The sequence below is a fragment of the Camellia sinensis genome, chromosome 4, assembly GCF_055761805.1.
Source record: "Camellia sinensis isolate YWXY chromosome 4, ASM5576180v1, whole genome shotgun sequence".
Classification (NCBI taxonomy): Eukaryota; Viridiplantae; Streptophyta; class Magnoliopsida; order Ericales; family Theaceae; genus Camellia; species Camellia sinensis.
The window spans coordinates 200,550,997-200,623,085 of NC_138964.1; the positions used below are offsets into that span (position 1 = coordinate 200,550,997).

At 40.9% G+C, this 72,089-nt stretch overlaps 2 long non-coding RNA genes across 3 annotated transcripts in view; one reads left to right on the forward strand and one right to left on the reverse strand.

Moving 5' to 3' along the window:
- The window catches only part of LOC114276825 (uncharacterized), a 12,644-nt gene extending 4,156 nt beyond the window's left edge, over positions 1–8,488 (reverse strand). For both annotated transcript variants that reach the window (XR_014365818.1, XR_003634375.2), the window contains exon 1: positions 8,091–8,488. This is a non-coding gene — a long non-coding RNA (uncharacterized LOC114276825). The remainder of the gene's footprint in view (positions 1–8,090) is intronic.
- A 30,634-nt stretch (positions 8,489–39,122) lies between these two features.
- Positions 39,123–40,645, forward strand: LOC145789823 (uncharacterized). Its single transcript, XR_014328218.1, has 2 exons — positions 39,123–39,718; positions 39,800–40,645. It is a non-coding gene; the product is annotated as an uncharacterized LOC145789823 (long non-coding RNA).
- Positions 40,646–72,089: the final 31,444 nt, after the last annotated feature.

A 72,089-nucleotide genomic window follows, 5' to 3' on the forward strand; every position in this document is an offset into this window, starting at 1 on the left:
TTTTCCATAATTAACATCACAACCCTTGGGTCCCATTTTCATCAATGATTCAACATTTATTCTATTTCTCTATACCAAACATACATCTAGGTTTATTATAAATAAAACCCCAACTTTTGTAAAATAACACAAAAGCCCCAAACTTTCACAAAATTACCAAACCAACCCCAACATCTCAAAATACCAAAATTTAAAGACAAAATCCATAGAGAGGAGTAGGATATCCCTATCTCAAATTCGGAGCCCCAAGGGAGAAGAAGACAAAATCCAACGTGCTCCAAATCTCGAAATTTTCAGATTAAAATGTAGCCCTCGACGATCAACAACTTTTTTGTAAAGGCCAAAGATGAGCAAATCACTCATACTAGATCAAAACCTAGAGAGAAGGTAGAGTTCTAGAGTGAGAGGCTCAACAATGGTGTTTTTGGAAAAGTAGGAGAGAGAAGAGAAAGTGAAAAAGTGATTTGAAAAGTCAACACACGGAACTTAAACCCAGTCGACCCGCTCGAGCGTCAAACACCCCGCTCGAGCGTCACTCACAAACTCCCGCTCGAGCGTCAACAATCCCGCTTGAGCGGCGGATACACACTCCCAAAACTTTTACAGAACCAGGTCTTCGCTCGAGCTTCCAACTCCCCGCTCGAGCGGCACTCACACAACCCCGCTCGAGCGGCCAATACCACGCTCGAGCGTCCAACACTGCACAGGAAATACTGGATGGGTGCAATTCCCGCCCGAGGGGATAACTTCCCACTCTTCCCAAACCTCATCAAGCCTCGCCTAGGTGATATCTTCAGAAAGACATGATCACCTATTTCAAATGCCAAAGGCCTTCTCTTACGGTCGGCATAAGATTTCTGATGACTCTGGGCTGTAACAAGCCTCCTACGGATAAGCTCAACTTTCTCCGTCGTCTCCCTAACCAACTCCGGACCCAACAAAGGTGCATCACCCACCTCGGCCCAACATACTGGAGACCTACACGGTCGGCCATACAAGGCCTCAAACGGTGCCATATCGATACTAGACTGAAAACTGTTGTTGTAGGCAAACTCTACCAAGGGTAAGTGCCTCTCCCATGTCCCACTGAAGTCCAGGACACAACCCCGAAGCATATCCTCGAGGATCTGAATAGTACGCTCGGACTGTCCGTCAGTCTGAGGATGGTAAGCCGTACTAAAGGTCAACTTAGTGCCCAAGGCATTCTGCAAACTCTGCCACAACCTGGCGGTAAAACGAGGATCTCTATCTGAGACGATCGTCACTGGGACCCCGTGCAACCTCACTATGTCCCGAATATACAAGTCGGCTAGATGATCTACCGAATCTCTCACGCGCATAGGAATGAAGTGCGCCGACTTAGTCAACCGGTCTACAACCACCCAAATAGCATCACTACCCCGCTGAGTCCTCGGAAGACCTACAACGAAGTCCATAGTGACATGCTCCCACTTCCATTCGGCAATAGGCAAGGGTTGCAACAAACCCGCTGGCCTCTGATGCTCGGCCTTCACTTGCTGGCAAGTAAGGCACTTCGATACGAAAACAGCCACATCCCTCTTCATACCCCACCACCAAAACTGGCGACCCAAATCCTGATACATCTTAGTACCTCCCGGATGCACCGCAAGGCGCGAATGATGAAACTCTCGGAGTACTTCCTCTCGGCAAGACTCCGGCACAAACAAACGGTCTCGGTATCTCACACTCAGGTCGGGATACACCGTCAAACCCTTCTCAACCTTCCCACTGGAGATCTTCTCTCGGAGGGATTCTACCTCAAGGTCACCTCTCTGTGCCTCTAACACTCGTGTCACAAGTGTAGGCTGCGCAACAACAGAAAACAAGGCCGCAGCCTCAACGGATTCACTCAGAAGTAAATCAAACTCCCCAAGTGCTCCCAACATCTCCCATTCTCGGATGGCTATATTAGCTACATCACTAATGGATTTCCTACTAAGGGCATCGGCCACAATATTGGCCTTTCCCGGATGATAATGCAGCTCAAAATCATAATCCTCAATGAACTCCATCCACCTTCTCTGCGTCAAATTCAAGTCTCTCTGTGTAAACAGATACTTCAAACTCTTGTGGTCCGAGAACACCTCGAACTTCTCACCAAAAAGGTAGTGCCTCCAGATTTTCAAGGCAAAGATCACAGCCGCTAACTCTAGGTCGTGTGTAGGGTAATTCTTCTCGTGTATTTTCAACTGACATAAGCCATAAGCTACCACGCTCCCCTCTTGCATCAACACACAACCCAAACCCTCTCGTGAGGCATCACAATAAACCGCATAACCCAACCCTCTCTCCGGAATAATCAACACCGGAGCGGTGGCCAATCTAACTTTCAGCTCTTGGAACGACTTTTCACAAGTCTCACTCCACACAAACTTGACTCCCTTCCGAGTCAGCCTAGTCAACGGTGACGTTAACCTGGAGAAATCTTTCACAAACCGGCGGTAATACCCAGCTAATCCCAGAAAACTGCGGATCTCAAATACACTCTTAGGCTGTGCCTAATCTTGCACTGCCTCTACCTTGGATGTATCAACAGACACTCCTTCCCCGGATACCACGTGGCCTAAGAATTTGACTTCCCTCAGCTAGAACTCACACTTCCCAAACTTGGCATACAGCCTATGGGCTCTAAGCAACTCAAGCACCACTCTCAAGTGTTCCTCGTGCTCCTCCTCAGAAGGCGAATAGATAAGAATGTCGTCCACGAAGACAACCACAAATCGATCTAAGAACTCCCGGAAAATCTGGTTCATCAAGTCCATAAAGACTGCCGGTGCATTGGTAAGCCCAAATGGCATCACCAGAAACTCATAATGGCCATACCGCGTACGGAATGCCGTCTTCGAAATATCCTCCTCCCTGACCCTCAACTGTTGGTAACCCGATCTCAAGTCTATTTTAGAGAAGCAACGGGAACCCTTCAACTGGTCAAACAAATCATCTATACGGGGCATAGGGTACTTATTCTTAACCGTAGCCCGATTCAACTTCCGGTAGTCTATACACAATCTCAAGGCACCATCTTTCTTTTTAGCAAAGAGGGCCGGTGCTCCACACGGTGAAACACTAGGGCGAACAAAACCCTTATCTAGCAATTCCTGGAGCTAAACTTTCAACTCAACCAACTCTGCTGGAGCAAAACGATAAGGTGCCATAGAAATCGGCGCCGTGCCGGGCACTAGATCAATAGAGAACTCTATCTCTCGGTGAGGTGGCAAACTAACAAGATCTTCGGGAAAGACATCCGAATACTCACAAACCACCTTCGGCAATACAAGCTGGGTCTTATCACACTCACCACTCTCAAAGCTAGCAAGTAGACCACTAAGCTCACTTCGCCCTCGCGAATCATACCCCGGTGGCAAAACACTACCAACCCGGTCTCCCAAGAAATGGAACCACTCCCCGCTCAAGGTACATAACGTGACCCTCTGCCGGTAGCAATCGATAACAGCCCGGTATGACGATAGCCAGTCCATACCCAAAATAACATCAAAACCCTTCATGGGCATGACAACAAACGGAAAAGGAAGCCTATAGTCGGCGACCTCTATATCACAACCTCTAACACCCTGTTTCAGGATCAACTCACCACCCAAAGGCGATAACACACAAATAGGAGATGCTAACTGTGCCAACTCCAATTCTAAAACAGATGCAAATGCAGCAGATACAAAAGAATGAGATGCACCCGTGTCAATCAACACACTAGCAACCGAGTTGCAAAACAGAAAAGTACCTCTCACTACTGATGGAGCCGGTACTAAATCCTGCGCGGTAACAGCATACACGCGCCCCGTAGGCCCCTGGTCTACCTGCTCACCTCTAGGAGCAAAAGACTGCTGCACAGACTAGGACGACGAAGCCCCCGGATTGGCCCTCGAGGCCTGCACAGACTGAGCTGGCTGAAATCCCTGTGTCTGTCTAGAACCAGACGCTCCCGAAGTGGCACTCAACTGCGGGCAAAACCTCTTCAGGTGCCCAGGCTGTCCACACTGATAACAAGACAAGGGCTGCCCCCTGCCCAAACTCTGACTCTGCGATCTAGCTGAAGAAGAAGCAGCTTTCTGACCCCCACCCTTCTGCGGGCAAACTGAAACCTTGTGACCCAGCTGGCCACACTTGTAACAAGCAAACTCCCCCTGATTGCCTCTCCCCGAGCTTGCACTCGGCACTGGAAAGGTCGATCTAGAAACTGCTCCCTGAGACTGCTGAGGGTTATAACCCCTCTGCCTCCTGCCATCACCCTGGCCATCTTGGCCCCTCTTGGAGCCCCTCTGCTCTTCCTCCTCTTCCTGCATCATAATTTCCATATGAGCAGCGGCATCTACCAGGTGTCTATACTCTCAGATGTAAGACCCACCAACTCTCAACTTGAGGCCCCGCCTCAACTTCCGCTCAAACTCATAGCAACGGCATTCCTCAGACGCCACCAGTTCAGGTGCAAACCTGGACAGACTGGTAAAAGTAGCCTCAAACTCGGCCACTGACAAGCCTTGCTGTTTAAGCCGGCTAAACTGATCCCTCAGCTTCTCCCTAGCTGCTGCAGACAAAAACCTCTCCTGAAAAGCATTCACAAACGCCTCCCATGTACCACCAACACGAGCCTTCTCGTACTTCCACCATTGACCCGCATCTCCCTTCAGCTGGAAGGATGCCAAGGTCACTTTCAGTGCTCCGTCCTCGATGCCAAGCATCTCGAACGTCTTACTCATTTGCTCTAGCCACTCATCAGCCTTCAGTGGCTCCTTCGGATCCCCGATAAACTCATCCGGATTAGACCGGAAAAACTCCCTCTTCAAGAAAGAAGGCCCTGCCTCAGCTGCCTGATTCCCAGCTCTAAGAATACCCAAAGCTCCTGCTATCTCTCTGGCCAAGGCACCCATGGCCTGCTGACCCACTGGCTCGGCCACATTGGCCTGACCAACTCCCTCCTGCACTGCCGGAACCTCCTCTGGTAACGGTACCTCCTGCCTCGCAGGCCTACCACGCCTAGCACCTCTTCCTCGTCCTGACATCCTAATAAAGGTAATACAGAACGTTAGCACATTCATAAATGTGCCGAAACTAAACACTCACGTCCTAATGCATGGACAACTGTAATTCACTCCACGTAAGCACATAAACACATAAGCACTTACGAATTTCATTTCCGGATAATGATAGTCCCGAGGCGTTACTAGAGTTCCGGTTAGAAACAGCATTGATCAAGTGCTTTTCCAACAAGACTCCCAGAAACCCAAGGATCCAATCAATATCCTAGAAATTAAATCCCCTCCCCACATAGTCACATAAGCATGTTATCAATTAAGCACATAGCATATGACACTACATCTAAGTCTCTATCAAGCGAGACAAACCCATTGTGATACTAATCACTTCCCACGTACCCAAAGTATTCGAATCCGGTACGCTCTGATACCAAGTTGTAACGCCCTCAAAATAACCATCAAATAAATATGCATTGATATATAAAAGTCCCACAACCTTACATTCATCAGAGTTTCATTACTAAAGTATTACATGTTAATAACAAAAGCAAAATGCCCTACGGGCTTACAGCTTTCCAAGTTAACACTTGGTTACAACAAAAGAGTACTAACTCATTTACATATTTAGCTCTTGGCTTGAATTTACATGTAATACATCAAAAATAAAACGACAAAAGTATGTCCGCCTCTAGCCTCCCAAGCTATGTCCTTGGAGGTGGCATGCTACCTGTACCTGAAAATGATATTCCCATATAGGGTGAGCCACAGCCCAGTAGAAATACACTAAACCAACCATGAACAATGACTAAAAGATTAGCAATTGATAGATGGCCAACACTGATACATTCACATAAATCACATATTTATGTCATACGACTTATGAGTCCAAGTTACTTTTAATTTTCCCCTTTTCAACAGATAAGCATATTAGCTCTATCATCATCTCGACAGATATGTATAAAAACTATATCCCACATTCACAGATAAGCATATAAGCTATATCCACATTCTCAACAGATATGTATAACAACAATATCCCACATTCACAGATAAGCATATGAGCTATATCCACACTTCACAAAGATAAGCATAAGAGCTCTATCTTCACTTCTCTAGACAAGCATATGAGCTGTATCTACGGAGTTCATCCCCTATCTCGTCCCAATACTATCCGGTTCAGAGGTACATCCCTTATCTTCCCCTAAACCGCGGAGTACATCCCCCATCTCCTCCTCTACACATAACGTATACAAACACATTGGTTCTATATACAATCACTCAATATATACAGTTAATGTATTCTATCAACCGTCAAATTTCATGACACATTCCATTGATTAGTTTTCATTTGCCTAATCATCATGCATTGTCTACAACAATCACGACTATCCTCCACCGATAGCCCAAAGCAGTTATCTCTAAACAGAAAATAAATGCACAATGGATATTCAATCGACATTTTAATTCGGTGAGTGATAAATAATTCAACTACACCCTTTTTCCCCATACATTCCCAATCTCGACAATTCCATTTCATTTCCTCAATTCTCACAATTAATTACCCCAATTAATCAATCAATGTAATTAGGTCATTTTCCATAATTAACATCACAACCCTTGGGTCCCATTTTCATCAATGATTCAACATTTATTCTATTTCTCTATACCAAACATACATCTAGGTTTATTATAAATAAAACCCCAACTTTTGTAAAATAACACAAAAGCCCCAAACTTTCACAAAATTATCAAACCAACCCCAACATCTCAAAATACCAAAATTTAAAGACAAAATCCATAGAGAGGAGTAGGATATCCCTACCTCAAATTCGGAGCCCCAAGGGAGAAGAAGACAAAACCCAACGTGCTCCAAATCTCGAAATTTTCAGATTAAAATGTAGCCCTCGACGATCAACAACTTTTTTGTAAAGGCCAAAGATGAGCAAATCACTCCTACTAGATCAAAACCTAGAGAGAAGGTAGAGTTCTAGAGTGAGAGGCTCAACAATGGTGTTTTTGGAAAAGTAGGAGAGAGAAGAGAAAGTGAAAAAGTGATTTGAAAAGTCAACACACGGAACTTAAACCCAATCGACCCGCTCGAGCGTCAAACACCTCGCTCGAGCGTCACTCACAGACTCCCGCTCGAGCGTCAACAATCCCGCTCGAGTGGCGGATACACACTCCCAGAACTTTTACAGAACCAGGTCTTCGCTCGAGCTTCCAACTCCCCGCTCGAGCGGCACTCACACAACCCCGCTCGAGCGTCCAACACTGCACAGGAAATACTGGATGGGTGCAATTCCCGCTCGAGCGCCAAAACCCCCGCTCGAGCGGACAGGTCAAAATCTGGGCAACTAGTTTTGGTTTCTAAACTCAACCAACCTGTAACAAACCTGCCCAACACATCCTATAACTCAAATACGAAGTAAAAGGATGTAAACAAGATAATAATCAACTATCAACATCCACAGACACATGTCCGGATCACTGTACAACAAGGGTAAACCCAGGATCGCTATATTTTGTTAACTGGAAAAAAAAACTAAATAAAATTACAATATAAATCTAAGGTTCTAGCGATCAGAAAAAAAATTAAATAAAAAAATATATATATAAAGCATACTGGAACAAATATCATTCTAATATTTAGAGCATTCAAAAACATGAACGATCCATTATCTAGTGCATAATATACATCAACTAATCAAACATGCTAATAAATTTCCATTTTAACACAACGATTTGTTGAAAAACTACACATTTTAAGTACCAAAAGATAAAAGAACACATATGAGCTTTCAATTTATTTATTTTTTCATTTAGTTTCTTTTAAACAAAAACAATGACTTAAAACTAGGGTTTTTGTTAATAAAAAAAGTAATTCCACATAGGGTTTATGTTAGTCTACAAAAAATTTAATATATATATATATATATATAAAACCTAGTGTTTTTGTTAAAACAAATTAAAAAATACAAAATCCATATTGGGTTTCCGTTGTTCAAGAAAAATTAACCATAAACACAATATCGATCATAGGTTATTAATCAAAAACATAATAAACAAATAAACTCATACCTAGGGTTTTAGTTAGTTATAAGAGAGCACCACCACCAGCATCAGAACCTCTGATTTGAAGGACAAATGAAACACCTCACATGACATAAAGTATCAAAGAGAGATGAAAGTGGTTGAGAGAGAGAGAGAGATTGGAAAGAGATGGATCTAGGAAGTTGAGAATGGGTAAATCATAGCTATAAAGAGATATATATAATGAGGGAAGAAGGTGGGTTTACGTTATAGAGAGAGAAATTAGAGAGAGAGAGTGAAAAAGAGAAATATGGAAAAGAAAGAAATATGGGGAAGATGAGAGGAGATGATAGGGAAAGGTTCTACACTGTTTGTGGCTGTGTGTAGTAGGTCTGCTGGGACAGCTTTGCTTTGAAAGTTGAAATATCATCATCATCATAGAAAGCTTCTTGTGGAAGCTTTGCACTTTTCCCCAATAATAATACAATTATACAGATATATATTAAAAACGTAGGAGTTGCTTGTGTTATAGATTTCGGTCGGGTTGGTTTCGACCGTAATAATTTACATAAAACCGCTATCGATTGCAAAACCGCAAAACTCAGCCAAACTAAACCACAGCTGCCCATTTGAATATTCGAAACTGTCAATTTCCATTAGATTTGGGTCGGTCCGAGAGGCCAATTCAAGTTTCATTTTTTCATGAACACCACTACTCTATACTCAATGTAAAATATACAGTACACACATATATTCTTGTGGAATGCCTATCTTGATTTTTATTTTGTGAAAAAAATTTGTTTTTGTGTTAGAAGGTATTGTGTCTTAGTAGTTTATTAGAGATTTTAGGCCCAAAAAAGTAGACCCAAACTAAAAATATTGCATCAAATGAGTCCAACCACCCATGCTAACAATTTGGTTCGATTTTATAACACCAATGATTTATTTTGATTTTATAAATCGGTAAACTACATCGACTTCTTTTAAAGATTGGAAAAAATATAATCAATTTTATAGTTTTGATAAAATTACATTGATATTTTTTTAAAAAAGGTTAAAGAGATCATAACAATGTAGATAATGTGAAGACACAAAGATAAATAAGGTAAACTATAAATTTTGGTGTAAAAGATTCGATAATTTCATTTATTAATTTATATGACTAAAAAATTATAAATAAAAGAAGGATTAAATGTTATATAAGTTAAAATTTTAAGAGAACTTAATATAATTATACTAAACTTATAAAATTTATTATATTTTTTCTTTTCAAATCTTAAAAGAGATCAATGCAATTTAACCTTTATAAATTAACAAATTGATAGGTAATTGTTTATAAAAACCAACCAAATTGAATTGTCTATACCCCTTGTCACGACCCAAACCCGCCTCTGTAGGTTTAGCATCAAAATCGGCCAATAATCCTGAGATTACCAAAGGCCTCTGACCTAAATATCATATAATAAGGGGCTGAGGAAGCAAATATATGAATATTCATAATCCATAGAGATGTGCAGACATACATGGAACAAAAATTTAAAACTTTGATACATAAGAGTGACGTTATATATATACACATTAGTCATACGTCACCAAATCTACATATACAGAATTTCCAAAACATGTTCTGGCCAAACATAAACATAAGAAAGTACAAAAGTCTCAAAGACTGTTTCTAAAAACTTGATCGGATCTCAAAAGGGAACCTCCTCGGGAGGCACGATGACTAGTTGACCCAAACTTTGCAGGTAACAGCTTAGGGCTGATCACGCGCCTGCTCATCTACATATAGGCCTGTAAATGGATATGATTCAGATCTGATTTGTCAAAATCCGAATCTGATCCGATTAAGACAAACCCCAATCTGATCTGAATCCCTTTAGCCCATATCTGATTATAGATATCCGCATCTGAATCTGATGATTTCGGATATCCGATCTGATAATCTGATCTGATTCATGTATTTTATTTATTAAGCTACAATTTTATATAATTTGATTTTTTTTTTCATTTTATGTTTTCTTCATTTAAATTAAGAATCATCGGATAGGATTATTGAATCGGATCTGATCGGATTTTTACATATTCAATCCGTTTAATAAACGGATTAAACAGATTCAGATTACCGGATCTGATTTTTTGTAAATGGATTCGGATTTTCAGATCAGATGCGGGTCAGATTCGGATTAAATCTGATCCATTGACAGCCCTACCTACGTATATAATATAAATAGTGAGCGGAAGCCCAGTGAATAATAACAGAGTAAGGGGTTAAATGAATGACTTCCTAACAAGTTCAAAAAATAGAAATAGATTGATATTCATAATCTTGTTTGAATTGTGTACGGAAATCAAAATTCATGCTTGTTCATATGGGTACATCTTTACCGAGAAACAAGTCAAATACAGAGCATTAAGGGTCATACTTGTCAGTTCCATAAAAGAACCTCCGGTATTGGGAACAGATAACATATTTGTCAGTTCCATAAAGGAACCTCCAGTATTGGGAACGAATAACATACTTGTCAGTTCCATAAAGGAACCTCTAGTACCAGGTACAGATAACATACTTGAGCCATGGAATTGCTGCCACGAATACTTGTTAGAAACTAGACATTCATTCATTGTACAGAACATAACAATTCATAAAACAGGTCTTATTCCATATACAGAAAATAATTAAAGTTGAATGTAGCTTTACTAAGTTATTACTCACTAATGGCTCGAATAGCAAAATAGAGAAAGAGGGAAATTTGGACAGTCTATGGCGCGTGACCTACACAAATATATAGCAGATACACATTGAAACACGCGCTCAGAATATACTTAACTCATTATGTTTCATTCTTAGTGTGTTTGTAAGTCTTGTCCTCATTATGATGTCTTAACCATGGTCTAGGAATGCCTAGGATGTAATGTGGATGTCAAAATGCACTTTGAAACACTTAGCAAAATTTGCTAGAAACAGGGTTTTTGCTCGAACAAAACTTCTTTCGCTCGAGCGGGGGCTCAAAAATGTGAGTGGTCGCTTGAGTACAACTTTGGTCACTTGAGCGGTCTGTAAACTCTGCGAAAGTACTGGTTGTTTGATTTTTTCGCTGTACGCACACTCGACGGTTGCTCAAGTGTGAGACATAGGTCTTCGCTCGAGCGTAACTATTGCCGCTCGAATGCTCTGTAAAACTTGTAAAATTCTGGGAGCATGCATTTTAAGCTCAAGCCAACTTTTGGTCGCTCGTGCGGAGGTGCAAAAACAAAGGTGATCGCTCGAGCACAAGATCTATAGCTCGAGCGGAGAGCAGAATTCTAGAATTTTCAAATTTCACTTCCAAGTTCAAAACTTGAATTTAAAGCTTTAAAATGCAACCTTTAGGCCCCAAAACTTGAGAAAAATTATATAAACTTGTAAAACATAAAGAATTAAAGATCATTTCATGAAATCAAGGCTTATAAGCATGCCAATTGTACAAACTCAAGCTTGAAATGTGCAAACATAACATGAACATGACATGCATGAAAGGATTTGAGCTCCAAGTTTCCAAATCATGAGCAAATGAGATGTTTAGGTCAAAAACATGGTGAATTCTTTGAACAAAACCAAGATATAGGCATGCATGTGCAAATTCTTGAGAATCAACTTACAAATCTTAGTAAGTTATGCATGCAATGCATGAATCATGCTCTAATTCCTTAATCTAAGCTCAATTCTCAAATTTAAACACTTAAACCTCTTAAGTTCAACCACCAATGTCTTGAATACAAAGTTCGAGGGCATGATTCTTACCTAGAGTTCCCAATTCTCTTGAATTCTAACAAATTCTTGCTCATCTCCACAAATTTCTATCAATCTTACCAACTTTCCTTTTCTTCTTCTTAAATTCACTCTCTCCCTCTAACTCTCACTCTCTCTCACGTTTTGTTGTCTCAAGGGAATAAAATGAGAGTGTAAAATGTACACTAGAGTCCACTCATGCCTTATATAGGCTCAATTAAGTTGACTTAATTAATCTTGGCTTAGGTTAATCACATTGACATTAATTATTCTAATTAATTCATTCCGAATCGAATTTTAATTAAACTTACCATAAAATTCTAAAAATTTCACATAACACATATACTAAGTCAATTCCATGATCGGATGCCGATAAGGCCTTCAATTCGCAAATTATAACAGAATCTGAAATAGATATTCCTACGATAGACAGATAGAAATACAAATAATGCAACACACATGCACTTAATTCAGAATTTCATTTTAATTACTTATTAGGCATACTTAATCATGGCTTAACAGTTAATCATGGGTCGGGGTTATTACAGTCTTCCCCCCTTAAAGAGTTTGGTCCTCTAAACTCGAATTACCTTTGTTTTGGAAGAATATTGGATTCAACGGAAACTAGTCAGGGTATTTTTTCATCTTGTCTTCTTTCATCTCCCAAGTTGCATAAGTCCCTCCATGGTTTGGCCAATCAACTTTTACCAATGGTATTTATTTGTTTCTCAATCTCTTAATTCTACGATTCACAATCTAAATTGGCTTCTCTTCGTACATATAGTCATCTTTCAGAAGTACATGGGTCGGCTCAATCACGTGCAATGGGTCTCTCAAGTAATCCTGAAGCATTGAGACGTGAAACACATTGTGCATATTCTCCATGACCGGAGATAAGGCCACTTAGTATGTTACTGAGTTGATTTTCTCTAAAACTTCATACGGGCCAATGTATCTTGGTGCTAGCTTTCCTTTCGTGCCGAATCATGTCTGGCCCTTCATTGGAGTTACTTTGATAAATATATGGTCACCGACTTCATATTCTCTGTCCCTTCTCTGAACATCCGCATAACTCTTTTGACGGCTTTATGTAGTTTTCAAATGTTGTTGAATCAATTTCACTTTCTCAGTTGTTTCTTGCACAAGTTCTGGTCCCAATAATGGTCTATCACCTACCTCAACCTAGCGGAGATCGACACTTTCTACCATACAAAGCTTCATAAGGAGCCATTCTAATGCTTGAATGGTAATTGTTGTTGTACACAAACTCAGCCAAAGGAATGTAAGTCTCCCAATTCCCTTAGAAGTCTAACACACACATCTTAAGCATATCTTCCAAAGTGTGATTAGTTCATTCAGATTGGCCATCTGTCTATGGTTGATAGGCACTACTCAATCGCAATTCAATCCCCAAAGCTTGTTGCAAACTTTGCCAACCTTGACATGAATTTCGAATCCCTGTCAGATACAATGGATACTGGCACCCCATGTAACCTCACAATCTCATTCATATAAATATTAGCCAACTTGTCCGCAGTATAAATAGTTTTAATAGGTAAGAAATGTACAGATTTGGTCAAACAATCAATGATTACCCAGATAGAATCCATACCTTGAGTGGAATGAGGCAATCCAACAATGAAGTCTATCGTAATGTGCTCTCATTTCTATTCCGATATTGGAAGTGGCTAAAGCAATTTAGCGGGTCGTTGATGTTCAACTTTAACTTGTTGGCAATGCAAACATCTTGCCACATAGTCAGCGATACTTTTCTTCATTCTAGGCCACCAGAAATTTTGTTTCAAGTCTCGATACATCTTTGTATTCCTCGGATGCATAGCAAATTTGGAGTTGTGGACTTCAGTCATAACATGTTTTCTTAATTCAGAATGGTCCGGTACACAAAGTCTACTGTGAAATTTCAACACATTGTTCTCCAATACAAATCCCGACCATGGCTTTGAGTCAATCTCTTCAGCAATTTTCGTCAGAGACTCATTTTCAAGTTGCTTCTCTTTAATTTTTTCAATGATGGCAAGTTGAGCGGAAATAGCAGCAAGGATTTCACATTGTTCACACAATATAATTTTAATCTCATTTTTCTCTAAGTCACATAACAATTCTCTCTGGCCCGTGAGCAAACATGACAAATTTCCGATAGATTTTCGGCTTAAGGCATCTGTCACTGTATTAGCTTTCTCCGGATGGTACAAAATCTGCACGTCATAATCCTTGATCAATTCAAGCCATTGTCTCTGTCTCATGTTCAGTTCTTTTTAGGTGAAGAAGTATTTCAAGCTTTTATGGTCAGTATACACCTCACAAGTCACACCATACAAATAGTGTCACCAAATTTTCAAAGCAAACACCACGGCTGCTAGTTTAAAGTCATGTGTTGGATAATTCTTTTCATGTGGGCGAAATTGACGAGAGGCATAAGTAATCACTTTACCATTTTGCATTAGTACATATCCTAAACCTTTGTAGGAGGCATCACCGTAAATCTAAAACCCATCGGTTCCGTTAAGCAAGGTCAGAATTGGTGCAGTCACCAGTCTAGTTTTCAGTTCTTGAAAGGTTGACTCCCGTTGATAATTCCAATCAAATAGTACATTTTTCTATGTCAACTGTGTCAATGGCATAGCAAGTTTTGAGAAGTCTTTCACAAATCTTCTGTAGTAGCCAGCAAGCCCCAGAAAACTTTGAACTTCTGACACATTGGTTGGTTTAGGCCAGTCCACAATAGCTTTGATTTTTCTGTTGTGGGTCAATAGAGATACCTTCCTTGTTGATTACATGCCCCAGGAATGCTACACTGTCAAGCCAAAATTCACATTTGGACAATTTTGCATACAATTTCCTTTCTTTAGAATCTGTAAGGCAGTTCTCAAATGATTCTCATGCTCTTCCCTACTTTTGGAGTAAACAAGTATATCATCAATAAATACAACAATAAATTCATCAAGAAATTGTTTGAAAACTCTATTCATTAGATCCATAAATGCTGTAGGTGCATTTGTTACTCCGAAGAGCATTACCAAAAACTCATAGTGTCCGTATCTGGTTCTGAATGCTGTTTTTTCTACATCTTCTGCTTTGACCTTTAATTGGTGATACCCAGATCTAAGGTCAATTTTGGAAAAGACTTGGGCTCCCTGAAGTTAGTCAAATAAATCGTCTATCCGGGGTAGAGGATATTTGTTCCTGACAGTTACTTTGTTTAGTTCTCTGTAATCTATGCACAGTCTTAAAGACCCGTCTTTCTTTTTAACAAACAAAACTGGAGCACCCTAAGGTGAAGTGCTTGGTCGGATGAACTTTTTGTCTAACAACTCATGAAGTTAGACTTTCAACTCTTTCAGTTCAGAAGTTGGTATTCTATAAGGGGTCTTAGAAATTGGTTGTATCTCAGGTACAACATCAATAGTAAACTCAATTTTTCTATCAATTAAATCCTCGGGTAAGTCATTAGGAAATACATCAGGAAATTCACAGACCACATGAATTGTTTCCACATTAGCATTATCCGACGACATAGTCAACACACAACATAAGTAACCCCGACACCTTTTCCTTAACAACTTTCTCGCTTTCACAAAAGAAATCAAATACGGTGGAGGAATTACACCATTCCCAACGAATACAAACTCAGGCATACGAGGTGGTCAAAACACAATAGTTTTATTCACACAATCAATAGTTGCATAATACTTCGTCAACCAATCCATGCCCAATATTTAATCAAAATGATCAATGCTCAAAGGCAGGAAATCAACGTACAATGTCATATCACCAATCATAATATCACATGTCAGATAAACATAAACACATATCATAGAACCTCCAGATGGTGTAGACACAAATACTAAATAGTTCATAGGTTCTAATGGTCGCGTCAATTTTCATGAAAAAGCAGACGACACAAAAGAGTGTGTAAAATCAGAATCTATCAAGACATACGCATTTTGAGCACATATGGAAATTATACCTGACACCACAGATTCGGTGTTTTGTACATCTCTTGGCACTAATGCAAACACTCTCCATTGCTTTAGCGTTTCATTCCCAGTATTACCCTTGGTATTAGTTTGCATTGGTCCTTGTTACAGGAGCAAATCCAGCTAAACTTGCTGCAGGATGGTTAGCATTGTCAAATTTCAACGGACGATCTCTAATCATGTGGCCAGTCTTACCACACCGAAAACACGCACCTGAGGCACGGTGACATGTGCCTTTCTGCTTCCTTCCGTAATCAGGATAGTTTGGAATAGAGCCATTACTCTGGCTGGAGCTACCGGAGGATCCCGTATTCTGCCTTTTTGAAAATGACCGGCCCTTCTTGAAATTGAATCAAGATCGTTTACCCTTCCATTCAGTTGTCGGAGCTGGAGCTTGTTTCTTTGCTGCTAAAATGGCCTCTGCCATCAATACTCTATCAAGTACTTCTACATAGGTCAGCAACTTCAAGACGCCAACTCGATCAAAAACTTCTAAATCCAAACCGCCTTCGAATTTTCTTGCCTTCTTATAATCAATATCCACCGTGTGTAGAGCAAATCGAGCGAATTCAGTGAATTTAGCTTTATACTCAGCTACGGACATTCTGTCTTGCTTAAGTTCTTTAAATTCTGACAACTTCCGATCTCTGAAGCATTGGGGAAAATACTTGTTGTAGAAAATCTCATTAAAGTGAGTCCACGACAAGTTCCCATTATTAGTTCGAATCAGTAACCACCGTCTCCGAGCTTCATCTTTTAACGTGTAGGTGGCCACAAGAAATTTTTGTGTTTCGGAGTAAGGAAACACTTCAAATAGTTTCTCTATTTCGAGCAATCAAGTTTCTGCCTTTAAAGGTTCGATGCCACTCAAGAAGGTTCGTGGTTTCATCTTCATAAACTTCTGAGTCAGGTGGATTATGTCATTGTTATCTGGCTCATGTTGTACTGGTAGAGGCGGAGGGGGCAAAGGTTGTTGCTTCTGTTGTTGTGTCAGTGCTTCAGTCAGAGCTGCAAGCATTTGTTCCATACGACTCATGCATGTCTCAGAGGATTCGGTGGCATCATTATTTCTTGTATTTTCCATTTGTTATAGGTAAATAGAGCACTATAACATTAGGCAAATAGTCCTTTTCACAATATTCAGATCATTCATTCCCATTTCATGTGTTCATGTTTAGATTCGGTTTTCTCATATACAGAAATTAACAAACACACGCCCACATGCAAATACTATGTCCCTAATTCTTTCTAGGACATCCTATAGCTCATGTGGACTTGTGTGTGCGTTATAACTCATGTTTTGATACCATTTTGTCATGACCCAAACCTGCCCCTATAGGTTTAGGGTCGTAACCGGCCAATAATCCTAGGATTATCAAAGGCCTTTGACCTAAATATCATATAATAAGGGGCTGAATATTCATAGTCCATAAAGCTGTGCAAACATACATGGAACAAAAATTTAAAATTTCGATACATAAGAGTGACGTTATATATATACACATTAGTTATACATCACCAAATCCACATATACAGAATTTTCAAAACATGTTCTGACTAAACATAAACATAAGAAAGTACAAAAGTCCAAAAGACTTGTTTCTCGAAAACTTGATCGGATCTCCAAACGGAACCTCCTCGAGAGGCACGGTGGTTGGTTAACCCAAACTCTTCAAGCAACAGCTTAGGCCTGGTCACGTACCTGCTTACTTGCATACGTAATATAAATAGTGAGCGGAAGCCCAATGAATAATAACAGAGTAAAAGGTTAAATAAATGATGTCCCAACAGGTTCAAAAACTAAAAACAGATTCATATTCATAATCTTGTTTGAATTGTGTACAGAAATCAAAATTCATGCTTGTTCATATGGGGTACATCCTTTAGCGCTAATAGGTCAAATACAGAGCATTAAGGGTCATGCTTGTTAGTTCCATAAAGGAACCTCCGGTACTAGGAACAGATAACATACTTGTCAGTTCCATGATGGAACCTCTAGTACTGGCAACGAATAACATACTTGCCAGTTCTATAAAGGAACCTCCAGTACCGGGTATAGATAATATACTTAAGTCATGGAATTGCTGCCACGAATACTTGTCAGAAACTGGACATTCATTCATTGTACAAAACATAACATTTCATAAAATAGGTCTTATTCCATATACAGAAAATAATTAAAGTTGAACGTAGCTTTACTAAGTTATTACTCACTGATAGCTCTGATATCAAAATAGAGAAAGCGGGCGATTTGAACAGTCTATGGCGTGTGACCTACACAAACACATAGCAGATACACATTGAAACACACACTCGGAATATACTTAACTCATTACATTTTGTTCTCAGTGTGTTTCTAAGTCTTGTCCTCATTATGATGTCTTAACCATGGTCTAGGAATGCTTAGGATGCAATGTGGATGTCAAAATACACTTTGAAACAATCAACGAAATTTGTTAGAACCAGGGTCTTTGCTCGAACGCCACTTCTTTTGCTCGAATGAGGGCTCAAAAATGTAAGTGGTCACTTGAGTGTAACTTCGGTCAGGTGTGCAAACTCTGCAAAAGTACTGATTACTTGATTTTTTCGCTCGACGCACGCTCGACGATTGCTCGAGTGTGAGACACAGGTTTTCGCTCGACGCAACTATTATCGCTTGAGCGATCTGTAAAGCTTGTAAACTCCTGGGAGCATGCATTTTACGCTCGAGCCAACTTTTGGTCACTTGAGCGGAGGTGCAAAAACAAAGGTGGTCGCTTGAGCACAGGATCTGTAGCTTGAGCGGAGAGCGAAATTCTGGAATTTCCAAATTTCACTTGTAACAACCCCGACCCTTAATTAACGTTAATTCATGCTTAAGTGTGCCTAACAAGTGGTTAAGAAGAAATCATGAGTTAATGACATGCGTATTGCATTATTAATGTGTCTATATCTGTTTGCTGTAGAAAGATCTCTTCATGTTTTCCTTTCGGTTTGCAAATTAAAGCCTTATCGGCATCCGAATCAGGAATTGGCCTAAATTATGTGCTAATTAGGATGTATGGAATTTTATGGTAAGCTCGATTGAAATTCGATTTGGAGCGATTAAATTAGATTAAATTAATGCCCACTAATTAACCCTATTAAGCACATTTTGTTTAATGGCCTAGTTAAGGCCTTAGTGGCCCTATTGAACACAAAAACACCTCCACCCACTCCTTTCTCCATCTTACATGTATCTTTGAGTCCTCTAAGACCCAAAAACGTGAGAGAGGGAGAGAATTGATGGATTGGGGCCCTAGGTTCAAGATTTGAATTCAACAAGAGGGGAATTGCTAGAATTGTTGGTGAATTATGAAGAACTAGAGAACTTTAACTTCAACCCTTGAGAATTCACGTCACTAGGTAAGACATCAAGCTCTTGGTTGTGTAATTGAACTAGGTTTTATAAGATTTCAAGCAAATTAATTGAATTCATGTAAGGTTTGTGATAGGATTGATGGAAGTCAAGTTGTTCCATACATGCATGCATAAATTCCCATGTTTTGAGTTTAATTGTCAAGAAAACTTCCATGCATGTGCTCATCTCAGTTATATTTTGAGAATTTACCATGTTTTCCATCAATTCATCGTGTTTGGTCATGTTTTGAAGTGTTGGACTCCAAGAAACTCCATGCATGTCATGTTCATAAAACATCCTTGAGTTTCATGTTAAATTTTGTTCAATTGACATGCTTTTGGGCTTTGATTTTATAAAATGATCTTCAAAACATGTTGTATTATGAGTTTCTATGTGTTTTCCATAAATTTGGCCCAAGAGGATGAGTTTTGGCCCAGAAAAAAAATCTAGTTTGACGCTTTAAAGGTTGATTTTTGTGTTTGAGGATCAATCTGGAAATTCCAGATTTTTGATCCACGCACGAGCAGAGGACTTCACGCTCGAGCGTACACTCTGAGTACATGCACTTCCGCTTGAGCGTCGAGATTCACGCTCGAGCATGAAATGCATATGCCCAGAAGTTCGTGTGTTTTGCAGTCTGCTCGAGTGAGGGAATCCACGCTCGAGCGAGGGTCTGAGTCTCACGTTCGAGTGCGGATCGCTCGAGCGCGGGTCGAGCATCCGTCGAGCGTGAAAAACATGCAACCAGTACTTTTTCAAAAGTTTGCAGTCTGCTCGAGCGAGGGAAGTCACGCTCGAGCGGAGCTTCATTGTCTGCATGTCCGCTCGAGCGGGAAAATCCACGCTCGAGCGTGGACTCTATTTTTAGTAAGTTTTGAAAAATGTTTTCCAACACATTTTTGCATCCGTATTCCATCCTACGCATTCCTCGGCCATGTTAAGACTCCATAATGGGGACTAAAGACTAGAAACACACTAAGAACAAACGAAATTAGTTATGTACAATTTGAATGCGTGTTTCAAGTGTGTACTCGTATGTGTATTCATGTAGGTCACGCACCTCAGGACAAGCAAAGTGCCACTTTACCATCTAATTAGAGCTAGTAATCGTCTGTAAGTAATAACTTTGTAAAGCTATGTTCAATTTATAAGTATTTTCTGAATGATATAAGATGATCTGTTTCCTGAACTATTATTTTCTGTATGAATGAATGGTTGTCCAATGTTTTTGAAATGTATTCGTGGCATTCTTAACTTCAAATGATATCTGTTGTCTATTCTGTTACGTCCCAATTATGGGTCAACTGTACGTCTCATGAGCCAACTGTTATGGATCCTTATGTATATGTCCCATTTATGGGCCAACTGTACGTCTCATGAGCCAACTGTACCGTCTCCGTGCACGTGAGTCAACTATATGCCCTTAGGGCCGTCCCTTAATGGGTCAACTGTTTCTGCTAGTGCTAATGAATGTACCACGTATGGTTAACCACAAAATCTGATTATGAATATGATTCCGATTCTGTGTCTATAATGAACTATGTTTTTTGTAACTGTTATGGGCAACATTCATTAAAGTCTTTACTTTGTTATTATTTACTGGGCTGTTGCTCACTGTTTATATTATGCATGTAGGTGAGCAGACACGTGACCAGGCCCAGAATTGACGGCCTAAGTTTTAGTTTTGTCAGCCAACCATTGTGCCTCCCGAGGAGGTTCCGAATGAAGTCAAGTTTCATGGCTATTTTTGTAAACACTTTATACTATGTGATGTTTAGTCAGAATGTTTTTTGGCATGTACTTGATGTGTGTAAATATTACATCTTGTTATAAAGAAATTTTAAATTGTTTGTTCCATGTATGTCCGCACAGCTCTATGGATTATGTATGTTTTGATTATTTGCTTCCGCTGCCCCTGCTATATGTTTTTATGTCAAGAGGTCTTTGGTAATCCAAGGATTACTGGCTGGTTGCGATACTAAACCCATAGGGGCAGGTTTGGGTCATGACATCACTCCCAAGTTCAAAACTTGAATTCAAAGCTTTAAAATGCAACCTTTGGGCCCCAAAACTTGAGAAAAATTATATAAACTTGTAAAACATAGAGAATTAAAGATCATTTCATGAAATCAAGGCCCACATGCATGCCAATTGTACAAACTCAAGCTTGAAATGTGCAAACCTAACATGAACATGACACGCATTAAAGGATTTGAGCTCCAAGTCTCCAAATCATGAGCAAATGAGATGTTTAGGTCAAAAACATGTTGAATTCTTTGAACAAAAGCAAGATATGGGCATGCATGTGGAAATTCTTGAGAATCAACTTACAAATCTTAGTGAGTTATGCATGCAATGCATGAATCCTGTTCCAATTCCTTAATCTAAGCTCAAATATCAAATTTAAACACTTAAACCTCTTAAGTTCAACCACCTATGTCTTGAGTACAAAGTTTGAGGGCATGATTCTTACCTAGAGTTCCAAATTCTCTTGAATTCTAGCAAATTCTTGCTCAACTCCACAAATTTCTATCAATTTTACCAACTCCCCTTTTCTTCTTCTTGAATTCACTCTCTCCCACTAACTCTCACTCTCCCTCACATTTTGTTATCTCAAGGGAATAAAATGAGAGTGTAAAATCTACACTAGAGTCCACCCATGCCATATATAGGCTCAATTAAGTTGACTTAATTAATCTTGGCTTAAGTTAATCACATTAACATTAATTATTCTAATTAATTCGTTTCAAATCGAATTTTAATTAAACTTACTATAAAATTCTAAAGATTCCACATAACACATATACCAAGTCAATTCCGTGATCAGATGCCGATAAGGCCTTCAATTCGCAAATTATAACAGAATCTAAAACAAATATTCCTACGTAGACAGATAGAAATACAAATAATGCAACACACATGCACTTAATTCAGAATTTCATTTTAATTGCTTATTAGGCATACTTAATCATGGCTTAACTGTTAATCGTGGGTCGGGGTTGTTACACCCCTACCCTTAACTGTGAGTTGGAGTGTTTTGGAATGGAAAAATTCCACTTAGATCAATGTAAAATAACATCATAAATTATTTGTTATTTAAAATAAAAAATCATATTATTAAATTTTAATATTAAAAATATAAGCTGTAAAGTTAAATTAGGTGGGTAGGATCAGGGTTGATAGTATACTAAATGAGGGCAAGATGACGATGGAGGAGAAGTCTAGCAAATAGAATTCAATACAAAATAATATTCACTAAACGGGAGTGAAAGTAGGGAAGCAAGGTCTCATTCACATGCATATTATTAAAATTTAATACTAAAAATACAAGTTGTAAAGTTAAAACTAAGTGGATTGAAGACATAGAGAAAATTGCATTCAGAACTAGATACGGGTACTACAAATTTTTAGTAATGCCATTTGGGGTAACTAATGCACCTACAATCTTTATGGACCTAATGAATAGAATTTTCAAACAGTTTCTTGATGAATTCATAGTTGTATTTATTGATGATATATTGATTTACTCCAAAAGCAGGGAAGAACATGAAAATCATCTGAGAACTGCTTTACAGATTTTACGGGAAAAGAAGTTGTATGCAAAATTTTCCAAGTGTGAATTTCGGCTTAATAATGTCGCAATTTTTGGGCATATAATCAACAAAGATGGCATATCAGTTGACCCGTAGAAAATTGAGGCTATTGTGAACTAGCCAAGACCAACTAATGTATCCGAAATTAGAAGTTTTTTGGGACTTGCTGGCTATTATCGTAGATTTGTAAGAGACTTCTCAAAACTTGCCATACCATTGACACAGTTGACTCAGAAAAATGTATCATTTGATTAGACTGAGCAGCGGGAATCAACATTCCAAGAATTGAAGACTAGATTGGTAACTGCATCTATCTTGACATTGCCTAATGGAACCGATGGATTTCAGATTTACAGTGATACTTCCTATAAAAGCTTAGGGTGTGTTAATGCAGAATGGGATGCTTCTCGTCAACTCCGACTTCATGAAATGAACTACCCATCTTATGATCTTGAATTAGCAGCTGTAGTGTTTGCTTTAAAAATTTGGCGACACTATTTGTACAGTGTGACTTGCGAGGTGTATACTGACCATAAAAGCTTGAAATATTTTTTTACTCAAAAAAATTGAACATGAGACAGAAACGATGGCTTGAGTTAATAAAAGACTATGATTTGCAGATTCTATACCATCTAGGGAAAGCAAATACCATTGCAGATGCAATAAGTAGGAAGTCAATTGGGAATTTGTTATGTTTGCTCATCGGTTAGAGAGAGTTGTTATGTGACTTGGAGAAGAATGAGATTGAAATTGTGTTGTGTGAACATGGCGGGATCTTAGCCGCCATCTCTGTCCAGCCTGCTATAATTGAAGAAATTAAAGAGAAGCAGCTTGAAGATGAATTTTTAAAGAAAAATGTGGATGAAATGAACTCAAAACCGAGGCCGGGATTTATGCTTGACAATAATGTGTTGAAATTTCATAATTGACTTTGTGTGCTGGATTGTTTTGACTTGAGGAAACATATCATGGCTGAAGCTCACAATTTTAAATTTGCTATGCATCCAGGCAATACGAAGATGTACCACGACTTGAAACAAAATTTCTGGTGGTCGAGAATGACGAAGAGCATTGCTGATTTTGTAGCTAGATGCTTGTATTGTCAACAAGTTAAAGTTGAACATCAACGACCTGCTGGATTACTTCAGCCACTTCCAATACCGGAATGGAAATGGAAACATATTACGATCGACTTCATTATTGGACTGCCCCACTCCTCTCTCGAGGTATGGATTCTATTTGGGTCATTTTTGATCGTTTAACTAAATCTACCCATTTTTTGCCTGTCAAATCTTTGTATAATGCGGATAAGTTAACTAATTTGTATGTCAATGAGATTATGAAATTGCATGGGGTTTCAGTTTCCATAGTTTCTGACAAAGATCCTAAGTTTACTTCAAGATTCTAGCAGAGTTAGCAACAAGCTTTGGAGACTAAATTGGGATTGAGTAGTACTTACCATCCACAAACAGACGGCTAATCAGAAAGAACAATACAGACGTTGGAAGATACATTCAGAATGTGTGCCCTAGATTTCCAAGGCAATTGGGAGGCCTATTTACCATTGGCCGAGTTTGTGTATAATAACAGCTACCATTCGAGTATCGGTATGGGTCCTTATGAAACTTTTGTATGGTAGAAAATGTTGTTCTTCAATTTGTTGGGCCGAGGTAGGTAACAAACCTTTATTGGGACCGAAACTTGTGTAAGAAATGAGTGAAAACGTGAAACTGATTCAACAAAGATTGAAAACTGCACAAAGCCCGCAAAAGAGTTATGTAGATGTCCGAAGGCGAGATAGAGAATATGAGATCGGAGATCATGTGTTCATCAAAGTGACTCCAATGAAAGGCTAGACGCGGTTTGTAGTAAACGGCAAACTAGCACCGAGATATGTCGGGCTATATGAAATCATTGAGAAAATCAACCTAGTGACGTATTGGGTAGCTTTACTGCCGGTCATGGAACATATGCATAATGTTTTTCATGTCTCAATGCTTCAGGACTATCTACGAGATCCATTACATGTCTTTGAACCAACACATGTGCTCTTAAAGGATGACTACACATACGAAGAGAGGCCAAGGCCCGTAACCAGGCCTAAACTGTTGCTTTGAAAAAGTCAAGTATTGTGAATCATGTTAAGGATGTTTTTGTTTTCGTTCTGTTTTGTTTAAATGTACACTGGACTCAATCCCTTTTAATGATACCTGTGCGATGTTGCATGAACTATGAACTTTTGACGTCACGTAAATATGTATAAAGTTTTAAATTATCTGTCTCATGTATGTCTACACAGCTTTATGGACATTGTATTTATATAGTTACTTCCGCTGCCTCTTATATAATATGATATTCAGGTCAGAGGCCTTTGGTAATCCCAGGATTACTGGTTGGTTACGACACTAAACCTACAGGGGAGAGTTTAGGTCGTGACAATAGACCCTGTTTCAATGATCCAAACTATTCATTTTATATGGCTCGCAATATATATTATCCATTAAAAAAATTAGTTCGATTCGATAAGTATAATCTTTTTATTTTATTGCATTTGTGTAGAAAAAAAATGGACGATAAATATACTTTTAAAATAGACCATAATTTTTTTTAGAGACAAATGCAATAAAATGAAAAGGTGACGATTATTGTATTGTCCTAATTTTTTTTTGTGAATGTTATACTTTGCGTGCCATACAAAATGTACGGTTTGAATTATCGAAAGGAAACTTGTGTTGGGTCCTACAAATCTCTCAAATTCAGTCATGTTAAAATCCTAACATGAGAGAAATCATCACTTCCATTAATATTGTTAAATCTAGTGACGGTAGGAGAGGGTAATTTAATTTTGTTGAAAACAAAAATAATAATAATTGTTATTGGCACTCCATATTATATTATATCTTAATACCAAAAATGAGGGGTAGACAAAACAAAACAAAAAAATAAAATAAAGTGAAAGTGTGAAAAATAACTTTTAGACAAAAAAGCTCCCAAGATAATAATGACAATTTGCAGGCTTATTTCACTTTTTTAATGGAGAAATTGTTTTCATCACGCAAATTAGCTCCAACAATAAAAAATGAATTAAGTGTAAATTACAAATACTTCTCCAAAGTTTATAACAAATACATTTGACACCTTAATTTTCAAGAAAATACATCCCATCCCCGAAGTTTCAAATATTATAACAATTACCCTCTCTGTTAGTTGTCTATTTTGTAACACATCAACAATTATTATGGCACCAAACTAAAATATTCTTTTTCCCATTCTCATTGGGTCTGTTCTTGTTCTCAATTGTCTATTAGTCCACCAAATTTTTTCAAAAAGAGTTATATGATTGGCATTCGATAAAAATAGTGAATGATGTCGCCTATTGATTTGTTAAGTTCTAAACTAATTGCTTTATATGATTATTATAAAATTATTGTAAGTATAAATAGGACACTATGCACACTACAAGTTTCGTTTCCTCCTCAAGTGGGGCTGTGTCATGGAAAACTTGGGCCTCTTTTTCTCTCTAAAACGATATCGTCTCTCTCTAGCCCCTTCCTTTAGGGTTTCTGCAAATGGCGTCATTTGGAAGGGAGAGAGGGCTTCGGCCTTCGGCCACCCCTCTCCTCTCTCCCTCATTTTTTTCTTTTTTCTTTCTTTTTGTTTTCTACTCAATAAATCTTGAGAGATCTCTCTTCCCAACCTCTTCCTCTTTGTGAGGAGTTTTCTTCCCTCATGGTGGAAGTTTGCTAGGTTGCTCATCCTCCATCCTACTGGTGGCTAATCTGCCATGTTCTTCTTCCTCCGTTGCTCGTTGTAGCTGTCATCACCATCTTGCCGCTAGATCTTCTTTGCATCTGGTCGCCTCCACAGATCTGGCTATTTCTCCGGGTATGAGGTTGTGTTTTCCAGTTTTTTTCTTGTTTTTTTGGTTTGGGAGTGTTTTATGGAGTTCATCGGTGCTATTCTGTGACTTGCTTACTCTGTGGTTGTAACCTATGATCTGTCTCAAACATGCTCTATGGTCGATTGTTTTGACTTCTGCTTTGTAGCATAAGTACGAGCATGAGTTGTGTGTCTGAAATTTTTTATAGTTTTTACACCTGTGTGTTTGTTTGATCTGATTTTTCCCTGCTTGGTGTAAGTTTATTTGTTGGATGGATTTGTCTTTGTAAATGCGGTTTGGTTTTAGTAATGAAAATTTCTCTCTAATAAAAAAAGAAGGAAAAAAGTAGAGCTATGTCATTGCTTAAAAATAGAATAATATATTATGCTAAAATTACTGCTACCTGTGCTATGTTGGAATTAAAATATTATCTTGATCAATCGTGGCAATTGACTATGTATCCTATGCTTTTCATTATAATCCATGATATATTAACAGTTTCACGTTTCATTATTATATCCGAAGATGCTTTAGTGCAAGTAGTCAAATAATTTATAAGAAGATGAGCAGATTGAGCCAAATAATGATTTGTCAAGATTGGCAATTAGCATATATTAATAATGGAACAAAGACAGGAGATGCAGATCTTGGGGAACTTTAACATTATGAAGGTCTTCCTAAATTATTATTAAAAGAATAGAGATTATTTTTTTAATACATGAATTATTGAGATTGAATAGTGTAAATGATTGATAAATATATATATATATATATACATATAAATTTAAATGGGATTCTACGTATCTTGTAGTAATGCAATCTCTCACCTTACATTTGATTAATTAATATATTAATTTCAATTATACATCATATCATGTATTAATATTCAGTTTTATGACAAACTTTACATACATTTAAAAGAAAAATGTAGAAGTAACTTATGCGGCTTGGGATTTGACTTTTTTATGTGGTTAAAAAAGTTAATATTTTTGTGATATATTTTTAGTTATTTTTCCAATTGTATAGAAATTTAATTAATTGATATATGTATAACTTGTTGTTTGACCTTATAGTAAAGAATTAAGTCTGTATAAATTTGAAGGTATGTAACATTTTTGCACTGATGTTTTAGGTAGGATTGACGGCCTTTGTCAATTCATGGCAAACAAAAGTTTTGGTGTTAATTTTTTAATTTTGACTTTTTTTGAAGTTAAAAAATAAAATTTCCAAACAATCCTAAGACTCGATAGCCAACTTTAAAAAAAAAAAATGGGAGACTTATAAGTCGTTCAACATTTTTTCATGACGAATTTTTTAAATTATCGTTGAAAGTTGAATTTTTTTTTATGACAATTTTTTTAAACTATTGCTAAAACATATAATTAGTGACATTTTTTGTGACAATTTTCAAACTCTCGCTAAAAAGTAACAATTAATGACGTTTTTTAATAGTGTTTGATAAAAAAAGGCCATTAATTCTCACTAAACCTATTAGACAATAAGTCAATTCACATAAATCTCTTAAAATATTAGAATATTAAAAAAATATACAAAAATTATAAATATTGAAGTCTATCATATATGACTAATTTAGCCTTAAAAAAAAACCCTACTAGGCTAGTCCAAAAACAATTTTTGAGATACTTTTGGACTTACTTTTTTTGATTCAAATTCAACCCATAAAATTTTTTTAAAAAAATGAGGACAAACACCCACAAGGCTAAGCCCACAAACAATTTTGAGAATATTTTTCATCGTTTTTTCTGGCCCCAACTCGAATAAACCCTTATTGACATCCCAAAAATGTTCACCTAAGCTGTGAGCCTATGCCCGACTGAATCGTTATTTTAAGAGCAGAGAGGTTGTGAGTCTAGCGTGTCTGCCACTCGACTCTAATCCCCCACGTGTTTGCCACTGATTCTAATCCACGGTCAAAACTAGGTCTGTCACATAAAAAAAAATATATATATTGAAAATCCTAAATATTTTTTTTTAAAGGAAAATTACTATGTGGTTCTATGTAGTGGATTTATTTCCCTTCTAATCCCACTATATTTTTAATAGACTGACAGGTCCACAGTTTTTTCAATTTTGTACTCGGAGGTCTCGTTTTTTATTTTCTTATTTTTTAAATGACTGTACTACCCTTTGATTTGAGATATATATATACGTGAAAATCAAATATTAGATTGTGATGTCGCCTATGCAAGGTTGTCTACGATCTCGATCTCTCTCCGTGATGTCGATCTCTTTGTGCTGTGAAGTCGATCTCGTTATGCTGTGAGGTCGATCTTGTTGTACGATCTGAATCTGTGTGTATAGGCGATCTCTGCATACGCTCTCTCTCTCTCTCTCTCTGTATGTGTGTGTATGTGTATGTGTCTGTGTCTGTCTCTAACTCTGTCTCTATTTGTTAATACATATATGCATGTATACATATAGATACGCAAATTTGCGTGATCTCTGGTTTGTGTTTGGCAACGTTGTTATAGTTCTTTGTTTTGTGATAAACTTTATTTGTTTGATACTTATTTTGTGATTTTTGTATGTGATATAGTGTAATGATTTTGATTTTGTTGATTTTGTTTGTTATAGAGTGTAATGTGTTTTGAAGTTGTAGTTTGGAATTGTGAATTCTGAAGTTTTGATACTGATATGTTGTAACTGTATAATTTCGCAGTTTGGAATTGTGAATTGTGAATTGTGAATTGTGAAGTGTTGATACTGATATCTTATAACTGTATAATTTTGCAATTTGGAATCTGTGAACAATTATTTGCTGGTTTGTGATTTTGTAATATGGAGGGGTGTTTCATGTTAATGTGCAAATACAGTAACTCTTGTGCTGCTATTAAGATTAATGAGGGATGTAGTTATCATGAAGTTATTGAGAAAATATCTGTGAAGTTCAAGGAGTTGAGTGTTGGTAACTTTTGTTTGTTTTTCTCTATTCCTGAATATTCTAATTGTATTGTTGAATGTGATGATGATTTGGGGAATATGATGTCAATGGTAGGTTGTAGTGGTTCTCATGTTGTTGACATTGTTGTGGGTGATAGAAGAATTGTGGAGGTTGATGATAATTCTTCTACGATTGATTCTGTAATTTATGAGAGTTTTTTGATTAACGATTGTGATGATTTTGGTAGTTTGTTGCCTAGTTTTTATCTAAAACTAGCGAAAGTTTTGTTTTCTGCTAGTTGGAAGGGGATTATACACAGTGTTGGTCAAGAATTTGAAGGTGGAGTGCTGACATTTCGTATTGCATTGGTTAAGTATGCAGTAGAGTGTGGTTTTGCAGTGAATTATTTGAAGAATGATGCAACAAGAGTAATTGTTGAATGTATGATGAAGTCGTCTACGAGTTGTAAATGGTTTGTGCATAGGAATTCTGGTATTTTTTTTATTATGAAGTTGGATAATGTGCATACTTGTGGGGTTATTGCTTGTAGATCTTATAGCAAAATGGTTGGTTCTAGACTTGTGTTTGATAATGTGCATAATGATATTAGTGATAATCCGTTGACTCGTCCTATTGAAGTTAAAAAAGTTGAAAAAGCAATATGGTATAAATGTTTCTTATCGAGATACATGGCTAGGAGTTGATAAGGCAAGAGATGGGTTGTTTGGTGATTTTGCATATGGTACCTTGAGACGGGTATGAGAACCAATCCCGGAAGCGTGTTTGAATTAGATGTGGATGAAAGTAATGGATGTTTTAGGAGGTTGTTTGTGGTATTTCATGGATGTTTGTATAACTTTCAATTTTGTCATCTGTCGTTGTTTTTTGATGGTACATTCTTGAAGGGGCGTTACAAGGGGCATTTGATTGCAGCAACATCAAAGGATGGTAATCAATGTATGTATTTATTTGTACTTAGTATAGTTTTGGTTTGTTAGTGTGTTTTGGTGGTTGGTAGATTTTGGTTTTTGTTATTGTATTGTGAGTTTGCTAATTTTTACAATTTCATGTTGTTTTATTTCCAGGCTTGTTTCCTATGGCTTATGCAATTGTTAATGCTGAAAATCAAGATAATTGGATGTGGTTTTTAAGTCAGTTGTTAAAAGCTGTTGGTTCATTCCGGAGATTGACCTTTGTGTCAGACTGTCAACATGAATTGCTAGACACTCTTTCAGTGGTTTTTTCCAATGCCCATCATGCATATTGCTTGAACTATTTGAAGAGAAATTTGATTGACAAATTGGTGGGACTTCCTACTAACTATAAGCTGACTTTGATGAAAATATTAGTTAAATGTGCTTATGTACCAACTATTGTTTCTTTCCAACATTATATGGAGAAATTGAGACGTATTGTTGGGAATGGTAGAGTTGATAGTATGTTGGATGGTTTGCAAAATGATAAGTGGGCAAATGCATTTTTTAGAGGGAAATAATATGGTGAGATGTCATCTAATGCTGCCGAGTCTTACAATAATTGGATTAGTGGGGCCTGTGAGTTGCCTATTACTTGTATTGTTGATATGATTAGAGTTCAAATCATGACTCAATTGTCTAATAGAAGAGTTAAATAAAAAAGATGGACTACCAAATTATGTCCAGTTATGGAAAAGAAGTTGGTGGACTCTTTGAAGCTAGCTAAGTCTTGGGATGTGATTGTTGCTAGTGATATTGAGCTTGAAGTTCATTCTTCTATTTCTTTTTATGTTGATATTGGTAGACGGACTTATTCTTGCCATGAATAGCAATTGAATGGTGTAGACGTCCCCGAACGCCCCGGGAGGGATGAGTCCCCCGTTCCGTTCGATATTGGGCTCACTACAGGTCAGAACTCTCAAATTGTCACTGTTCTAAATCTGAACCAAAGAGTCCAAATCCGGCAAATCGTTTTGAGAAAACAGATTTTTGAAAGCAGTGCCAAACATGGACTGCTTTGCCAGATACAGAGTCGCCACCTAAATATTTTATTTTGGGGAAATTTAGGAAACCCTGACTCGTTTGCCTAAGGCCACGTGTCCGTCATCACCAAAGTTGTCTCCGCTCGGGAACTTGGGTACGATTGGGGAAGGTCACTTCGTGAGCACCCCCGCTCGCCCGATCAAAGATCGACCTCTACTAACCATGATATCTATTTTTGAAAACATTATGCGTTCTTATTCCGGTTATTAGCCTAGATTTACTATGTGATGCGCGCAGCATACAAGTATAGACTGGATCGCCTGAATTGGAACAAAACATTTCATGCTTGTTTGTTTGAAAATGGTTTGATGGTGCTACTCGCAAGTAGGCTAAGACATGGATTTGCCACCCTCAGGTGGGCTTAGAAAAACATGATTTTGCCACTATCTAGTGGGCTTAAAACACACAGTGAATGAATTGTTCCAATCCAAATAACCCAACCTTCACCCACAGGCATTCAGGCAGTTATATCACATAAGCAATTAGCCTCATGGTAAGCATGCTATCATGGCAGTCACTCACACGCATGCAAGGATGCTAAAGCATAAAACTTACCGAGCACTCCAAGCCAAAACAAAAACTAATTAAAAATCCATGCATGATCCTAATTATACTGAAATGCCTAATGCAACACATGCAAAAGTGCAACTATAGCAGGCTCGGCTATTCTAGACATGGCATATGAAATGCTACAACTAACATGTATTCAACTTGGAATTGAAAATACAATGCAGTTAGTATGATGCGCAGAGCCCAGTGTGTGCAAAACAGATGAATGAATACAAACATGCTATCATACTGTATGCTAATTGAAACATGCCCTAATCTAACCATCATAAGCTGGTAAATAAAAGGGAGAAAGACGTGGGGTTGGAAGACATACATCACGCACACGCACACTTATTACAGTTGTGCCCTCGCTCGGAGGGTCCGAATAAATAATACAGTCCCGAATAAATAATTACAATCCAAATAATTACAAAACCCTAATTAATTAACAAATTAAATTAAGAAAGCTGTAAACTAGCATGCAAGCTAGGGACTGCCTCGACTCTGCTCCGGATGATGAATAGTGCATGCTCGGGTTGCTTAGCTCGGAAATCCACTGCGATGCCCCAATTAGCCTCTGTTTGCGATTGATGCCGGAATGCTGTGCAAGGCTTTTGAAAGGCTACTGATTCTTGATTTGCTGCAACAGAGAGCAGGAAAAGGGCATGGCAATGTATTTTCACAAATGTATGCATGCCTCGATCTCCATGCCACCAATCACGCATCTCGATGCATGATGGCCGAGGAGTCAAATTGTGCAACTCAATATAGAATGAATGTATATGAAAACACAACAAGACCTAACTCCATCATGGGCAATCCAGAGTGTCGGTGACAGGGAATTGAGACACGTTCCGTCACTCGAAGTACGAAACGTCCCTCGTTTCCCGTGCTTGGGCTAACTCCTATCTCAAGCACAATGCAATATGCATGACATGCATGAATGCAACTAATATACAACCTAGCGTGCACAATGCTATGAAATGGCATACACAATGCACGATGTAACATGGCATACACGATGCTCTAACACACAACCTAGCATACGCAATGCTATGAATTGAAATGGCATACACAATGCACAATGGGCTTATACCAACATGAGTGGACCTCAGCCACACTCACATTAGTAGCCATAAGATGAAAAATGAGACACTCAAAATGCGTGCACACATGCACGCAAACCGAGGACCGACCCTAAGGCACCAAATGCCACTCTAACAAGACATGGCAAAGCATGGAATATGGCATACTAGCATGCAAATTTTAGTAACAAAATATGATGCAAAACAGCCCCGAAACATGGCAATATGGTACCCGATGCATGAAATGAGACCCGAAACGCAAAACTAGGCACACGCAATGGCCTATAGCTATACAAAGCATGCATTATTTAAAAATGAAGTGTAAGGACAGAATTAAGGCAGTCCCAAAACATGCATATTTCCAGTTTTAAGCAAGGCCAAAAAGTGAACACAAATAGGGCTAAGTTAGCATGCAAAAATGGCCCCGAAAGAGAGATAATGAAGCAAGTAGCATTTGCTAGCCCTAAATGACCAAGAGCCCTTCAACAAAGTTGAATAGGGACTCAAAATGAAGCACTTTATAGTTTACAACAAGCCACGAAAACAAACACAAGTGTGGCTAAACTATTGTGCAAGAAATGGGCCAAAAGGGAGACAAAGAAGCAAGTGATTGTTTCTAGCCTCAAACAGAGGAGGGCCTTTCAACAAAGTTGAAGAGGGGCCCAAAACATGGTATTTTACAGTTAGTGACCAAGCCCAAAACAGTGCACATGCAAGCTTAAAATACTATGCAAAATAAGGCCTAAAAAGAGGTTTAAACACAAAGAGCAAAAAGGGAGCTTCAAATAGCAAAAGTCCCTTGATAAAACATGAAGAGGGGGTCAAAATAAGGCTATTTACAGTTCGAATCAGAGCCCAAAAATACAAGCACAAGGGGCTAACAAAACATGCAAAAATAAGGCCAAAAGAGGGATAAAGAGGCAAGTGACAAAAGGAAGCCTCAAACAGTAAAGAGCCCTTCAACAATGTTGAAGAAGGGCTCAAATAAGCCACTTTGCAGTTTATAACCAAGCTCGAAACAATTTACAAATGAGCCTAAAATACTATGCAAGAAAGAGGCATACAAGAGAGGTAAAGAAGCAAGTGTAAAAAGGAAGCCTCAAACAAACATGAAAAAGAGCTCAAAATAATGCTATTTTCAGTTAGGGTCGGAGCCCAAATATGCAAGAAAGTATGGCTAATATATTGAGCAAAATAAGGCAAGAAAGAGGGAGGAGAAGACTTACCCTTGAAGACCAAATCTTTGACAACTCTTGGACCAAGTTTGGTGGCTCCTTAGCTCTGGAAAACAGCTCCAAGCGGCTGGAATGGATGGTGGTGGTGTGGTGCTAGGTGGTGGTGTAGAAATGGTGTAGGGTTTAGGAGGTTTTGAGGGTTGGAGTGTCGAGAGAGAGAGATACAATGTAGGAGCTCCAAACCAAAATTTCTAACCCTCAAAACACAGCTGGGGGGCCTGGATATATAGGCAAAAGAGGGGGGAAAAAAGGGGGGGAATGGAATTCAAGTTTCCCCTCAAAAGTTGGCCCCCCCGGATACAAAATCTGGGGGGAAACAGAGGGCATTTCTGTAAAGTACCTGGAGAGAGGATCATGGCCGGCCGGTTTCCTAGGGTTTAGGTGGCCGGCCGACCCTCCCCATGGCCGGCCAGCCAAGGGTCAAAAGGTTCAAGAAGTATTAGTGGCCGGCCACCCCAGATTGGTGGCCTCCCATGTGTGCACAACATAACCATGTGGTCAAAAACTGGAGAAAGTAAACCAGGAGAGAGGAAAGCCCACTTTTTGGAGGGGTTCAAAAGGGTCAAACACAATTACTGGCCGGCCATGTGATATTGGTGGCCTCCCAGGTGTGTACAACACAAATATGTGGTTTGGGACAAGAAAAAGTGGCCTTAGGGTGGTCAACATTGGCTTTCAAGTGAGAAAAACGGGCGACGGAGGGCGATGGAGGAATAAAACTGGTTGTCAGAACAATTACTGGCCTCCCACCCTTCTACGACCTTCCTAACAATGAAACAGAGGTCCCTGCCAAAAATGATCTCAAACCGATGCAAAATGAAGGTTCGGGGGCCGAAATGCGCAGCCCGAGGCCCCGAAAACTGACTGTTAGGCACCGGAAGTGGTGTTCGACCACGAAGTTGGTTTTTCGAGCCATAGTGTCCCTCAAAAGGGAGCAAATAAGATGCATGCCAAAAATCGGAGCAAACGGAGGTGGTTAAGCGGTCCCGAACCGAGGCACACGGCCAACGGCTCTGAAAAGCCGGAAACCGGACTCCAAACGGGCAAAATGGCCTACGACCACTGAGAGATGATCTACGAGACCTCTCCCTCCCTTCGGGAAGAGAAAATAGAGAAAATAGAGCCTGGTTCGCAAACCGAGGCAAAACATGAACGAGTCCGGAAGTCCGGAGGCAAGGCTCGCAGCCGAGACTCTGAAACCTCTAAACGAGCACGATATGCAACATCACCAAGCGCTCAATCGGTGACGTCTGAGTCTTAAGGTCGGTCAAAAATGGGGTGTCTATAGTTGCCCCTCTTTGACAAAACTCGAAAGTCATAAGTGACGGGAGTGAATGTCAAAGCCCAGAGACGACCCATTTTTGACAAGGCTGAAGACTTAGACAAACATACAAAATAACAAAGATGTGCCCACAGGCATGCCCGCAGGTAGGGGAAAAATGCAAAATGATATGCACAAAGCCGAATGTAGCTCATAATCATGCAAATGCAGCAAGCTGTAATGAGGCAAGTATTCGCAAATAGATGTAACAGTTTTAAGCAAGAATGCAAAGCAACAACTACATTTCATGCAGTTAGGAATGCAGAGAATTATTCAATTCTTGTCGCGTCTCACACGGAGAAGATACGATACCTGCGCAATTCGTTTGGTCGCACCAGCTTCAAATGAACCGTACATACAATATCGTGCCTGCAAAATAAAGAAACTCAACAAGCACAACATATCTAACAACATATGTTCAATGTGATATCGAATGCAGACAATCGCGGTGTTGATGGAAAAGTGCATCGCAATGCGGGAAGAAACGCGCGTGACAATGCGAGTTTAAGCACGGAGGCTCGGTGATATCAAAGAGACGTGCATAACAATGCAAGTATGTGCATGAGAATGAAAGTTATGTGCATGATAACGCAGAATAAGCGTAAACCAGGATGTATGTTTGTCATAAAACAACGAGCAAGGAAATGCGCGTTTCGGCGAGGGCGACTCGATCGCGGCCTCCGGTTCACCTCCCGGAGAGGTTACAACATGTTCAAAAGGATATATCTCACTTTCGATGAGTAATGATGAGACACGCATCGGAAGTTGAAGCTGAGGTTCCGGCGGAGCGATTTCGCGACAGAAAGCGCACTTCTCTTGTACTTTTTTAGATCCCGGGGACTCTAATCCTCCCCAAAATTTGCAGGGACCTTGGGGGGCATGTGGGGAACACCACCGGCCATCTTTATTGGGAAAGGGAGGCCACCGGCCAGTTTTTGAAAAGGGAATGGCCGGCCTGCCAGAAAAGGTGGCCGGTCGGCCACCTAGCCCAGATTCGGGGCAATTTTGTCTTTTCAGCCTCTTTTCTTTAAATACACTCATCCAAACACTTTGTGCTCACAAGTGCAGCTCCGAAATCATCTCCTCTAGCTTCCCAAACCATTTTCTCCCTCAGATCTGTGCTCTATACACGTTTTCCAACGCCACACGGAAGTTGTTTTCGCGAAATCTTTTAGTTTTAAGCACTTTGAATCGATTAAATTTTGATTTCGGGGCTTCTTTTCTCATTTTCGCCACTTGAGGCGAGTTTGTCTCAATATTTGGAAGATTTTCTCGGGAGTTGACTTTTGTTGACTTTTTCATTTCCCGAGAGTTGACTTTTGTTGACTTTTTCCAATTTTGGCTCATTTTTGCTCATTTTTGTCCCCTTTGCATATTTTCTGAAATGGCTAGTCATTTCCCCCATGGTGGAGGTCCTCCAGACGCCGGAGGTGATCCCGATATCATGGCTCTACCTTCGAGGGTTCGACCCTTCATACCCGAGAGGTACGACCCACCAGCACATATTCTTCCGCGGGCTGTTTTCTATCACTTCACCGATTTCGACGAGCGAGCACCGGGGGATCTCCTTCTGCGGGAGCCAGAGTATCACCTCTCCCATGAGGCACGAGAGGTATTTACTTCGTTTTTACCTTTTCTGTAACATATTATGAATTTTTCATGCATTCTGTTTGCACTTTGAACACACAGTTCAATCACTTGAATTCTTAAACACTCATTGATTGTGAACACACGGCACACATCAGTTGAGGGCTGAACACGCAGCCCACACACTGATTTTCTGAATATATAGTCCGAATTGAAGGTGAACACGCAGCAGCACACACTGATTGAGAGTTGAACACGCAGCCCAAAACACTGATTTTCTGAACACACAACCCATACTGATTGAGAGTTGAACACGCAGCCCAAAACATTGATTTTCTGAACACACAGCCCAAATTGAAGGTGAACACGCAGCACACACTGATTGAGAGTTAACACGCAGCCCAAAACACTGATTTTCTGAACACACAGCCCAAATTGAAGGTGAACACGCAGCATACACTGATTGAGAGTTGAACACGCAGCCCAAAACACTGATTTTCTGAACACACAGTCTAAGGTGAACATGCAGCACACTAATTGAGAGTTGAACACGCAGCCCAAAACACTGATTTTCTAAACACACAGCCCAAATTGAAGGTGAGCACGCAGCACACATTGATTGTGAACACGCGGCTCACTTACTTTACTTTGCACGCAGCCTATTCATTTTATTTGCACGCAGCTTATTCATTTTATGCTGAAACATGTATCCATTCTGAATGCAGGTGATTTCTCGCACTGTGCGGGGATATGGCTCTACCGTGGCGAGAGATTGGTGCGCCGAGCTCCCGGAGGCTGTTCGGGATTTGGTTGACTTGGCGGGGTTTGGGCCCTTCTGTACTGGGCTATCTTGTTGTCCTGCCAGGAGGACGTTGATGGCCGCCTTGGTGGAGAGATGGTGGGACACCACCAACTCCTTCAATTTTTATGCCACGGGGGACTTGACTATGACCCCGTTTGACTTTGCCGTACTAACTGGCCTTGACATGGGAGGTTGGCCCATCCCTTACGACGAGGACATGGGCTAGTGGGAGGCTGCTTGGATATATTTGCTAGGGGTTCGCCCGCCTGTTGATAGATCTTCGGGGAGAGTCCGATACACCTAGTTCTCTTCCCATTTCCGGCGGGTGGAGATGGAGCCTGGGACTCTTGAGGAGGCAGCACAGTATGCCCGCAGCTTTCTGATGTTCCTCTTCGGGACCACTTTGTTTTCCGATTGGGGGAACACTGTTGGGCTTTATCTGTTGAGTGCTTTGGTGGACCTGTCACAAGTCAGACGGTATGACTGGGGTGGCGCCGGCTTGGCTACCCTTTATTGCTACATGAGCGCGACCTCCCGCGGACGGGGGGACTTACTTGGCGGCTATTGGAGAGCCTGGGAGGTACTTTCTGCCCTCTTGATTTACATTTCTGCTCCTCATTACCTGCACATTGCACACACGGCGCACTTTATACTCTGTATTGGGCACTTTGTGCTCAGCACTTTGTATTTTGCTTTGTTTTCCACAGTTGTGGGTCTATGTGTATTTCCCGACATTGGCCCCGGAGTTGGTGGTAGAGGGACCTCTCGTGACCCCGTACTCACTTGTATTTGAAGGCCAGCACCGGCCAAGACCTCGGGAGTCTCTCCTCTATCTGCGGCAATACTTTGACACGGTGCGGTCAACGGAGGTATTTCAGAACTCTCAGTTCTTTCTGTTTTCATCTTTGATTTGTCTTGTACATTTTCGATTTCTGATGGTTTATGCGTCTGTTATCCGCAGATTGCATGGCAGCCATGGGCGCCTTTAGGTGAAGGTCTCCGATTCCAGTTTGCCGGAGGGTGGGGTGTCTCCCGGTACAGGATCCTATTCGAAGGGCCAGTTGGTAGGGCCTGGTTTTTGGGGGACCGCTTTTTGCGTCAGGTCTGGGGGTACACTTCTTAGGACCCTCCTTCAGCACCCCCAGTCGATATGCGGATTGCTGATAGGCTCTCTTCCCGAGATGTTGTTAGTGCTATGCTGGGTACTGATGCTTTGCTACATCTTGAGGAGGGGGATTACGCTACTTACCGTCACATATACCTGATGCCTCCATTGACGGGAGTTCGTACTCCGATGATGAGGCCTGCTGGCATGCCATCTTCGAGCCAGGCCCGGGCTCGGGCTGCAAACGCCCCTTCCACCAGCAGGGCTGGTACATCTAGAGGTGGGGGTGGATTGGTTCCCCCGATTCCTCCGACTTATCCTCATCCTGGATGGCCGGACATGCCGACCGAGTTGATGGGGTGGCAATATGGGACTACCTCTCCAATTTCGATCCCGATAGAGCCTCCGATGCCTGGCCATCGATACGTCAAAGACCCCGACTCACCACCGGTATGTTTTACGGCTTTGATTCATTACTCAGATACTTAGACGTTCATTCCTTTACTGATACCCTTGCCTTTGCATCTGCAGCCCCCTGTTGAGTACATGGATCAGGTGCTTGAGATGGTAGCCTCACTTGAGGGGATGGTCCTGCGGAGGGAAACGTAGTTGTCCATTATAGGCTTCCAGGCACCCTTTAGTTTTCTGGCGTTTATCATACTTCTGATGATATGCTGATTTCTACTGCATTGATAGGCTACTTGTGTAGAGCACATCTGACACAAACCTCACTTATACACTGTGTTTACATGTACCCACTTCATGTAGTTTTCTTGTATCTGCATCTAATGTACATATTTGGACTGATGTATTTAAATTGAACTCTTTATTCTCAGATGCCCCCGGTATATGCTCAGCCGCAGGCCGGGCCACCTGGGCCTTCTCGGGGAGGTGGACCATCCGGGCCTTTTCGAGGAGCTGGGCCATCCAGGCCTTTTCGAGGAGCTAGGCCATCTAGGCCTTTTCAAGGAGCTGGGCCATCTGGGCCTTTTCGAGGAGCTGGAGGGGGGGTCGTCTCGTAGACGCAGAGCACACATTGTAGAGGAGGAGCTCGGTGAGGATAAGGAGGAGGAGGCTGCAGATCGTCAGTCGGAGACATCTGCTGACAGAGAGGACGACTCCAGTCTTGGTTCCAGGAGTGGAGGCGAGGCCTAGGGAGATCCCGAGGATGACGACTCCGATTCAGATGATGATGATGGCGATGGTGGCGGAGAGTCTATTCCGCAGAAGAGGGCAAAGAGGGCCTCTTATTCCTGCTCTTGAGAGCACAGATGCGGCTGTTTCCTGTTTTATTTATCTTTTTGCTAGTAGTTGTAGCACATTGTACATTATTGGGCAGTTTAATTCTTTGTAAAACTTGTGCCTTAGTCTGTAAAATGTTGTAATAAGCGAGGCACGATGGAATGAAACAGCTTTTGAAAAAAGTGTTGTATTTTAAATTCTTAGCATCATATCGCATCATTTTGCACCATAATGAGATTGAATAGAAATGTGCATTGTGCATTTTGCCCAGTCAGGTAGTGAACCGACGCAACAACTTAACTTTCTAAGATATAACAAAACCCTAGCAAGTTTACAACTCGATAAGCAAAACACAATAGTGTTGACAACTCAATAAACAAGACTCAAACAAAAATTGCTTAAACAAAGAGTAACAACTCAAAAACACGAAACACGACAGCTCGACAAACAACTCGATAAACAAAACAACAACTCGATAAACAAAACTTAACAACATAAAGTGTACTTCGGACGATCTGGGCAACGGAATGCATCCGAAACAGAGGGAAATAGAGGCCTTCGACACACCCGTTGCATGGAAATGCTTGAAACTTTCTCTTGGAGGGTAGAACAGGGCTAAAAACACACATTGGAGCATGGCCGGCTACTTTTGGGAGCTGACCGGCCAGATTTATTGCAAAGGGGAGGCCACTGGCCAGGTTTTGAAAAAAAGAAATGGCCGGCCTGCCAGAAAAGGTGGCCGGCCGGCCACTCAGCTCAGCAACCGTCAAATTTTTGACACTTCCCCCGAATAGTGTCTTTTCCTCTTTAAAAGCCTTAGCTCCGTGGTTCATTCAATTCATCTTAGTTTTGCACCAAACATGGAGGCGTTTCTCGTTGAAAATCTCACAGCTTGGATCGCTTCTCTAGATGGTTCGAAAAAGTTGAACTTCCGGGGTTTCGGCTTGAATGCACTGTTCGCGCTGAGTTGCACTCCGCTGCACCTTCCTTTCCTTCATGCCGCGGCGAGGTTTTGGAACCCGGTGCCGCATGTCTTTAGCTTTGGCGGGCAAGAGGTATGTCCAACTTTTGAAGATTTTCAAGTTTTGATGGAATCTGAATGTCATGAAGAGATCTTGCCCCAGTTCCGCTTTGGCCACGCCTAAGCTTTAGGGCGGATGTGTGGACTCACCGCGCATGATGCTCGGTCTCTAATCTATAATGGGGAACTGGATATCCTCGGTTTGATTCATCGCTTTTCTGACGCTGGTGACCGTAGCAACCATTATTGGCAAGGTTTCCGGCAACACGCCCTTTGCTTGTGCCTGTTGTCTCACTTTCTGCTTTCCCCGGGCTTTGGTGGATTTAGCATTCATCTGATTGAAGTTTCTCAAGGCTTGAAAGAAGGAAAGAGCTGCATCACCATGACCTTGGCCGAGACACTGATGGGCTTGGATGCTATCTATTGCCGGGAGACGACTAGATTTGCTGGGAGTCCACTGCTGCTGCAGGTAATGTTTCCCACCCAATCTTACATATGTATTTTCTCACATTACTCGGCCCTCAGGCTCGATTTTTTTTACAAAAAAAAAACCCTTTTCTCACTTTTCCCTCACCGTACATCTCTCTATTCTTTATTCTCTCATTTTTCATCCCTCCCCAGGTATGGTTGATGGACAAATTGCAGGTTGTGGACTCTTGCCCAGCCTACTCAGCTCGAGGCTATTTCTTTCGACAGCGCCTAGTCGATGCCCCTGATGAAAGGTGGTGGTTTGACTGGATGTGCAATTTGTCTGCAGGTCGCATTGCTTGGCGTTGTCCTTAGCTCAATCTCCTAGCAATGAGCTATAGCATGTCCCGGTTGATCGGGATCCAGTTGATTGGTCTAACCCACTGCGTGTTCTACTTTCCGTTTTGGTTCCTGCGCCAGTTCGGTCATGATCAGATTTGCCCACCAGAGGGGATTGAGTACCCGGCTGCTTTCCCGGTCCGAGGTGCACAGCTTGCCCGATATACCACAGCATGGAGGACTAGAGAGCTCCTGGCCCCTGCTCCCACTTTCAGTTGCACTTTGTCTGACGAGTGTTGGGACTGGCTTAATAAGGAGGCACAGGTCGGGCCCAGCTTGGCATCAGAGGCTTCGACCAGCTCTGGGAGGGGGCGTAGGGATACTTGACTTGATTATGCCCCGGATTTATTGCTTTATTAGTACTTTCAAGTTTTCTTTATGAATGTAATAAAAAGCAACTTCGATTGTATGCAAGAGTAGGAGAACTCTGTTTTGAAATCAATGAAATTGAAGGTTGTGGTACTAAAAATTTTCCGCTTTGGTCCGAAAATGGTCTTAGTTGTAAAGAGATTAATTTGAACAAAGGCAACTTTTATTAAAACTTTTCAAAACCATTTTCGATATGGATCAGAACTGGACACGCCTAAGATCTGTCATTGAGATGCACAACCCCGGATCCCTGCAACTGGAAAGTTGCCCCTAGTCTGAAGAGTACCGCGGCACTGCATGGCAACGGAAAGTTGCCCCTAGTCTGAATAGCACTTCACTGGAGATTGCGATAAATGCTGATGGATAAAGATGACTGAGATGGTCAAAATGGACAAAGTTGATCGGGGAAAAGTTTATGGCTGAACTTCAGGATGAAGTTGCCTACGTATCCCAAAGATGGGAATCAAGCCTTACGTAGTTCAGGCTTAGGTTCACTCGAGTATTTTCACTCTCCTTTTATGCTCTAACTTTTGCCAAGGTCGCCCTTTGCGGGTTTTCAACCTTGCGAGCTCAGTTTTTATATTTTCTAATTTTTTTGTGCTCTAACTTTTCCCTAGGTCGCCCTTTCGGGTTTTTGGCCTAGCGAGCCTCTCAGGGGTAATATTTCTTCAACTTGTCCATGTTGATCGGTTGGGAAAATTCCAGGCCATCTAGGTCCATCAGAACCACAGCTCCACCTGACCAGATAGCTTTGATGATATAGGGACCAATCCAATTAGATCTGAACTTGCCCCTTGGGTCGTGGATGGGAGCTCGGTTGTCCTTGAGCACCAAATCTCCTTCCTTTAGATTCTTGGACTTAACTTTCTTGTTGAAAGCCCGGGTAATTCTGCACTGATAACCTTGAACATGGTACAGTGCTTTCAGTCTTCTCTCATCAAAGAGTATGAGTTCCTCAAACCTGCTCTGCTGCCAATCTGCTTCGGCTATTTGACACTGAGCCAATACTCGTAATGACGAAACTTCAATCTCGATAGGTAGAACGGCCTCCATCCCATAAACCAATGAATACGGAGTTGCTCCGGTAGAAGTTCTAATTGAAGTCCTGTAGCCCCACAGAGCAAATGGCAGTTTATCTGGCCAATCCCGGTAGGTTTCCACCATCTTCTGCAGTATGTGTTTGATATTCTTGTTGGCGGCCTCGACCGCTCCGTTGGTTTGCGGCCGGTATGTGGATGACTTATGGAAAGCCACGTTGTATTTCTCCAACAAGTCAATCACTTCCTTCTTAAAGTGGGAACCATTATCTAAAATGACCTCGTTTGGGACCCCATAGCGATAGATGATGTTGTTTCTGATAAACTTTGCAACGTGCGACGCCTTCAACACCGCATATGATTGGGCCTCGACCCACTTTGTGAAATAATCTATCGCAACCAGGATGAACTCATGCCCATTCGACCCCTTCGGAGTGACAGCCCCGATCACATCGATTCCCCAAACTGAAAATGGCCATGGCGAAGTCATGTTGTACAGCTTTGACGGCGGGATATTCATGTGATTTGCATGGATCTGACATTTGGCATCGCCGAACAAAACCGATACAATCCTCCTCCATGGTGGACCAGTAGTAACCCTGTCTGAGGATCTTCTGTGCTAGCATTACTCCGTTCATATGTGCACAGCATTCTCCTCCATGGATGGCCTCCATCAGGCGCTTCGATTCCTCGGCTTCAACACACAGCTTATGCATTCCCAGATGACCTCTCTTATACAGCTTACCCCCACAGATGATGAACTGAACGACCATTCTTCTTATCGCCCTTTTATCCTTGGCATTTACCCCTGGCGGATATGCTTCCTTCTCCAAGAAATTCCAAATGTCGTAATACCAGGGGTTTTCGTCCTGAACCTCATCTATAGCAGTGATCGACTCATAGGCTAGCGCAAATTTTTGGTCAATGACGACTGGACGCATCCGGATTCCAAACGGGATGTCTATCATGGAAGATAGAGTTGCTAAAGAATCTGCGAACCTGTTGTTCTCTCTTGGAAGATGAGCAAAGTTTAGCTTTTCAAACCGAGGAATTAACAAGTCCAAGGTCTGATGATACATCATCATTTTTTCTTCTTTGACCTTCCAGTCTCCTTTTGCTTGAGACACAACAAGGTTCGAGTCACCAATGGCGTCCAACCGTCCTGCCCCTAATTCCAGGGCTACTTCTAGACCGGCAATGCATGCCTCATATTTTGCTTTGTTGTTCGAGACTTTGAACCGGAGTTTAAAGGCTAGAGGGATACGGGAATTGTCGGGTGCTATCAGCAACACTCCTATCCCATACCCGTACTAATTTGATGCTCCGTCAAAGTACATCGTCCAATACTCGTCGTCGATGTGCACAATGGCTTCATTTGGGAATAAGTATTCAACTGCTTCACCTCCTTTCACTGGATGATCGGCTAAGAACTATACCACTGCTCTTCCCTTGACTGACTTGCGCGTCACATATTTTAGGTAGAATTCGGAGAGCAACAGCAACCAACGAGCTAGCCTACCCGTAAGTGCCGGTTTCTCGAAAAGGTATTTGATGGGATCCAGTCATGAAACCAATATTACGGAGTGAGCTAACAAGTAGTGCCGCAGCTTCCTAGTAGCCCATACCAAAGCTAAGCAAGCCTTCTCTAATGGTGTGTAGCGAGTCTCATACTCTAACATCTTCTTGCTCAGATAGTAGATGGCCCTCTCCACCTTATCCTCTGATTCTTGCGCGAGCATACAGCCCATTGTAGTCTCAGTCACTGAAAGGTACAATATCAACGGTTTTCCCGGCTCTGGTGGCGACAACACGGGCGGGTTCTGTAAATATTTCTTGATCTGTTCAAAAGCAGCTTGGCATCGGCCGTCCCATTAGAATTTCTTGCCTTTCTTCAGGAGACCAAAAAGTGGTTCACAAGTCAAGGTTAATTTCGAGATAAACCGTCTTATGAATTGCACTTTACCCAGAAAGCCTCGCACCTCCTTTTCAGTCCTTGGTGGTGGCATTTCTAAGATGGCCTTGATTTTTGAAGGGTCGACCTCGATGCCCCTTTGTGTAATCAGAAATCCCAGCATTTTTCCCGCTATAACACCGAACGTACACTTCTAAGGATTTAGCCGCAATCGGAATTCTCTGATCCTTTGGAAGAACTTCTGTAAGGCGGTGTAGTGGCCCTCTCTTTCTTTGGACTTGACAATCATGTTGTCCACGTACACCTCAACCTCTTTGTGGATCATATCATGCAATATTGTAGTCGCGGCCCGTTGATATGTAGCTCCAGCATTCTTCAACCCAAACGGCATTACTCTGTAGCAGTATGTCCCCCACGGGGTGGTGAATGCAGTCTTTTCCCGATCTTCAGGTGCCATTACTATCTGATTGTACCCTGAGAAGCCATCCATGAATGAGAGCAAAGCATGCCCTGCTGTGAAATCCACCAACTCATCAATATGCGGCAAGGGAAAGTCGTCTTTCGGACTAGCTCTGTTTAAATCCCTGAAATCCACGCACACCCGGATCCTGCCATCCTTCTTCGGCACTGGAACGATGTTGGCCAACCAAGTCGGGTATTCGGAAACCAGCAAGAAGCCTACATCGATTTGCTTGGTGACCTCTTCTTTAATCTTGAGAGCCTAGTCTGGGTGGATCCTTCTGAGTGTCTGTTTGACAGGTCGGGCCTCGGGGTCAAGGGGGATCCGGTGCTGTATAATCTCAGGATCGATCCCAGGCATGTCTTTGTAGGACCACGCGAAAACATCTTTGAAATCTTTTAATAAAGCGACTAAGCGCTCGCGTTCCTCCGAAGACAACGTGGACCCGATCTGACCAGCCGCAGGTCTTCCTCAGTACCAATATTCACGGTAATGATTTCATCCGTTAAGGGTTTGATAAATCTCTCCTGCTCCTGTTCAATTAAACGCTGCAAAATCGGAGGAATTTCTTCCTCCTCGTTTTCATCAAAATTTTGAAAGTATGAGTTTATGCAATAAATTAAGGGCACAGAAAAGTACTCAGAAACCACAGTTACTTGATTCTCATTAAGCACATCCAAATCGTTCGAATTCTCGGTTACAACAGACTCAAACGAGAAAGAAAAAGACGACCTGGACATAACTGTGGCATCCGGGTTATCATCCCCAGGATTACCAGACTCAGACTCAGTCGAGCTGGAACCTGATTCCGACTCACAAGATTCGGTGGAATCAGATTCCGGCTCACTACCTGACTCGGCGTTGCTGGACAAAAACCCCTCCTCGTACTGCCAAGTGAGAGAGGGTGCGATAGATGCATCCAAAATAGTTGCTGGTAGGCCCGCAGCCGTTCCATTCCCGATCACGCATACCGAAAAGTTATCCCCTAAGCACTTATGGTCGATCGGAGGATCTGAGAGTAGACTTGCCAGCGCTACCCCCATTTCAATTTCGGCGTCTTCGGAATCCACTGCCTTACACTGCCCAATCTCAGCTGATGGGTCTGTCTGCTCTTCGGTAATATCATCCCTGGGTAGTTACAGGTCGAAGAAGATCTCGAAACCTGGCACGCGCTTCTTCTCCGCGTTTAGCCACAGCTCTGGGAAGCCATAAAATGGGAAGTCCTCTCCCTCCCGGACGAAGCGTCCATTCAGGGTACCCCGAATGGGCCTATGCATTAATTCGAAAGGCTTCCCAGTCTGCTTTGCTCTGGCTCTTCCGGCCATTTCCTTACCCTTCCTTACCCAGTCCTCTTTGGTGGGCATATAACCCAAGCCAAAGGTATGAGGGTTGTGTGGCACTTCGGCCAATGCTGCGACGCCCTTCCGGCCGCTCCTTCCTAATCCCATCCCGGGGATGTGTTGTAACTTGTTCATGAGGTAGACGGATTGAGCACTGACGTACACCCCCTCATTCACAGCCATAATATTCTGCACCACTCGAGCCTTAGCCAAAGTGAACCTTGATAAGAACACATCCTCAGTGCCATGCTCGATTTCCAAGACTGGTGTGGACACTTCCGGCGGCGGATGGATTGATGAATTCCCGAAGACAATAGCCACCCCCTTCCCGTGAGGGTACTTCAACATCTGATGTAAAGTGGAAGAGACTGCCTTTACTTGGTGCAACCACGGCCGCCCCAAGAGTAGATTGAAGGTTGCGGGAACGTCCAAGACATGGAATTCAATGTTGTGTTGTCCGGGACCAACCTGGGTCTGAATTTTGACAGTTCCCATCACTTCCCTGCTAGTACGCTGTTCTGGCTGGCTTCAACCCGATTGCATACGCTGTTCTGGCTGGGCAGACATTGATGGCGGACCCGGTATCAACAAGTACCACCGGTATCAACTTGTTTCTACATTCCGCGGAAACGTAGAGGGGTTTGTTGTGATTTGTGCCCTCAGGTGGTAGTTTTTTGTCTGAAAAGGTTAATACCGGGGAACCTCCTCCCAGAAAAACCAGCCCAACCAGCTGTTCTGGTGTAGTATCTATAGAGAGTTTGGCCTTGTCCATGGCAGATAAGACAGCCTGTCTGTGTACTCGCGACGCCATAAGCAGTCCCCAGATGGAGATGTCTGCTTGTATCTTCTTCAGCTGTTTCAGTACAGCTTCCTCTTTGATCTGCTTCTCTTTCTGTCTTTCGGCTTCTTTGTCCTTCCCAGATACCTCGGGTTAGTCTAGGTGCGGGGGCTTGAAGTACCGCCCGCTTCTTGTCATGTGATCAACCTCATCGAGGTACTAGGTGTCGTCTGGTTGATTGCTTCCCCAGTCTTCGTCTGTGTGGGCAAGACATAAGTCATTGCCTTCCCACCACATTCCGTTGGCATTCAAAAGGCACCTGTCTGGCTCGGGCATGTTTGTACTCACAGCACTTTCAGCCTGCATGCTCACAGCATCCTCTGTTCTTGTGCCCATAGCACTTCCGATCCCCTCATGGATTTTGGCTTTCTCAGTTCTCTCAGATCCTTGTTGTTCTACCTGCGTCAGTGCAGTTTATTGTTCAACTTTCCCTGTATTCACAATGTTTCTGTCCTGAGCGAAATTCTTTGTACCGGCGCTCTCCGGCAATGCACTCTGACTTTCGGCCCTTCCGGCCATCACTGGTACTCTCACCCCTGCTTGGCCTTGTTCTGGTTAAAATTCTACAACGTCTAGTTGATCATCTAACCATCCGGTAACTTCTGCCGACTCCTCATATTCAAACCAGTTGACTGCCGTATCCCCTGATTCTTGGTCACTGAAGAACTGGAGGTTGGCAAGGCCCTCTTCTACAGCCGTCAGATTGTCCGTTCCTTGTTCAAATCTGTCCCCCTGAATCACACATAGTTCTACTTCTTCTGGCAGCCCTACACTTAGCTCAGATTGGCCCACTAACAGGATGTACTCACTTGGGTCGTAAGTTTCCCTAGCAAAGTTTCCAGACTGCTCAAACCCTGTCTCAACCATTCCATCCTCCTCTGCAACCTCTGTTGCGCTGTCTTCCACAGTCGCCACCACTGGCTCAAGTTTGGTTGTAGAGATGTCCAATATGCACAAGAAGTCAGTGCAGTCGGGAAGGAGCACCTCCGGCTTAGGTAGATGGGTAGGAGTAATATAGATGCTAGGATCGTCAGACACGACCCTAGTCTGGATAAGATTGACTCTTTTGGGAGGTGGAGCTTGGTTGTGTGTGGGGAGTGGATTGGTTGTGACGTTAGGTTTCTCTGGAGGTAGAATCACATTTTTGTCAACGAGGTCTTGAATCTTGTGACGCAGCCTGAAACGTTGGTCAGTATCATGACCGTGCTGCTGGTGATATGCACAGTACTTGGCCGGGTTGTGAGAGGGTGGAAGTGGATTTGGCAATGGCCTCGGCTCTAGGGGTTTTAGATGCCCCTTTCTGATTAAGACCCCCAGAGCCTTAGACAAAGGCATGTACAGTGGGGTGAAGGTTCTTTGGCCTCTAGGCTGGTATTTAGTGGTTTGGGTATTACTTCCGGATGCACCGGAGAAGGGTGTGGCTGCCATGGGCCTTGGAAGGGGAGGGGGAATGGTGGCGACTATGCTGACCTCCGAAGCTCTTGCGGTTACAGCGCCACTCGGGCCTGCGTTATTGTTGCGGTTAAATGTTCTCCGGGGTTGCTCCCTGTCCTGGTCAACCAGACTTTGCCTCATCGCATCCTCGATTTGTACCCCCATCTCATGTAGATCTGAAAAAGTGGAGAAGGGGAGTACAATCATCTTCTGCATCAATTTTGGTTGGAGGTTGCGCACAATCATACTGATTTGGTCCTTATCAGTGGGCCTCAAAGTCATCATCGATGCCTTCGCCCTCCACCGAGTTACGAAATCTGAGAAAGTCTCTTTGGGCTCCTGCCTCGTTGTTTCGAGATCACGAGTTGTAATCTCGATCTGGGTATTGTACGAGTACTGTGCGACAAAGGCCTCGGCCATTTCATCCCAACTTCTTTTTAACTCATCTTCCAACTTCGCGTACCAGATAGCGGCTACACCCGACAGGGTTCGGCCGAACAACGAAAGCTTTTGTGGTTGGGTTAGGCCCATTGGCCGCAGTATATCTGAGAATAACCGGAGGTGGACCATGGGATCCCCGGATCCGTCGAAACGATCAATCTGCGGCATCTTGAATCTATCTGGCAACGTTACAGCCACATCGGTATATCCGTCCTCGATATCCGGAATAGCCTTTACTCCTTGTGATTTCTTGAAAAGCTTCTCGAGCTTGCTTAGTTTCAGAGCTGTATGGTCTATTTCGAACTCGAAGGGAGAGTTCGGGTGGTTGGGTGTATGGGTCTTGGACAGTTGAGGCGGAAGCGGGGGCAGAGCTGGCCCCGTTGGAAGGTTTGTGTCCTCTTGGATGTTCTGGACATTGGGTAAGGTGTTCTGGGTGTTTGACAGGGCATTCTGGACAGTAGGTGCCTGCTCGGGTAACAGGACCCCTGGTGGAGGAGGAACTTGATGTGAGGCAGATGCTGCATTTTGCTGTTGCAGTCTAGTGATTAGCTCGGCTTGCTGAGCCATGACTGTGGCCTGCTGTTTAGAGAACTCTGCTTGGCGGGCAGCGTCCTCCTGCATTTGTTTCATGCTCTCTTGGAGCTGGCGCATCATTTCTTCCATCCTGGCAGTATTCTGCTGATCTTGCTGACTGACTGGTATGTGTATCTCTATGGCAGAAACTAAAACCTCAACCTGACTATTCACTGCTAGGGTAGACCACTGTTCTGGTAACCTCTGCTCAGACACACTGCGTCTTCTTGGCCTTCTTCTGACAACTGGGGGTAGAGAATGAAACACTGGCTGTCCGTCAACCAGATCCTTGGATCGATTGAGCTGGTGACCTCTTGTCCAAAGTGCGTAGGGAATATTTACTGGGTTGGAAGCAATTGTGCTAAAACTGCCCTAGTAAAAAGATAAATAAAGCAATAAGGAAATAAATAAACAGATAAACGGACAGCATAACAGCTTAAAGTAAATGCATGACACACAGCCGGGCATAACAACACACGGTCGATAAGCTGAATACACACTGTCCTCAAACACTGATCATTATCCCTGAATCGCTGTCCTCGAAAACTGAATCTCTGATACCCGCAGATAACTGATTCTCAAACACTGACTGATACCCGTAGGCTTGATGTCCAAACTCATAAACTGATACATGCAATCCCTGTAGAGACACACTCTGACAGCACATAACAGATAATTGAGAGCCAAAACACCCCTATGTTGGGGTAGGGTTTTCCCTGTCCTATTTTGTCAGGAACTAGGGTTTCACTACGCACGTAGCAGTTTCAAACAACCTATATCGGGTAAGCAACCTGTTCTAGTTTGGAATGGTCACTATGGATCCGAATATGCACTAGGTCGAATGGTCGAAAAGGGTGCTCCGGTAAAATCGGGGTTTGTGTTCCCATACTGGCAGAGCCCACAACCGGTCAGCCTTATGGTCATGCCTTGACAAGACAAGCCTCCGGCAAATCGTTCAGGAATAGCAGATGGCAAACACAGTGTCCTAGGCGCACCAATGCAAATGCAATGCAAAGAAACACATAAGTGTAGTCAAAACCAGATATCATGAGTTCGAGTCAAGTTCTCTAACTCCCCAGCAGAGTCGCCAGAAACTGTAGACGTCCCCGAACGCCCCGGGAGAGATGAGTCCCCCGTTCCGTTCGATATTGGGCTCACTACAGGTCAGGACTCTCAAATTGTCACGGTTCTATATCTGAACCAAAGAGTCCAAATCCGGCAAATCGTTTTGAGAAAACAGATTTTTGAAAGAAGTGCCAAACATGGACTGCTTTTCCAGATACAGAGTCACCACCTAAATATTTTATTTTGGGGAAATTTCGGAAACCCTGACTCGTTTGCCTAAGGCCACGTGTCCGTCATCACCAAAGTTGCCTCGGCTCGGGAACTTGGGTACGATTGGGGAAGGTCACTTCGTGAGCACCCCCGCTCGCCCGATCAAAGATCGGCCTCTACTAACCATGATATCTATTTTTGAAAACATTATGCGTTCTTATTCCGGTTATTAGCCTAGATTTACTATGTGATGCGCGCAGCATACAAGTATAGACTGGATCACCTGAATTGGAACAAAACGTTTCATGTTTGTTTGTTTGAAAATGGTTTGATGGTGCTACTCGAAAGTAGGCTAAGACGTGGATTTGCCACCCTCAGGTGGGCTTAGAAAAACATGATTTTGCCACTATCTAGTGGGCTTAAAACACACAGTGAATGAATTGTTCCAATCCAAATAATCCAACCTTCACCCACAGGCATTCAGACAGTTATATCACATAAGCAATTAGCCTCATGGTAAGCATGCTATTATGGCAGTCACTCACACACATGCAAGGATGCTAAAGCATAAAACTTACTGAGTACTCCAAGCCAAAACAGAAACTAATTAGAAATCCATGCATGATCCTAATTATACTGAAATGCCTAATGCAACATATGCAAAAGTGCAACTATAACAGGCTCAGCTATTCTAGACATGGCATATGAAATGCTACAACTAACATGTATTCAACTTGGAATTGAAAATACAATGCAGTTAGTATGATGCGCCAAGCCCAGTGCGTGCAAAACAGATGAATGAATGCAAACATGCTATCATACTGTATGCTAATTGAAACATGCCCTAATCTAACCATCATAAGCTGGTAAATAAGAGGGAGAAAAACGTGGGGTTGGAAGACATACATCACACACACGCACACTTATTACAGTTGTGCCCTTGCTCGGAGGGTCCGAATAAATAATACAGTCCCGAATAAATAATTACAGTCCAAATAATTACAAAACCCTAATTAATTAACAAATTAAATTAAGAAAGCTGTAAACTAGCATGCAAGCTAGGGACTGCCTCGACTCCGCTCCGGATGATGAATGGTGCATGCTCGGGTTGCTTGGCTCAGAAATCCACTGCGATGCCCCAATTAGCCTCTGTTTGCGATTGATACCAGAATGCTGTGCAAGGCTTTTGAAAGGCTACTGATTCTTGATTTGCTGCAACAGAGAGCAGGAAAAGGGTATGGCAATGTATTTTCACAAATGTATGCATGCCTCGATCCCCGTGCCACCAATCACGCATCTCGATGCATGATGGCCGAGGGGTCAAATTGTGCAACTCAATATAGAATGAATGCATATGAAAACACAACAAGACCTAACTCCATCATGGGCAATCCAGAGTGTCGGTGACAGGGAATTGAGACACGTTCCGTCACTCGAAGTACGAAACATCCCTCGTTTCCCGTGCTCGGGCTAACTCCTATCCCAAGCATAATGCAATATGCATGACATGGATGAATGCAACTAATATACAACCTAGCATGCACAATGCTATGAAATGGCATACACAATGCACGATGTAACATGGCATACACGATGCTCTAACATACAACCTAGCATACGCAATGCTATGAATTGAAATGGCATACACAATGCACAATGGGCTTATACCAACATGAGTGGACCTCAGCCACACTCACATTAGTAGCCATAAGATGAAAAATGAGACACTCGAAATGCGTGCACACATGCACGCAAACCGAGGACCGACCCTAGGGCACCAAATGCCACTCTAACAAGACATGGCAAAGCATGGAATATGGCATACTAGCATGCAAATTTCAGTAGCAAAATATGATGCAAAACAGCCCCGAAACATGGCAATATGGTATCCGATGCATGAAATGAGACCCGAAACGCAAAACTAGGCACACACAATGGCCTATAGCTATACAAAGCATGCATTATTTGAAAATGAAGTGTAAGGACAGAATCAAGGCAGTCCCAAAACATGCATATTTCCAGTTTTAAGCAAGGCCAAAAAGTGAACACAAATAAGGCTAAGTTAGCATGCAAAAATGGCCCCGAAAGAGAGATAATGAAGCAAGTAGCATTTGATAGCCCTAAATGGCCAAGAGCCCTTCAACAAAGTTGAATAGGGGCTCAAAATGAAGCACTTTACAGTTTACAACAAGCCACTAAAACAAACACAAGTATGGATAAACTATTGTGCAAGAAATGGGTCAAAAGGGAGACAAAGAAGAAAGTGATGGTTTCTGGCCTCAAACATAGGAGGGACCTTCAACAAAGTTGAAGAGGGGCCCAAAAAATGGTATTTTACAGTTAGTGACCAAGCCCAAAACAATGCACATGCAAGATTAAAATACTATGCAAAGTAAGGCCTAAAAAGAGGTTTAAACACAAAGAGCAAAAAGGGTGCTTCAAACAGAAAAAGTCCCTTGATCAAACATGAAAAGGGGGTCAAAATAAGGCTATTTACAGTTCGAACTAGAGCCCAAAAATACAAGCACAAGGGGATAACAAAACATGCAAAAATAAGGCCAAAAGAGGGATAAAGAGGCAAGTGACAAAAGGAAGCCTCAAACAGTGAAGAGCTCTTCAACAATGTTGAATAAAGGCTCAATATAAGCCACTTTTCAGTTTATAACCAAGCTCGAAACAATTTACAAATGAGCCTAAAATACTATGCAAGAAAGAGGCATACAAGAGAGGTAAAGAAGCAAGTGTAAAAAGGAAGCCTCAAACAGGGAGAGATCCTCAAACAAACATGAAAAAGAGCTCAAAATAATGCTATTTTCAGTTAGGGTCGGAGCCCAAATATGCAAGAAAGTATGGCTAATATATTGAGCAAAATAAGGCAAGAAAGAGGGAGGAGAAGACTTACCCTTGAAGACCAAATCTTTGACAAATCTTGGACCAAGTTTGGTGGCTCCTTAGCTCTGGAAAATCGCTCCAAGTGGCTGGAATGGATGGTGGTGGTGTGGTGCTAGGTGGTGCTGTAGAAATGGTATAGGGTTTGGGAGGTTTTGAGGGTTAGAGTGTAGAGAGAGAGAGATACAATGTAGGAGCTCCAAACCAAAATTTCTAACCCTCAAAACACAGCTGGGGGGCCTGGATATATAGGCAAAAGAGGGGGGGAAAAAAGGGGGGGAATGGAATTCAAGTTTCCCCTCAAAAGTTGACCCCCCCGGATACAAAATCTGGGGGGAAACAGAGGGCATTTCTGTAAAGTACCTTCAAGAAGTATTAGTGGCCGGCCACCCCAGATTGGTGGCCTCCCATGTGTGCACAACACAACTATGTGGTCAAAAACTGGAGAAAGTAAACCAGGAGAGAGGAAAGCCCACTTTTTGGAGGGATTCAAAAGGGTCAAACACAATTACTAGGCGGCCATGTGATATTGGTGGCCTCCTAGGTGTGTACAGCACAAATATGTGGTTTGGGGTAAGAAAAAGTGGCCTTAGGGTGGTCAACATTGGCTTTCAAGTGAGAAAAACGGGCGACGGAGGGCGATAGAGGAATAAAACTGGTTGTCAGAATAATTACTGGCCTCCCACCCTTCTACGACCTTCCTAACAATGAAACAGAGGTCCCTGCCAAAAATGAACTCAAATCGATGCAAAATGAAGGTTCGGGGGCCGAAACGCGCAGCCCGAGGCCCCGAAAACTGACTGTTAGGCACCGGAAATGGTGTTCGACCGCGAAGTTGGTTTTTCGAGCAACAGTGTCCCTCAAAAGGGAGAAAATAAGATGCATGCCAAAAACTGGAGTAAACAGAGGTGGTTAAGCGGTCCCGAACCGAGGCACACGGCCAACGGCTCCGAAAAACTGAAAACCAGACTCCAAACGGGCAAAATGGCCTACGACCACGAAACGTAGCCTACGGCCACTGAGAGATGATCTACGAGACCTCTCCCTTCCTTCGGGAAGAGAAAACAGAGAAAACAGAGCCTGGTTCGCAAACCGAGGCAAAACATGAAAGAGTCCGAAAGTCCGGAGGCTAGGCTCGCAGCCGAGACTCTGAAACCTCTGAACGAGCACGATATGCAACATCACCAAGCACTCAATCGGTGACGTCTGAGTCTTAAGGTCGGTCAAAAATGGGGTGTCTACAAATGGTTTTCCTTGTTGTCATGTTGTGCATGCTTTGCGTAGTAATGGTAGAGATGTATATGATTTCATTGATTCTTTTTTTCATGTGGATTGCTTTAGAGAGTCATACAAGGAATCTGTTTATCCAGTGCCTTCAAGTGAGAGATTTGACTTTGATGATGCCGGTAATTCGATTATCAAACCTCCTATAACGAAGGAGCAGCTCGAATGGAACAAGAAGAAGAGGATACCTTCTAGGGGTGAGAATGTGAAGCAAATCAAGTGTGGAAGGTGCTTGAAATATGGAAATCACAATAAGAAGACGTGCAATAGTCTATTCTTTTGGATTTGTATTTGAGGTTGAGGAATTATGATAATAAAATGTGATTCTTGGTATTATGGAAGTAATGAATAAAGTTTGTTACATTCTTTTTTCTTTTTCGTTGTGTTCTTTAGTTATTGAAGTTGTTTTGTAACAGTTTTTTTTTTTTTTTTATGGAGTTGGTTGGTTTTATTTTTGTGGAATGCTGAGCAGTATAATCTTGCAGTTTTGCTACATGATATATTTATTTAATATTTCGTAGTGACAAAACTGTATAATTTTGCAGTTTTATTTACAATTTTGAAATATAATTCGTCTATTTGTTTGAGTGATGAAATTGGATAATTTTGCAGTTTCAAAAATTATATAGGAAATACATATTATAATGCGTAGAAGGCACTCACGATAATGAAAATGCATAATTGTGTAGCGTAATTTTTGTTTGAGTGATGAAATTACATAATTTTTCAATTTTAAGAATTATGAGAAATAACCTGATAAAACTGCATAATCTTGCAGTTTTAAGAATTATTAGAAACAACCTGATGAAACTGCATAATTTTGCAGTTTAAGAATTATTAGAAACAACCTTTTCTATATGAATTTATATGCAACCACAAATCTGACGACAATAATAAGCACAAGAACACAAACAAGAATAATAAGCACAAGAAGAACAATAACAAAAATAATAACAACAAGAGCAACAATAACATCAATGACAACAATCATTTTCACCATAATAACCATAAGAAGATCAATTACCAAAAGCATAAAAAGTACTTGTCACATGTAAAAATATATATATATATATATACAAAAATATGTTCACATGAGTATTTGAATTGTAAAGAAGTTTGTTCATTGTTTCTATGGTTTGGTATGTTTTGTCAACATTTGGTAGTGCTCGAGTTTCCAAGATCGATTCTTATTATTGAGGAATTGACTGATGATTTCTACTCGAAATTTGGCCCACTCAGTTAGTTGAAGTGATTTTTGTACAGGTTGCCAGTTGATATATTGGTTGATAACATTGTAGACGGCGATTACACAATCATTCCTGCAAAGTTTTAGATGAAGTTAATTATTTAGGTAAAACTGCAAAATTTAGCATATTGAAACATTAGTTATTAAGTTTGTATCTTACGAGTGTGGGATTTGTTGTGGGCATTCCTCAATTGATGCAATTACTGTCTCACACTTTTGAGATGATAATATGTTTCCTTGATTGCTGAATAATGCTTTATTCCATCTCAATTGATGTTGTTGCTACAAAATAGTTAGTGGGTGTTTTTGTTAGTTATAGTGATGTGCTGAGATGTTTTGAAAGGAATAGAACTAAGTAGGAAATTTTATTTAACGTATAATTTCCTTTACAATTTCGAAGTGCTTGTTGTGACATTCTTTTGCTGGCTTTAAAGAGTCAAAGTGCCTCCATATCCTATCAGCATTGTCAAATATACCACAATCGTCTAATGGTTGTCGTGAATGGATATATCTGTTTTTCATTGCTTCTGAAAAATGGCTATCCATCATTTTTCTCTCAGTGTCTGATCTTGGTTTTGTAGTGGAGTTTGTAATTTATATATGTTTGAAATATGTTATAAAAGTATGTAGTAAAACATGTTACGAAAGTAGAAAATTTTGCAGTTTGAATAATATTGAAGGTATGTTAATAGTTTTGCTTACATTGATGAGTGTTGAGAAAACGTAAAATCTTCCTGCGTATGGATTTCTTGTAAACGCTAGATCATGTTTCTCAAATTCTTCAATTGATGGTTGGAGTGCCAATTTCATTTCTGCGAAGGCATTAATGACCTGAAACCTGTAATATATGAGAATGTGTTAGGTTTGTGGAATAGGTTATTGAATATGAATAGAAACTGTAAAATTATGCAATTGGAGACCTACATTTCTATATAAGGCTTCCTTGTTAGACAATTTGCATATATCTGAAAAGCATATGCAATTTTTATCTTCACTGGTAGACCAGACACAAGCAGTTAATTGTGTGCTGTTGATGAGTTGAATTTGGTCTTGGTCTTTTTTGGATAGGCTATGCCAAACCTTGTTTGTTTTACGAAATGAAAGGGTGAGTGGCTTATTGTGGATTGATTCTTCCTTGAAATCATCATCACTTTCCAAATCAGTCGCTACTTGAACTTGTGTCTTCCTTTGATTAGCATCCTCTTTTGGCTTGGGTTCAACAGGAGCTTATTTCTCTTAGCTGATATCTTCTTTCATCTTTTCTTTCCCCTGCTCTTTTGCTTCATCAACACCCTCTTTTGGCTCGAGTTCAGCAACAGGTTTTTTCTCTGTTTCAATTTCTTCTTTGGTCTTTTCATTCTCCTCTCTTTTTCTTCATCAATATTCTGTTGGTTTGGGTACATCAGTAGCAACTTTTGTCTTGTTCCTTGTATCTTCTTTGGCTTTTGTCATTGGTTGGTATTCAAAATTTGGCTTATGTGCTAGTTTTCTTGACTTTTGTTTGATTCTCTTGACCATTGATCTTTATTGGGGACTTCTAGTTTTTTTGGCAGATATTTCCTTTAACTAGTCTTCCTTTCTACGCAATTCAGCCATGAATTTTTGTTCCATTTCTTGCATTTGTGCTCTCATGGATGCTATGAGTTTGTCCTTGTCGTTCTCTTTGGTTGATGTTTGTGCTTGGTCATCACCTATAAAAATGTTGGATTTTGTTTTGGTTAGTTTAATTAAATTTTGCAGTTTGGTTCACTATTAGACAAGAGTTTACCTTGTACATGAAATGTGTCAGATTTCTCTTGGAGTTCTTCTTTTTGTTCTGTCCTTTTTTCTTCTTGTTATTTTGCTTATTCTTTTTCTTCATGTTGTTATTCTTGTTGGTCTGTCAGTTCTTGTTCACTGACTTCTTGTTGTTGGTTTGTTTCATCATCATCATCATCTTCTTCTTCTTCTTCTTTTTGTTGGCCTTCTTCTTTATCAGAGTCTTCTTGTTCATCACCTTCTTCTTCTTCTTCTTCTTCTTTTTCTTAATCATTGTCTTGTTGTTCATCAGTTTCTTCTTCTTCTTCTTCTTTTTCATCATCAGTTTCTTATTTTTTTTCTTCATCACTCTCTTCTTCTTGTTCATCACTTTCTGCTTTTTCTTATGGTTCTTGCTTTCTTTTCTTTATTTTTTGTTGTTCTTATTCTGATTCTGATTGGTGTTCTTCTTCGAGAAAGTCGTCCTTATCACTGTCTAAATGTTTTTTTTTTTGTTACTTTTGTTTGTTTTTTTTGTTTATTGTCTTTTTTGTGGTCATGTTTCTTTACTAAAAAATCTGTTGATGTGCTTTGATTGATATGTAATAACTGTATTTCTTATTCAGTTGGGATTAAAGCACTTTGGTCAACCTGCATTGGAACAATGTGGCATATATTAGTAATACTGTAAAATTGGTTAGTTTCATAACATGATTTGTACTGTGAGTAATGTGAGTTAAGTGTTGAAAATATATTTTTTTAAACTGCAAAGTTTTACAGTTTCATAACATGATTGTTAGTGTAATGAATGTGAAAGGATTGTTGAATAGATTTGTGCGGTGAAACTTGCAGTTTCATAAAATGAGTGATATGAGTGTCAAATAGGTGTGTGCTTTGAAACTACAAACTTTTACAGTTTGATAACATGGTTGTCACTATAATGACTATGAAATGAGTGTTGAATAGATTTGTGCTATGAGAGTATAGAAGAGTTTGAATACCTTTTCAAAGTCAGCAAGGCTGATATGTTTCCACTTGGAATACATTTTGCCAAGGTTCCACTTCATAAACCTTGGGACGCCTTCTTTGCTGGATGGTCGAAGGAGTTTACTATGCTTACAATACCAATACTATAAAAAAAAATTGAAATATGTTAGATAGTTTGAAGTAGTTGGATGTTTGATATTTTTGTGTAAAGTAGTTGAGTAGTGTGTTTACCAAGAGTAACATGACGCATCTAGTGACATGCCTTGAGTTGTTGTTTGCATTTGCCATTGAATTCATCAATGTGTCTTTTATTGCCTCAACCCAATTGTACTTCTTGATGTTGTTGAGATTGTCAACATAGTTGAGGAAACTCCAAATGAGTGTATGGCCTATTGTAGGTATGAGAAGTTTCAGGCACAAGTAAAAAGTGATGACCCTTGCAAGATCTTGACAATCATTGGTTGATTTTTCTTTTTTTGTTTGTTGCAACATTTTGGTCAATAACTTGGCATCCAATCTCTTTACTGATTTGCATATTCGTTTGTAAAATGCAAGCTCAAAATCCTTTGGTCTTGCATAGGATTTGGTGGTGATGCTGTCTTATCCACAGTCAATACCAAAAATGAGCCTCACATCATTGTTTCTGAGTTTCATTTTCTTTTTGCCAAGTATAAATGCTATCTTTTTTTTGTTGTAGAGTGTTGTCATTTCTGTTACAATGGAATTGTAGCATCTATACTAAGAGGCCTTCAGTTGTGTTGAGGATAGAGCATTTATAATGGGTCAAAAAGGGGTTTTTTGAAACTTTATATGTTGTGCTGTTGTGAATTTGACCTCCTTGAACAGTTTGATTACCGTTCCAACATATTAAACTGTTGGACTCTCTTTGGAGGGACTGCTTCTTTTTTTCCTTTTGATTCCTTGGTTTTTGTTTCAGGAGTTAATTGGCTTTTTTGGAGCTTTCTTTTTTTGGTTGGAAGAGCTTCTTGTTTTTTTGGTTACTTTCTTTTGTTTGTTTTTTTGATGTTGGAGGTGTGGTTGGTGTTTGTTGTGTGGGTGTGGTTTGTGGTGTAGTTCTTGGACTTTTTCTTGTAGGTAGTATGGTTGTTTTGTGAGTTTTTTTGGTTGTGGTGGTTGGGTTTTAGTGGAGGGGGAGATGTTGGTGGCATTTCAGTGGATACAGATGAAAGACTGTCAGAAGGGGAGACATTTAAATCCTTTATTGGATTTTTGGGTATATTGTTTTGTTTCTTCTTATATATTCCAATAACTATTTCTGAAAAAATGAAAGCAACAGCAGGGCATGAGAAATATAGTGACAAAACTGTATAATTTTGCAATTTTATATGCAGTTTAATATTAAGTTGTATCTATTTGTTGTTAATAGTTACAAAACTGTATAATTTAGCAGTTTGATTTGCACTTTATAATAAGTTACCTATTTGTTTTGAATAATGATTAAACAATGTAATTTTGCAGTTTCATTTGCAGTTTGAATAAATTTAGATATGTTACTTATAGAGTGATAAAACTGTCTAATGTTTCCGTTTTATAAACACTAGCAACAATAAGAACAGTCCATTGTATTTTGTAAACAACAACAATAACAACAACAAGATTAAGTATTCAACGAAATGTAACAACAATACGGAAAAAAAAGCCAATATTTAACAACAAGAAGAAGCAACAATAACAAGAATAAGAACAAGGAGTTGAATGTGTAAAAACAGAAATTTATGTGTAAAAATAGAGGATTAGAATGTTTTAAAACAGGAGATTATATATAAAATAGGGTTTATACATTTTGAAGTATGTAAAATGTGTTTTACAAGGGTTTTTTTATGAAAATGTTATTGAAACGGTATGATATATACAAAATATCAAAAAATAATGTACAAATTTGAATGAAAAATAATAGGTGAAGAGAGATGTTACTTTTTTTTCCCCATTTCTATGAATCGGAAGTCAGAAACTATGAAATTTCTTCAGAGTCGTGATGGTTCTTCGTGTTGTTGAAAGTTATCGATTGAAGAAGATAAATGGCTTCGTGTGGTATTAGTGAGAGTCGACAATTGGAGAAGATGAACGGCTTCGTTTCGTGGTTAGGGTAGGGTTTCAGAGGTAGTGGCGTCGAACAGTGGAGAGATGGAGGATTGAGAATACAAAGGTGAAGGGTGGAGATATGACAGTGTATTGATCAGACTGGTGTGAGATGATTGTGGATGAAAGTTGCGCGTGTGTAAATTGGATGATATGTGAGGGTATTTTCATCTGATTGATAATTCGAGGACTTAACGGAATATTAAATTGTTTTGGGTCTAAATAGGGCATAATATGTTAGGCTTGAACCTTTGGATTAGTTCCCCCTTTTTTTTTTTTTTAGAACTAACCCAAAGGTCCAAGCCCAACATATTATGCCTCATTTAGCCCCAAAACAAATTCAATACTCCATTAAGTCCTCAAGTTATCAATCAGACGAAAATACCCACATATATCATCCAATTTACACGCGCGCAACCTTCACCCACAATCATCTCACACTAGTCTGATCAGTACACTGTCACATCTCCACCGCTCGACTCTACATTCTCAATCCTCCATCTCTTTACTGTTCGACTCCACTACCTCTAAAACCCTACTGTAGACCACCCGAACTCCGCCCCCCCTTTCGGAGAGGGCGCGAATTGTAGTTCTAGCTATTGCAGTTCGGACTCCTGTCACGGTTCTAAATCTAATCTCACAAAGTGCAATGTAAGACTGATAAATCACCAAAGAGTCCAAATCCGGCAATTGGTTTTGAAAAATCAATTTTAATCAAGAAGCGCCAAACATGGACTGCTTTGCCAGATTTTAGAGTCGCCACCTAAATATTTTATTTTTAAAAAATTTAGGAAACCTTGACTCGTGCCTAAGGCCACACGTTCGTCATCACCAAAGTTGCCTCGGCTGGGAAACTTGGGTACGAGAGGGGAAGGTCCTGAAATAAGCACCCCCGCTTGCTGTAGACGTCCCCCGAACGCTCCGGCGAGGAACGAGTCCCTCCCCTATTCCGTTCGATATTGGGCTCACTACAGTTCAGGACTCTCAAATTGTCACAGTTCTAAGTCTGAACCAAAGAGTCCAAGTCCGGCAAATCGTTTTGAGAAAATAGATTTTGAAAGAAGTGCCAAACATGGACTGCTTTGCCAGATACAGAGTCGCCACCTAAATGTTTTATTTTGGGGAAATTTAGGAAACCCTGACTCATTTGCCTAAGGCCACGTGTCCGTCATCACCAAAGTTGCCTCGGCTCGGGAACTTGGGTACGATTGGGGAAGGTCATTTCGTGAGCACCCCCGCTCGCCCGATCAAAGATCGGTCTCTACTAACCATGATATCTATTTTTGAAAACATTATGTGTTCTTATTCCGGTTATTAGCCTAGATTTACTATGTGATGCGCACAGCATACAAGTATAGACTGGATCGCCTGAATTGGAACAAAACATTTCATGTTTGTTTGTTTGAAAATGGTTTGATGGTGCTACCCGCAAGTAGGCTAAGACGTGGATTTGCCACCCTCGGGTGGGCTTAGAAAAACATGATTTTGCCACTATCTAGTGGGCTTTAAAACACACATTTGATGAATTGTTCCAATTCAAATAACCCAACCTTCACCCACAAGCATTCAGGCAGTTATATCACATAAACACATAGCCTCATGGTAAGCATGCTATTCATGGCAGTCACTCACACACATGCAAGGATGCTAAAGCATAAAACTTACCGAGTACTCCAAGCCAAAACAAAAGCTAATTAGAAATCCATGCATGATCCTAATTATACAGAAATGCCTAATGCAACACATGCAAAAGTGCAGCTATAGCAGGCTCGGCTATTCTAAACATGGCATATGAAATGCTACAGCTAACATGTATTCAACTTGGAATTGAAAATACAATGCAGTTAGTATGATGCGCCGAGCCCGGTGCATGCAAAACAAATGAATGAATGCAAACATGCTATCATACTGTATGCTAATTGAAACATGCCCTAATCTAACCATCATAAGCGGGTAAATAAAAGGGAGAAAGACGTGGGGTTGGAAGACATACATCACACACACGCACACTTATTACAACATTGCCCTCGCGCAGAGGGTCCGAAAGAATAATACAGTCCCAAATAATACAGTCCAAATATGTACAAAAATCCAAATTAATTACCAAATTAACTAAGAAAATAATAAACTGGCATGCAAGCCAGGGACTGCCTTGACTCTTCTTCAGATGATGAATAATGCATATCCGGGTTGCCTTTGCACGGAAATCCACTGTGATGCCCCAATTAGCCTCTGTTTTGCAACAACTTTTTGGAAAGCGCGCCAAGCCCCGGAAGACTGCTGATTCTTGATTTGCTGCAATAGAGAGCAGGAGAGGGGCATAGCAATGTATTTTCACAGATATATGCATGCCTCGATCCTCGTGCCACCAATCACGCATATCGATGCATGATGGCCGAGGAATCGATTTGCATTACTTAATATAGAATGAATGCACACATAAACACAACAAAACCTAAACTCCATCATGGATAATCCGGAGTGTCGGTGACTGGGAATTGAGACACGTTTCGTCACTCGAAGTACGAAACGTCCCTCGTTTCCCGTGCTCGGGCTAACTCCTATCCCAAGCACAATGCAATATGCATGACATGCATGAATGCAACTAATATACAACCTAGCATGCACAGTGCTATGAGATGGCATACACGATGCACGAGATGACATGGCATACACAATGCGCTAACATACAACCTAGCATACGTAATGCTATGAAATGAAATGGCATACTCAATGCACAATGGACTTACACCAACATGAGTGGACCTCAGCCACACTCACATAAGAGGCCATACGATGAAAATGAGACAACTCGAGATGCGCGCACGCGTGCACGCAAACCGAGGATCGACCCTAAGGCACAAAATGCCACTCTAACAAGACATGGAAAGGCATGGAATATGGCATACTAGCATGCAAATTTCAGTAGCAATATATGATGCAAAACAGGCCCAAAACATGACAATATAGCACCCGATGCACGGAATGAGACCCGAAATGCAAAACTAATGGCCTATAGCTATACAAAACATGCATTATTTGAACATGAAGTATGAATACAGAAGCAAGACAGTCCCAAAACAAGCATGTTTACAGTTTTAAGCAAGGCCAAACAGTGAACACAAATAGGGCTAAACCAATATGCAAAAATGGCCCTAAATGTGAGATAAAGAAGCAAGTCATGGCTGCCGGCTCTAAACAGATGAGGGCCCTTCAACAATGTTGAAGAGGGGCTCAAAATATGACCTTTTACAGTTTATGATCAAACCCAAAACAGTGCACATGCTCAAAATACTATGCAAAACAAGGCCAAAAAGAGAGCTATAACACAAAGTACAAAAAGGATGCCTCAAACAGCAAAAGACCCTTAATGAAACATGATGAGGGGTCAAAATAAGGCCATTTATAGTTCGGAAAAAAGTCCAAAAATACAAACACAAGGGGCTAACAAATCATGCAAAAATGAGGCCAAAAGAGGGATATAAAGGCAAGTGGAAAATGGAAGCCACAAACAGTGATGAGCCCTTCAACAATGTTGAATAAGGGCTCAAAATAAGCTTCTTTACATTTTGGACTAGAGCTCAAAACAGTTTACATATAGGCCTAAAATAATATGCAAGAAAATGGCATACAAAGGAGGTAATGAAGCAAGTGCAAAAAGGGAGCCTCAAACAGTGAGAGGCCCTTAAACAAACATGAAATAGAGCTCAAAAAAATGATAGTTTCAATTAGGGTCGGAGCCCCAACATGCAAGCACAAAGAGCTAAGATGTGAACCAAGAAAAGGGTCAAAAAGGGGAGAAGAGGACTTACCCTTGAAGACTAATCTTTGACAGCCTTTTGGACCAAGAAATGCTACCTCCTAAGCTTTGAGAAGACCCTCCAAGCTGCTGGAATGGAGTGGTGGTGTGGTGCTAGGTGATGGTGAGGAAATGGTGTAAGAATCAAAGGGTTTTTTTAAGGCTTAGAGTAGAGAGAGAGAGAGATTTAATGTGAGAGCTCCAAACCAAAATTTTCTAACCCCTAAAACACAGCTGGGGGGTCTGTTATATAGACACAAGAGGGTGGAAAAGAGGGGGGAAAATGGAGGGGAAATGAAATTCAAATTTCCCCCCAAAATTGGCCTAAAAGGGAGATAAAGGGGCAAGTGATAGTAGGAGATCTCAAACCGAAGAGAGCCCTTCAATAAAGTTGAAGAGGGGCTCAAAATAAGACACTTTTTAGTTATGACAAGCCACGAAAATAAATACAAATAGGCCTAAACTATCATGCAAGAAAAGGCCTAAAAGAGGGGTAAAGAAGCAAGTGGCAGTAAGAGATCTCAAACAACAAAAGGTCCTCAATCAAACATGAAAAGGACCTTAAAATATTACTATCTCAAGTTCAGGTCGAAGCCCAAAAATAAAGAATGAAGGTTCGGGAGCCAAAACACGCAGTTCGGGGCCCCGAAAGTGGGCTGTTAGGCACCGGAAGTGGTGTCCGACCACGAAGTTGGTCTCTCGGACCGCAGTGTCCCTCAAAAGGGAGTAAATAAGATGCATCCTAAAAACTGGAGCAAACGGAGGTGGTTAAGCGGTCCCGAACCGAGGCACACGGCCAACGGCTCCGAAAAACCGAAAACCGGACTCCAAACGGGCAAAACGGCCTACGACCACGAAACGTAGCCTACGGCCACTGAGAGATGATCTACGAGATCTCTCCCTCCCTTTAGGAAAAGAAAATAGAGAAAACGGAGCCTGGTTCGCAAACCGAGGCAAAGCACAAAAGAGTCCGAAAGTCCGGAGGCAAGGCTTGCAGCCGAGACTCTGAAACTTCTGAACGAGCACAATATGCAATATCACCGAGCGCTCAACTGGTGACGTCTGAGTCTCAAGGTCGGTCAAAAATGGGGTGTCTACACTCGCCCGATCAAAGGATCGGCCTCTACTAACATGATATGTTGTTTTTTGAAAACACATGCATTCTTATTCCAGTTATTAATCTAACTTACTACGTGATGCGCACAGCATACAAGTATAGACTCGATCACGCGGATTGGAACAAAATAACTCATGTTTGTTTTTTAAAGTGGTTTGAAAGTGCTACTCGCAAGTAGGCTAAGACGCGGATTTGCCACCCTCAAGTGGGCTTAGAAAAACATGATTTTGCCACTTCAAGTGGGCTTAAACCCCACAATTATCGAGTTGTTCCAATTCAGGCAATCAAGCCTCCACCCACAGGCATTCAAGCAGTTATAGTAGTTAAGCACATAGCCTCATGGCAAGCATGCTATCATGGCAGTCATTTACACATATGCAAGGATGCTAAAGCATAAACACTCACAGTGCACTTCGAGCCAAAAAAGAAGCTAGTTAGCAATCAATGCATGATCCTAGTTATGTTAACAATGCCTAATGCAACACATGCAAAAATACAGCTAAAATAGGCTTGGCTGGCTAAGATGGCATATGAATGCAACAATTTGATACATGTATTCAAATAGAAATTGAAATATAATGTAGTTTGAATGATGCGCCGAGCCCGGTGCATGCAAGGCAGATGAATGATGCATGCATGCAAAGCATAAGTATGCTAATTGAAACATGCCCTAAAACTAACCATCGAAAGCTGATAAGTAAAAAGGAGAAAGAAATGAGGTTGGAAGACATGCATCACACACACGCACGCTTATTACAACATTTGCCCTCTCGACTGAGGGTCCGAATGGAAGCTAAGTTATTCTAAGCTAAGCTACTTAACTAATCTAATAAAGCTAATTAGACTAATTATTGCAAAACACAAATCGAATAACTAGCTACAACTAATTATTACAATACTTTAATTAATTAATAAATTAACTAATCATGGTAACTAACTAAGCATGTGAGGTATGTGAACTAGGTTGCCACAGCTCTGTCTTGAACAATGAAGGATGCATGCTCTCGATTACCTCGTTCGGAAATCCATTGCTATGCCCAGACTTGTCTCTGTTTGCATTTGATTTGTTCTCTGAAAGTTGCACAAACCTCCAAATTGCTTCTGCTCCAACAAGGGAACCTCCTGGTGCATTGCCGACCAGAAAAGGGTGGTGTAGACCACTTGTAGACCAGAAAAACTTGCTGTAGACCAGAAAAAGGGGTCAGTCGACCATCTTTACTGGTCTGCCGACTAGAAATTCTGCCAAACTCCAGTTTTGCTGCAACAAAGAACAACAAAGGGCATAGCAGTGTATTTGCAAGATATGTGTGTGCAACCACCCTCCCTATCATTTCTCAAGCTCAAGGGAGTGCTGTATTTGACTCTCGAGCCACCAACCGAGCATCGCCATGCACGATGGCCGAGAAGCCAAGTTTGCACAATTTAATGTCAATGAATGCACAAATAACACATAAGGGCCTCCACCTCTATCATGCTTGATCAAGAGGGTCGGCGACCGAGGAATGAGGCACGTTTCATCACTTCAAGTATGAAATGCCTCTCGTTTCTCGTGTTTAGATTAACACCCGATCCAAACACAATGCAATGTAACAACATTCCAAACACAATATAATGCCACAACATGCAAACAACATGAGCATGGCAAGTTAGAGTACTTAAGCCTTGAAACTAATGAAGGACACAACACAAGGGCTATGTAATGCAATGCTCAATGGATCAAACTAGCCCCTAGACAGCTCTCATACATGCCAAAACAGTGGCCAAAATGCTCCGAAATGCTAGCATTAAAAGCAAGAAAATGCATGCTCATGCATTGACCCACAACACAAGGCATGAAGACACAACTCTCAAACACATTGAAGAAGTGGAAAATGTGAGAGTGTGGCAATGAAATATGCTCTGAAATTACATTCCAAATGATGTCATATCATGCACACAACACAAGCATAGCATCCTAAGGACCTTGAATCATTAGGCTAGTCAACGATATTGCACTACAACCATGTATAACAAAACCCATGTGACCCAAACTACTCAAAACATAGTTGAGGCATGCTAAATCAACGCCAAAGCATGCTAAAACATAGGCTCAAAAGGCAAGCAAAGTGTACTCATTCATTGGCTCATAAACAAGGCATGATGCATAACCCTCAAAGGCAATGAAAGAGTGATAAACATGGGAGTATAGCAAAGACATAAGCTCTGAAATTACATTCCAAATGATGCCATATCATGCACATATCACAAATGAAGCATGCTAAGAGGCTCAAAGCTTAAGGCTAACAAAGGCACTTGCACTAAAGCCATATCAAGCAAGCCCCAAAGGGCCAAGGTGACTCAAAACAGTCCCAAGGCAGGTCAAAACAATGCCAAAAACATGCTTGAACATAGCCAAAATATGCTAGAATAAAAGGCCAAAACACCAAGTAAAGCTAGGCCAATGAGCATGATACACAACAAGTGTAAGAAGCAAATTGTCATGACCCGAACCCGCCCCCGTGGGTTGAGGATATAACCAGCTAGTAATCATGAGATTACCTACGGCCTCAAACCAAAAGAAAAGTATGTTAACAGAGTTAATGGGGGCCAAACGGAAGCAGTTTAAAACTTTGCCCATAGAGCTGTACTTACATGGCACATCATAACAAACTATACATATGCATATTAATAACTCACAACGAATTATGTACTACACAAAGTTCTGTACATACAGGATCATATAAATCTAAGTCAACCTAAGAAAACTATATACAACATATTCAAAGACTTCGCCCACATGACAAAATAAAACAGAATGACAAAAGGCGAAGACGGGTCTCGTGCGTGAGACGCAAGGGCTGACTCTTCAAAACCTTTGTTGTTCCACACAAACATCACTGGGGCTGGGTCTGGACTTCTCTTGGCTCACCTACAAACACATGAATGGGCGTGGGCAATAGCCTAGTGAATAATATCAAATAAAGAAGTTATACAAACGATATATAGAACAACATACTTCAAACGGCCTTAGACCCAATTCATATTTTCATTTATGTCAACTGGCCTTTGGCCCATTCATTTACTTGTATCAAACTGGCCTTTGGCTCATTCATTTATTCATGTCGAAACAGCCTTTGGCTCATTCATTCATTCGTGTCAAAACGGCCTTTGGCCCATTCGTTCATGTCAAAACGGCCTCCGGCCCATCCATTCATGTCAAAACGACCTCTGGTCTATTCATTCATGTCAAAACGGCCTCTGGCCCATTCATCCATGTCAAAACGGCTTTTGGTCCATCCATTCATTCTTGTCAAAATGGCCTCTAGCCCATTCACTCTATCGATCAGATCAAACTAGCCTCTAGCCCATTCATTTGGCATAGCAACATTGTCCACCAATCGAATCAACGAACTTATAAAACTTACACAGAAGTAAGTAATTTGGACAACAACATATTTCAGATATCTTTGTTAAGACATTACTCACAGTGATAGGTTGGTTGGTTGGCCCTGGAGCTCGACCCTACACATTCCATGAACACAAAAGGGTCACAAACAATTCAATCCGTTTTAAATTCACATTTTCCTCTTTAGGCTTCATTCTTATCTCTTTAACTCAATTACAATGCTCAATGCATGCCTAAGAGTGCTTACAAGTGAAAGAGGACGGCAAACGAAACACAGAACGCATAAACAAAATTTCAGAAAACAGGATCCCCGCTCGAGCAGATCCGAGAGGCCTGCAAAAGTACTGGATGCATCAAAATTATGCTCGAGCGTGAAGTCTGGCGCTCGAGTTGAAGGTCTGTCTACATAGCTCCCCGCTCGAGCGTGAACTTCCCCGCTCGAGCGGACATCCAAGTCTGCAAAAAAATACTGGGAGCACGAAATTCACGCTCGAGCGGCGGTTTTCCCGCTCGAGCGGACATCAAATTTTCTGGGTTTTCCAAAACATGTTCTTGAGCTTCAATTCGACATTCAATGGTTCTAAATGCATGCTTTTAGCTCAAACTTCACATAATCATATACTAGCATGGTACCAACACCAAATTACAACACAATGGAGCTCAATTTCACAAATTAATCACATGCATGTCCCAATCTACACCAAATTCACTTTCAACATAACAATTTCATGCATTCAAGTTCATATTTCTTATGAATGGTACATGGATGTGAGATATAACTTCCATTTCAACTCAAATTGTACAAATGGTGGTCACAAGCATGGATTCTAGCCACAATTCTACATGGATCATACTTTTCATGCTCAACTATACAAATTCACGGCTATTATGCACATGTATGCATTCCATGACTTCAAATACAACCAAAATCAACTCAATTTCATGTCAAACTTACTCTTGATTACCCAACTAGCTTGAATACACAAAATTACAAACTAGAATCCATGAAATACTCACCTAGGAGCTTTAATTCTCATAATCTATAGCAAATTCTTGAGAAATCTTCAAGGTTTCCAAGCTTTAAGCCAAACTTGCACAATTTCTCTCCCTTTCTCTCTCTATAGCCGGCCCTCTCTCTTTCTAAGGCACAAAATCTGATTTTGAGCTCAAGTGTATCAATTGAGTGTATAGTGCCTCTCTTTACAAGTCCCACTAACCATAATTATTTAATATTAAATAATTTAAGCATTATGCCATAAATTAAATCAATTTAATCTGATCCAAATCAATTTCCAATTAAACTTCACTGTAGGCTCTAAAAATTATGCCAATCACAATGGCGCGACCAATTTCGGTTTCGGTGGTCGATAGGGCCTTTAATTTTATTTCCAAAGTAGATAATCAAACAGATATTCCTACGGTGAACAGATAGAAATTCAAAACCACATATTTTCACATAATGGCACACAAAGTCATATGAAACATATAATCACATTCATGTTAAGAACCAATTAACATATTATGGAAC